At 38.2% G+C, this 72089-nt stretch overlaps 1 protein-coding gene across 2 annotated transcripts; it reads left to right on the top strand.

The window, feature by feature from the left end:
• The first annotated feature begins 268 nt into the window (after nt 1–268).
• On the top strand, nt 269–49925 carry Vom2r79 (vomeronasal 2 receptor, 79). 2 transcript variants are annotated; one of them, NM_001099504.1, is given in 6 exon segments: nt 269–477; nt 9164–9455; nt 10190–10996; nt 11980–12207; nt 22042–22192; nt 49018–49925. In NM_001099504.1, coding segments are annotated over 6 exon segments (2595 nt in total).
• Nucleotides 49926–72089: the final 22164 nt, after the last annotated feature.

The following is a 72089-nucleotide window of genomic DNA, read 5'->3' on the forward strand; positions in this document are numbered from 1 at the left end:
ACTTGTATGACATAATGATACTAAGGCCTTGAGAGGACGAACTTCAAAAATACTTTTCCAACATGTTTGTCACTTGGACAGAAGACCTCAGATGTAAAGCCTGAGGTTCGAAAGGGTAGAATACTCCTCCAGGGAGATGGAGTAATATGAAATAGAATGAATAGGTCATTTAGAGCACTCCACTGTCTGCAACGCTTTTAAACCAACAGGCAGGCACACATATTCACCTGCTGCAGAAGTGCTGAGGTCATCTATTCAGGTTACACCTATGCTCACAATGTATACTTTGATTCCTTACTTCTTGACCCTGACACTCGCTATGCTCCTATGCAACTTGGTTTTGCCAAAGTGTTCGATCTCATTGACAGAGAATGTATACAAAGAAGGCGATATGGTGCTCAATTTTTTCTTACCACTTTATGTTTATCAAACCTCCCAACATACTGAAGGTGCAGAGAGTACACACATTTATCCACGGTAAGTGTTTCCTTCCTGTTCTTCTTAGTCCTATCCTGCAGGGCCCACCTTTAATGTATTTCATCTTTCTCTTAACTGTGCTCTCCTTCTACATGGTAAATGTTTTTCATTTTTTATTGGTTACTTTATTTATTTACATTTCAGAGTTATCCCCTTTCCCAATTTTGCCTCTGCAAACTGCCTATCCAATCACGTTCCCATCTGCTTCTATTATGGTGCTCTCCCACCCACCACCCACACTCACCTCACTGCCCTAGCATTCCCCTGTGCTGGGACATCAAGCCTTAACAGGACCAAGGCACCTTTCCCATTTATGCCAGGTAAGGCAATTCTCTGCTACTTATGAAGCTGGAGCCATGAGTCTCCCCATGTGTGTTCTTTTGTTGTGCATTAGTTCCTGGGAACTCTGGGGCATCTGGTTGGTTGATATTGCTCTTTCTATGAGGTTGCAAATCTTTTCTGCTCCTTCAGTCCTTTCCCTAATACCGCCCTTGGACTTCCATGCTCAGTTGGATGGAGGGCTGCAAGCATCCCATCTATAGTGGTAAGAATGAGCCTTTCAGGAGACTGCTATATCAGGTTCCTGTCAGCAAACACTTCTTGCAAACAGCAATAGTGTCTGGGTTTGGTGGGTGCATATTGGATGGATCCCCAGGTGGGGCAATCTCTACATGGCCTCTCTTCCAGTCTCTGCTCCACTCTTTCTTCCTGAATTTCCTTTGGACATGAGCAATTCTGGGTTAATATATTTGAGACGGGTGGGTGGCTCCATCACTCAACCTGGGGTTAGGCCTAACCTCTGAGTATGGTCTGTAGAGGTTCTCTATCTCCTCTATTGGATATTTCAGCTAATGTCATGCATGTTGGGTCCTGGAAACCACTTGTTTCCTAGCATCTGGGACTTTCTGGTGGCTACCCTCAGTTCCTGATCCCCTATTGCTACATACCACTGTTCAATTTCCTGACCTGTCTCTACCCTGTCTCCTTCAGACCCAATCATGCCCCTCTTTTTCTTCTCTCCTGCATCTCTTCCTCCCAATTTGCTCCAACCCTTTACTTCTCATGATTATTTTGTAAACCACTCTAAGTACTACTGAAGAATTGACATGTTGGTTTTCTTTCTTCTTGAGCTTCATATAATCTGTGAATTGTATCATGGGTATTCCAAGCTTTTTTCTAATATCCATTTATCAGTGAGTATATACCATGTGTATTCTTTTGTGACTAGGTTACATCACTCAGAATGATATTTTCTACTTTCTTTGACTTACCTGCAAATTTCATGAAGTCATTGTTTATAATAGCTAAGTAGTACTCCATTGCGAAATTTACCACATTTTCTGTATCCATTCCTCTGTTGAAGGACATCTGGGTTGTTTCCAGCTTCTGGCTATTATAAATAAGGCTCAATGAACATAGTGGAGCATGTATCCTTGTTATATATTGGAGTATCTTTTGGGTATATGCTCAGGAGTGGTATAGCTGAGTCCTCAGGTAGAACTATGTTCAAATTTATGTGGAACTGCCCGACTAATTTCCACAGTGGTTGTGGAAGCAACAGCAGTGAAGGAGTGTTCCTCTTTCTGCACATCCTCACCAGCATTTACTGTCACCCGAGTTTTTTTTTTTTAAATGGAAGCAGACTGAGGCATTTTATTCAGGACTTACTACAATTTGACATGGAATCAAGCACAAGTCAAACACATGCAAACACTCATTAGCAAGTAAGAAATCCAAAATTGACACAGGGAAGAAAGGGATTGTTTCAGTTATGATATGACGAACCTGGAGACATATCAGAAGCTTGGCAACTTAAAGTTTGAGTATCAGATACACTCATTATCAACCCTGACATAGAAACCAGAGGAAAATTAAAGAACCAAGTATATATATCATGTGATTTTCATTTAAGTTGAATGACTGCACAGGTTGTTGGTCTAAGTGTTACTGTCAACTGTTAAAAACCCAGAATATTTTTGTATACCTTCTCTCTCTCTCTCTCTCTCTCTCTCTCTCTCTCTCTCTCTCTCTCTCTCTCTCTGTCTTTCTCTCTTCCTTTCCCCCTCCCTCCCCTTCTTCACCCGTGTCACCCGAGTTTTTGATCTTACTATTCTGACTGGTGTGAGGCGGAATCTAAGTGTTTTGATTTGCATTTTCCTGATGACTTAGGATGTTGAAATTTCTTATGTACTTCTCAGTCCTCTGAGACTGCTTAGTTGAGAATTCTTTGTTTACCTCTGAAACCCATTTTTATAGGGTTATTTGGGTCTCTCAAGTCTAACTTTTTTGAGTTCATTGAATATATTGGATATTAGCTTTCTATTGAATGTAGTATTGGTAAAGATCTTTTCTCAATCTGTAGTTTGTCATTTTGTCCAGATGACAGTGTCCTTAGCCTTACAGAAACTTTTCAATTTTTTGAGATCCCATTTCTCAATAGTTGATCTTAGAGCCTTGGCCATTGGTTTTCTGTTCAGGAAAATTTCCCTCCTCGTACAGATGTGTTCGAGGCTCTTTTCCAATTTCTCTTCTAATAGATTTTTTTTGTGGAGGTCTTTGATCTGCTTGAACTTCAGCTTTGTAAAAGGAGATAAGAATGGGTCAATTTGCATTCTTCTACATGCTGACTGCCAAATAAGCCTGTACTATTTATTGGATATTTTCCCCTCACTGGATGGTTTTATCTTCTTTGTCAAAGATCAAGTGACATAGGCATGTGGGGTCATATCTGGGTCTTCATTTCTAATCCATTGATCTATCTGTCTATCTCTGTACAAATACCAAGCATTTTTTAAATCACTATTGCACTGTAGTATAGCTTGAGGTCAAGGATGGTGATTCTGAAAGAGGTCCTTTTTTTGCATTTTTTCATTGGATATTTTCTTATACTTCAAATATTATCCCCTATCCTAGTTTCCCCTCTGTAAACACTATTCCATCCTGCATCTCCCTGCTTCTATGAGGGTGCTCCTCCACCAACATACCCACTCATTCTGCCGTTCTCTACATGGGGCATTGGTCCTTCAGAGGCTCCTTCCATTGGTGCCTATCAAGGCTCTCCTCTGCTACATATGCAGCTGGAGTCATGGTTCCCTCCATGTGTACTCTTTCATTTGTAGTTAATCCCTGAGAGCTCTGGGGGATCTGGTGGGTTGATATTGTTGTTCTTTCTATAGAGATGCTTTCTTTGTATCCCATAAGTTTGGGTATGTTGTGCCTTCATTTCCATTAAATTCTGAAAAGTCTTTAATTTCTTTCTTTCTTTCTTCTTTAACTGAGTTGTTATTGAGTAGAGCATTGTTCAGTTTCCATATGTATGTGGGTTTTCCTTTCTTTTTGTTGTTATTGAAGACCAGTCTTAGTCTATAGTCTATGGTGATCTGATAGGATGCATGAGTTTATTTTAATCTCCTTGAATCTTTTGAGGCCTGTTTTGTGATCAGTTTTTCAGAAGGTACCATGAGTTGCTGAGAAGAAGGTATATTCTTTTTGTTTTAGGATAAAATGTTCTATAGATATATGTTAAATCCATTTGTTTCATAACTTCTGTTAGTTTCACTGTGTCTCTGTTTAGTTTCTGTTTCCATGATCTGTCCATTGCCGAGAGTGGGGTGTTAAAGTGTCCCACTATTATTGTGTGAGGTGCAATGTGTGCTTTGAGCCTTAGTAACATTTCTTTTAATGAATATGGGTGCACTGCAATTTGGGGCATAAATGTTCATCTTTGTAATTTTTTTCTTTGATGAGTATAAAGTGTCCTTTCTCACACTTTTGGTAACATTTGGTTGAAAGTTCATTTTATTCAATATTAGAATGACTATTCCAGCTTTGTACTTGGGACCATTTGCTTGAAAAATTTTCCCCCAGATTTTGACCCTGGAGCAGTTTCTCTCCTTGTTACTGAGCTGCATATCATGTATGTAGCAAGTATTGGATCATGTTTATGTATACAGTCTGTTAGTCTAGGTCTTTTTATTGGTGAATTGAATCCATTGATGTTAAAAGGTATTAGGGCAAGTTATTGCTGTTATTTTTGTTGTTAGTGGTGGAATTACGTTTGTATGGCTATATTATTTTGGGTTTGTTACTAGAAGATTAGTTTCTTTCTTTTTCTAGGGTGCACTTTCCCTGCTTGTGTTGGGTTTACCATATGTTATCCTTTGTATATGTTTGTGGAAAGATACTGTGTAAATTTGGTTTTGTCACGGAATATCTTGGTCTCTCCATCTATTGTAGTTGAGAGTTTTGCTGGGTATTGTAGCCTGGCCTGGCATTTCTGTTCTCTTAGTGTTTGTATGACATCTGTTTACCTTTTTACCTGTTTAACTTTGTTCTCCTGGATTTCTCTAAGGAAGTCATTTATTTCCTTCTTAAAGACCCCTATCATCATCATGAGATGCGATTTTAAATCTGAATCTTGCTTTTCAGGTGTGTTGGGGTATCCAGGACTTTCTGTGGTGAGAGAGCTGGGTTCTGATGATGCCAAGTAGCCTTGGTTTCTGTCGCTTATATTCTTTCATTTGCCCCTCACCGTATGGTTATCTCTGGTGTTAGCTGGTCTTGGTGTATCTGAATGGAGCTTGTTTCTCCTCCGAGCCTTTGAGCCTATGAGTCTGTGGTCTTATATGTGTCAGCACTTCTAGGAGACAAGTTCCCTCTGGGCTTGATTTGGTTGTGGAGATTTGTGGCACAGGGTCAGTTCTGTGGGAAGATGGAAACTGGAAGCTTTTGTGTCTCTGGCTGTTCTACAGTTCCTGGTTCCTGTGGACTACAGATAGATCCCACTCAGGCCAGGTATTGGAACAGTAGTGATGGTCTCCTCTGTGATCTTAGTTGTGTCAGCACTCTTAGCAGTCAACTTCTCTCTGTGCAGGATTATGGTGCAGATAGCTGTAGCACAGGCTCAGCTTCAGGAACATTTTTAAAAAAAATTTTATCATTTGTCTTCTATTACTTATAGGTGATCACTGAACATAAAAACATTGTTTCAACACACACATGTCCATCTGACAGCTGCCATACAGAGAGAAAATTGATGTCAATTACAAACATAACTTGAGGCATATATGTACAGTTCAGTACTGAATTCTAACAACACAATTTCACTCCAACAGCAAGGTCTACTGAATGCTTCCTCAGTGTACTTTATAATATTTTTACAGTACGGGTGGTGCCATCTGTACCACATTCCTTGGAAAATCATTTTCTGTAATTAGTTATTTGAAGTGCTTTTGAGATCACTATTTTCTGCCAGATTGCCATTCTCCTTGTTGACAAATCATGTCAGGGAGTATACTCAGACAGCTCCGATAGTTATGTTACCTCTTTTTTTTGACTTATTCAGATAGAGAAAATCACTTTTATTATGAACAATGTAACTACTGCAATCATAAAACTGCTTAATAAAAATATGAGACAGTCTTACACACAATTTAATCAGTTGTCTTTTGATATATTGCTTCTATCATAGCACCTACCTGTTCCCTAAGATATTTGTATTTTGTACCACTTTCTTCTGTTTTTCTCTATTTATCTTTCTATAACCCTGCTAGCAACATGTGCATGTTGTTTTACTGTGGTACCTGTTGCTTTGACTCTCACGTTCCCTGCTTATTGTGAGTCTTTTGAGGAACACAGCTCTCTACAACTTTAAGGTTGATTTTCATAATTTATTATTTGAGTCCCTTTGGCATTTTAATACAGCAGTCATTAGTCTCATGTTGGATTTGGTAAAAAAGTGGCTTTTCAATGGATACAGCCCACAGAAACCTTTCCTCATTGCTCTGAAGCTGAGACGTAATAAACACAGGTCTAAAGTGATTGGCATTTTTTTCTATTGTTGTGCATGGGCCAATCACAATTTTATACTTTCAGGGAGTGAAAAGTGTTGTGTGAGCAGTAAGGATATCATACTTCATAAAATTTATCACCTTAAGTAATAAATCCTTTGGAAAAATCTGTGACTAGACTTAATATCAGTCACACTTTCTGTTAGCCCCATGACATGTCCTTAGTGCAAAATTACTAAACATGCAGAGGAATACACCTTTGTGCTTTGTCTACATTTTTCTGGCTTTGTTGATTATGCCTTTAATATTTTATTAAAATTTCAGCTGAATATATGTGTATATATATATACATATATACACACATATATATTATCAAGAATGTATTATCACAAACTCCTTTAATTTCTATTCATTATATTTGTCTTTTATATTTTAATGTGTTTCAAATTGTTTCAAAGTTGTAAATGATTTTGTTTATTCCTTGTGGTGTGTCAAAGTAGAAAGTGAGTGGTTTTAATAAAGTGATAGTTGTGGGTTCTTCTATAATGTCTTGGCTTTACTAGGATTGGAAAGTTGACTGGTTTTCTAAGTCAGGCATAATTAATTTCTTACACATACACTGAAATGTATGTCTAAACTATTTATGTTTAACTTAAATTACATAAACTGAGTAGGGTTTTATCTTTCTTATGAAAATTAAATAGGTGTGTCTGTGTATAAATGTGAACATATGCGTAACACATCACACCTGAAGACACACTTAGTATACTTCCCTGACTTCCACCTTTTTGAGGTACTTTTGATGTTGTTTATTCTCTGAAGTACATGCAGGGGTAGTTAGTCAATTTGGTTCTTCTCCATCCACCCCACAAGTAGATGATGGGTTAGAAGAACCACTAACTGATAACTAACAATATCCTAGTTACTAATCATTCCAGGGACTCAAGACTCCACTCTTCGCACTTGTATTGCAAGTACACTACCCTGTGTCCCAAGCCATCTATTGTTCTTTAATTCATATCTGTGTTCAAACACTCTCATATACCATGTTGTTTTTCTAAAATTCTTTCACATACACAGGTGTGTATGTGTGCATATAAATTCAATGCCTTCTGCCTGTATAATATTACATGCATGTGTGTTTTCAGGGCTGATTATATTTTACTCCATAATCAATTGAAATGCTCTCCCCTAAGGAAAGAAAATAAATTTTCTTTTCAGCATATGTTTGTTTTCTACAGCTCATATTCTGTAGTTAGACCTCATGAACATTCACCCTTCCATATTACCCTATACATTTGTATAATCATTTCTTCATGTTTAGGCACTCGTGAGTGTTGGACTTAAGTTTTATACAAGCACATTACTAGTTAAGCTGTCTCCCAGCTCCAAATTACCTTTTGAATATTGGTCACAAACTTGTGTGAGCTTCATATATTATAAATATTATTTATCATTTTAGTTAATTTTCCTTTATTTATTTTTCTACCTTTTTATTGATTCATTTGAATTTCATATTATGATCCCCAACCCCACTTAACTCTTTCTACCTCAATATCTGCCATCTGCATTTGCAATCTCACACACACAAAGAAAACAAAAACAAAATAAAATAAAAAATAAATATCATGCCTTAGAAGCTATGTTGTATGAAGGCATGTCACACAATATGCATTTTTGTATAAACAGTTTCATTGAAAATGTTAATTGAAATGAGCCACTGTTCTGATTTGAGATCTTAGTATTCTCTCAACCTTTCAATACTGGATGAAAGCTGGTAGTTCTTTCATATATTCTCTTGATGCTCTTTGTCATAGAGAGCCTGCTGTTTCAGTTCTGCAGGACTGTCTCTTTTATGTGTTTCAGCAAGTTTATGGAGAAGTATAATATCCTATATAATGTAAGTGGTGGGTTTAAAAGTCAAGATCTCTGGAGAACTAATTCAGAACATGTTGTATACTAGAACACAGGATTTCTTCAAACAAGCTGCCTTATGAATGATAACCACAAGGCATCAAGAATAAGCGAGTCAAAAACATCAACTTTGACTCCCTTGTTGCTGTGGTACCTGGCAACTATGCCAAGTATAAACTTTGACAGAGACATAGACCTAAATTTCCGTTTGTCCTTCCATCAGGGTCTTTTAGAAAGCATAGTTTCAGTTTGGCTGCCCATGATACATGTAATTGCCCTACTTAGAACAACACACAATATATTTTTTTCACGTTAAGCGTTCCAAGTTAAGGAAATGTAACCATCATGTAGTGACTGCCTGCTTCTTGAGTGGAAGATAGTCTTTTGCTCTATCATCATACATGGAATAGATAAAGGAAGTGCTCTAATTATAAAAGAATCATTATGCCCTGAACATTTTTTCATCTGCCACTTCATTTATTGTTTTTATTTGCAGGAGGAGTTGAAACAAAAATTTAAGGGTTTTTTTTTCTCTCCCTTAAACATGAATCATTCAAGTAGAACCAATTTAACTATGAAATTAGTAAAGTAAAGGGAAGCATACACAACAACCCAAGAGTGAAGGCTACGGGAGGAGGGTGCAGTTTGCATCCAATAGATGCATGGATGCAGTGCTGGGTACTGCCACCTCAGAAGGCAAGCACAAGAACCTTTTAATGGGAATGTCCCCCAACATCTGAAAAAATTTCAACCCAAAATGTTAGGTTAAAAAATGATGAAAAAGGAAAAAACCCAAAACACACATCGGACCCACCTACTTCTACAAGACTGCATGTTGTAACAGCATCAAATAACAAGTTGTGGTTTCAACATAGAAGATGTGATGGGAAGGTTTCATTTACTGCATTGCAGATACTGACCTCTGTTTGAAGACTATGGTGATTGAGGTTTGTTCAGCTATAATTCCTATGTTCTCTACACAGGATCAGTCTCAATAATTATCAATTTGTGATGGCTTTGTTATTTGCCACTGAGGAGATCAATAAGAATTCCCTTCTTTTACCTAACATGTCTTTGGGATACAGTATCTACATTGCTGGGCCAACTCAAAAAGATACAGTGCACAATCTCCTCACTTGGCTCACAGGGCAGGAAAATTTCCTCCCAAACTACAACTGCAAAAAAGAAGAAAAATCTGTGGCAGCAATAACAGGACAAACATGGGAAATCTCTTTACTAATTGGCACAGTTTTGGGACTTTATAAATATCCACAGGTAAGATTATATGGGTGGGAAGTAGTGAAAGATTCCCATTTGATGCCAATATTTGAGTACCTAGGAAAACCATAATGGGAGAAGTCTTTCTTTGTGGATAATTCAAATTGCATAGTTTTGGGCTAGATGATGGGCTCAGGAGTTAATAATGCTTTCACTGCAATCACGAGGACAGGAATTTGGGTGCCATTATCACCCATGTCTTCATGACAGCACTGTGGAGAGAGAATGATCACTGTGGCTTCCTGTATTTAATGCAGACCAAAATAGATATGTGTCTAGAGAGACTGTCCTTAAGAAGAGGACACTAGACACTAGATACCCTCCTCTAGCCTTCATATTACACATATCTGTATATACCTGTATTGAAATGGACATATGTACATACACATTTGTGTGGATGCATACACATGTGTGTGCATGCACACACACACACACACACACACACAGAGCCAATTTATTATTTGAAATGCACAATCTTTAAGGATATGTACTCTGAGATTTGTTGGTGCGTCCACATTTCTTTTGTTTGAAATATACATGAAGGGCATGAGATACATATACATGTTTATGATAGAAGTGAATATTTCAACTCATTTTATAGAATAACCCCTAGATGTTTGAGTTGACCTTAAAATTTTACCTTATACAACTTTATGGTACTGTTTCATAGTCACTGAGTCTACAAGTTCTTGATCCTCTTTCTTTGTCACTCCCTATTCTCTTTTCTTTAGCTGACCATTGGACCTTTTGAACCAAAAATGAATGACCCTGTGAAGTTTCCTTCTCTGTATCAGATGGCCACAAAGGAATCTTCTCTGGCCTTAGGCATGGTCTCATTGATTGTTCATTTCAGGTGGAACTGGGTGGGGCTGATCACTTCAGATGATGACAAAGCTGTTCACTTTGTCTCAGACTTAATACCAGAGTTGGAAAGAAACACAGTCTGTGTGGCCTTTATAGAAATGATCTCAGTCACCCATATGTTCTTCATGAATGTCAATGATGTCTACAATAGCCCAATTGTGAGAAAATCAGCCAAAGTTATCATCATTTATGGTGACAGTGATTCCTCCTTAGGTGTGTTTTTTAGAAGATGGGATCATATACTTCCATGGAGAATCTGGGTCACCACTTCACAATGGGAAGTCACTACTGCTATGAGACATTTTATGCTTGACTCATTCCATGGGACTCTAATATTTTCACAACACCATGGTGAAATTATTACTTTTAAAGACTTTGTAAAGACAGTCACCCCTGCTAAATACTCAAATGACATTTTCCTTGCAAGGTTGTGGGAGATTTATTTTGATTGTGCACTCTCTAATGGTACCTGTAAATCGTCAAAAAATTGTTCATCTAGAGGTTCTCTGGAATGGTTACCTTGGTACCACTTTGACATGGCCATGAGTCCTGTCAGTTACCATGTGTACAATGCTGTGTATGCTGTGGCCCACAGCCTGCACAAGATAGTTATGCAACAAATAGACATGGAAGAAATGAGAAATGGAGGAAGAATGAAAATTTCCCCCTGGAAGGTAATGTCTTTTCATTTGGATCTAGTAAGTTACTCCAAGGTAACCTTTAAAACTCCCCTTCAGGTGTTGTAAACAAAACCCTTGTGATCTTTTTTCAAAGAAAAGAATTTTTAGACTGTTTTACAGATGAAAGGAAACTATAGACCCAAGAGGAAATAAAAATATATCGGACAACAACATAGAGGTAAAGAAAAAAACCCCTAAGAACTGAGAACAAAGGTTTATAGTAAAGAAGTTACTAGACTTCTGCCCTTCTAAATATAAACAAGAAATGATATGACATTTCAAGATCCCAAACACTATAAAGGTCCACCAAATTCAGTAATCTCAACACATATCATAAAATCATATCTACTCTAGACACTCTTTCATGTTTGTTTCCTTTTCTTTGTTATAACATATGTGGACAAAGCCCACTTGAGTGAGAAAGGTAGTATTTCGGCAACAGTTTTTAGTATTGGACCCAATAAGGAGGAACTCAGTGTTGTAAGAATTTGAAATATCTTGCCACATCAACATCCAACATCAATAGGAAGGATCAATGAGTTATTGGATGAATGTTATTGCTTAACTAGCCCAGTTCATTAAATTGTTCTCCTTAGTTAGGATGTGTCTTCACAACTAAGGTAAACCATGATACAAAAATTTCTTATAAAGAAGCTCAGAGTCCAGATTAATCTAGACAATTCTTCATTGAGACCTCATGCCCAGGAAATTGGAAATTTTGTCAGGCTCACATCTCAAACCTCACTTATGAATGCTGAAAATCATTAGAATTCCTAACCTGTAATTTATGCATATATTCTCTCCCAATACTATTAGAAGAGTTATGTTATTTCACCATAAGCATTCTTTGTTGATGTTGTCATTTTATATCTGTAATAACGTTTATTTTTGAGGAATATATTAATGAAAATGTGAGCAGGGCACAGTTTATATAGTGACAATTAGCATGCCAATCACGAATCATGCATCTCTTTTAGCTGAACCCCATCCTGAAGAATATTCAATTCACAAATCCTGGTGGCGATGCAGTAACATTGAATCCTTCAGAAAAATTGCATGAAGACTATGACATTCTGAACTTCTGGAATTTTCCACAAGGCCTCGGATATAAAGAAAAAGTAGGAACATTTTCCACATATTTTCCACCTGGTCAACAATTGTCATTGTCAGAAGACAGGATACAGTGGAACACAGGAGATGAACAGGTGAGTGGACTCTCATATTTTGTTTTATAGAACACAGAAAAGTTGAAAAAACTGACTTTGGTGAGTCTCATGCCACATCAAAATTAAAAGATAACTACTCTAAGGAATTTAAAAGCTCACTTTTCACATTTTTCTATTTTCCGCATAAGATTTTTATTGACAGAAATTAACACATTCTTCACCAATATACATACGTGATTTTCACTATTATATATTGCATTGTTATGCTACATTATGTTGTATCATATTTGATTTTATTATATCGTATATGTCATACATGTCACCATTACACATGTACATATATATGTACATATGTATTATCCAAACATCATATTATAGGATATATTTATAGTCTTATCAATTATCTGAGTTTGACTTTAAAGTTAAATTTATATGTGACCCAGTATTCTCAGTAAATTTAGTTACCAGATTAATTTTTAATAAACACTTAATTTTTAGTATAATTTTTGTTTTTAATTTATTACATTACATCCCTATTGACCAAAGCTTCCCCTCCCACCTCTCTTCCTAATCCTACTCTATCACCTCTCTATACCCTCATTTACTCCTCTTCTCAGAATAGGGGAGGCCTCCATTGGATATGCACCAGCCTAAACATATCAAATTGCAGTAATACTAGGTACATCTTCTTTTGAGGCAAAGCAAGTCAGACCAGTTAGGGGAAAGGACAGCCAATAAATGTAAGGAAAGATGCCTCTTTTTTCTGCTTTATTTCTCCCACATGAAGGCCAAGCTTTACAATTTTCATATGTGCACATCACATGTTATACAGACAGAGAGGCTAGACCTTTCTCATTCATGTTCTAGGGTTGGTAGTTCAGGCTCTATGAGCCCATATGAAACCAGGTTAGTAGATTCTATACATGTGTGCGTGCGTGCGTGCGTGCGTGCGTGCGTGTGTGTGTGTGTGTGTGTGTGTGTGTGTGTGTATGTATTTACATGCATACATGCGAGCACACGGACAAACTCTGGACCCTTCAATCTTTTCAATACTTCCACTCCCTCCCTCATCTATAGAATTTCCTGAGGTTCATTAAATGTTTGGCTCTGGGTCTCTGTGTCTGTTTCAATAAGTTGCTGGGTGAAGCCACTCAGAAGACAGTTAATCTAGGCTGCTTTCTGTAGATATAATAGGATGTTATTAATAATGTCAAGGGTAGCATCCTTCTTATGACATGGGTCTCAAGTTGGTCATTCATTGCTTGGCCAATACCTCGAATTTTGCTTCATCTTTTTACCCCTACACATACTGTGAACAGGGCCAATTTTGGGATTTAAGTTTCAATGGCTGTTATGTTGTCCAAATTGCTCCATTGGAAGTCTTGCCTGGTTAATGGAGATGATCAGTTAAAACTTTGTATTTGCCATTGCTATGTGTATTAGCAAGTGGTGCCTTCAGATTTCTGGGACTTTCCTTTTTTTCTACATTTTAGCTCATCCCTGATATGCCTCCTTTTTTCCAGTTTCCTTTCCTAAGGCTTTCTGTAGTTCCCACCCTAGACCACTCCATACCCAGTCTCCATGCTCCATCCACCCCCAATTTCTAATTTATTTTTTTCTCCATGAAAATCTAGTGTTCCCCATAGGCTCACAGTTTTTTCTTCAGCTTCTTCAGATCTATGATTTGTAGTATGCTAAGCCTATGTTTTATGACTATTCACTTATATCTGATACATACTATGTTTGTTTTTCTGGGTCTGTGTTTTCTCTTTAGAAGATTTTTTTGGTTTTATCCATTTGCCTGCAGATTGTATAGTGTCATTGATTTTAATGGCTGAGTAATACTCCATTGTATAAATGTACCACACTTCCTTTATTCATTCCTGGGATTAGGGCCATCTATGTTGTTTCCTGTTTCTGGGTTTATAAATAAAGCTGTCAATATTGTTGAGCAAATGTCCTTTTGTTATGATGAAGCATATTTTATGTGTATGTCCAGGTGTGTGATCAAGCTATTTGGAGTAGCTCTGTCTTGTTATTACCATTCCCAATTTTACTTTCCAAAGCGTTTGTAGAAGTTGGCACTCCCACGGTAAATGGAGGAGTATTCCCCTTTCGCAATCTCCTAGCCACCTTGAGCTTCCTAGAATTTTTTTTATCTTAGCTATTCTAATCGGTGTAAAATGGAACCTCAGTGTCATTTTAATTTGCATTTCATTGATGACTAAAGATTTTGTACATTTGCTTGTTTGATTCTCAGACATTAGATATTTCTAAATTTAGAATTCTTTGTTTAGATCTGCCCTCCATTTCTAATTGGATTATTTTGTTTATTTATGTCTAGTTCTTTGCGACACTTATGTATTTTGGAAGTCAACACTCTCTCAGATATGAATATGATCAAAATTCTTTATCAGTCTGTAGGGTGTAATTTTGTTCTTTTTTGGTGTACTTTTCCTTATTGAGGATTCCAGTTTTATGATTGCTCATTTACTAATTGCTGATCTTATTGTGTGAGCTGTTGCTTTCTGCTCAGGATATTGACGCACATGCCAATGCATTCAAAGCTCTTCCTCACTCTTTCAGTCTGATTTTTTGTATTTTTTTTTAATTTTCATTTTTTTATTAACTTGAGTATTTCTTATTTACATTTTGAATGTTATTCCCTTTCCTGGTTTACGGGCCAACATTCCTCTAACGCCTCCCCCTCCCCTCGTTTATGGGTGTTCCCCTCCCCATCCTCCCCCATTGCCGCCCTCCCCCCATAGACTAGTTCACTGTGGGTTCAGTCTTAGCAGGACCCAGGGCTTCCCCTTCCACTGGTGCTCTTACTAGGATATTCATTGCTACCTATGAGGTCAGAGTCCAGGGTCAGTCCATGTATAGTCTTTGGGTAGTGGCTTAGTCCCTGGAAGCTCTGGTTGCTTGGCATTGTTGTACATATGGGGTCTCGAGCCCCTTCAAGCTCTTCCAGTCCTTTCTCTGATTCCTTCAATAGGGGACCTATTCTCAGTTCAGTGGTTTGCTGCTGGCATTCGCCTAAGTATTTGCTATATTCTCGCTGTGTCTCTCAGGAGAGATGTGCATCTGGTTCCTGTGGGCCTGCACATCTTTGCTTCATCCATCTTATCTAATTGGGTGGCTGTATATGTATGGGCGACATGTGGGTGATAAGCATGGATCGATCTGCATTCTTCTACATGTTGACCTCCAATTGAACCAGCACCATTTGCTGAAAATGCTATCTTTTTTCCATTTGATGGTTTTGGCTCCTTTGTCAAAATCAAGTGCCCATAGGTGTGTGGATTCATTTCTGGGTCTTCAATTCTGTTCCATTGGTCTATCTGTCTGTCTCTGTACCAATACCATGCAGTTTTTATCACTATTGCTCTGTAATACTGCTTGAGTTCAGGGATAGTGATTCCCCCTGAAGTCCTTTTATTGTTGAGGATAGTTTAAGCTATCCTGGGTTTTTTGTTATTCCAGATGAATTTGCAAATTGTTCTGTCTAACTCTTTGAAGAATTGGATTGGTATTTTGATGGGGATTGCATTGAATCTGTAGATCGCTTTTGGTAAAATGGCCATTTTTACTATATTAATCCTGCCAATCCATGAGCATGGGAGATATTTCCATCTTCTGAGGTCTTCTTCAATTTCTTTCTTCAGAGTCTTGAGGTGCTTATTGTACAGATCTTTTACTTGCTTGGTTAAAGTCACACCAAGGTACTTTATATTATTTGGGACTATTATGAAGGGTGTCGTTTCCCTAATTTCTTTCTCGGCTTGTTTCTCTTTTGTGTAGAGGAAGGCTACTGATTTATTTGAGTTAATTTTGTACCCAGCCACTTTGCTGAAGTTGTTTATCAGCTTTAGTAGTTCTCTGGTGGAACTTTTGGGATCCCTTAAATATACTATCATATCATCTGCAAATAGTGATATTTTGACCTCTTCTTTTCCAATCTGTATCCCCTTGATCTGCTTTTGTTGTCTGATTGCTCTGGCTAGAACTTCAAGAACTGTATTGAATAAGTAGGGAGAGAGTGGGCAGCCTTGTCTAGTCCCTGATTTTAGTGGGATTGCTTCAAGTTTCTCTCCATTTAGTTTAATGTTAGCTACTGTTTTGCTGTATATGGCTTTTACTATGTTTAGGTATGGGCCTTGAATTCCTATTCTTTCCAGGACTTTTATCATGAAGGGGTGTTGAATTTTGTCAAATTCTTTCTCAGCATCTAATGAAATGATCATGTCATTTTGTTCTTTCAGTTTGTTTATATAATGGATCACGTTGATGGTTTTCCATATTTTAAACCATCCCTGCATGCCTGGGATGAAGCCTACTTGATCATGGTGGATGATTGTTTTGATGTGCTCTTGGATTCGGTTTGCCAGAATTTTATTGAGTATTTTTGCGTCGATATTCATAAGGGAAATTGGTCTGAAGTTCTCTTCCTTGGTTGGGTCTTTGTGTGGTTTAGGTATAAGAGTATTGTGGCTTGATAGAAGGAATTCGGTAGTGCTCCATCTGTTTCAATTTTGTGGAATAGTTTGGATAATATTGGTATGAGGTCTTCTATGAAGGTCTGATAGAATTCTGCACTATACCCATCTGGACCTGGGCTCTTTTTGGTTGGGAGACCTTTAATGACTGCTTCTATTTTGTTAGGAGTTATGGGGTTGTTTAACTGGTTTATCTTTTCCTGATTTAACTTCGGTACCTGGTATCTTTCTAGGAAATTGTCCATTTCCTCCAGATTTTCAAGTTTTGTTGAATATAGGCTTTTGTAGTAAGATCTGATGATTTTTTGAATTTCCTCTGACTCTGTAGTTATGTCTCCCTTTTCATTTCTGATTTTGTTAATTTGGACACACTCTCTGTGTCCTCTTGTTAGTCCAGCCAAGGGTTTATCTATCTTGTTGTTTTTCTCAAAGAACCAAGTTTTGGTTCTGTTGATTCTTTCTATGGTCCTTTTTGTTTCTACTGTGTTGATTTCTGCTCTGAGTTTGATTATTTCCTGCCTTCTACTCCTCATGGGTGTATTTGCTTCTTTTTGTTCTAGAGCTTTTAGGTGTGCTGTCAAACTGGTGACATATGCTCTCTCCTGTTTCTTTCTGCAGGCACTCAGAGCTATGAGTTGTCCTCTAAGCAGAGCTTTCATTGTGTCCCATAAGTTTGGGTATGTTGTAGCTTCATTTTCATTAAATTCTAAGAAGTCTTTAATTTCTTTCTTTATTTCTTCCTTGACCAGAATATCATTGAGTAGAACATTGTTCAACTTCCACATATATGTGGGCATTCTTCCCTTATTGTTATTGAAGACCAGTTTTAGGCCGTGGTGGTCTGATAGCACGCATGGGATTATTTCTATCTTTCTGTACCTGTTGAGGCCCGTTTTTTGACCAATTATATGGTCAATTTTGGAGAAAGTACCATGAGGAGCTGAGAAGAAGGTATATCCTTTTGCTTTAGGGTAGAATGTTCTATAAATATCTGTTAAGTCCAGTTGGCTCATGACTTCTCTTAGTCTGTCTACGTCTCTGTTTAATTTCTGTTTCCATGATCTGTCCATTGATGAGAGTGGGGTGTTGAAATCTCCTACTATTATTGTGTGAGGTGCAATGTGTGTTTTGAGCTTTAGTAAGGTTTCTTTTACGTATGTAGGTGCCCTTGTATTTGGGGCATAGATATTTAGGATTGAGAGTTCATCTTGGTGGATTTTTCCTTTGATGAATATGAAGTGTCCTTCCTTATCTTTTTTGATGACTTTGGTTGAAAATCGATTTCATTCGATATTAGAATGGCTACTCCAGCTTGCTTCTTCAGACCATTTGCTTGGAAAGTTGTTTTCCAGCCTTTTACTCTGAGGTAGTTTCTGTCTTTGTCTCTGAGGTGTCTTTCATGTAGGCAGCAGAATGCAGGGTCCTCATTGCGTATCCAGTTTGCGTATCTATGTCTTTTTAATGTGGAGTTGAGACCATTGATGTTGAGAGATATTAAGGATTAGAGATTATTGCTTCATGTTATATTCATATTTGGATGTGAGGTTATGTTTGTGTGCTTTTCTTCTCTTTGTTTTATTGCCAAGATGATTAGTTTCTTGCTTTTTGTACGGTGTAGCTTGCCTCCTTATGTTGGGCTTTACCATTTATTGTCCTTTGCAGCGCTGGATTTGTAGAAAGATATTGTGTAAATTTGGTTTTGTCATGGAATATCTTGGTTTCTCCATCTATGTTAATTGAGAGTTTTGCTGGATACAGTAACCTGGGCTGGCATTTGTGTTCTCTTAGGGTCTGTATGACATCTGTCCAGGATCTTCTGGCTTTCATAGTTTCTGTCGAAAAATCTGGTGTGATTCTGATAGGTCTGCCTTTATATGTTACTTAACATTTTTCCCTTACTGCTTTTAATATTCTTTCTTTATTTTGTGCATTTGGTGTTTCGACTATTAGGTGACGGGAGGTGTTTCTTTTCTGGTCTAATCTATTTCGAGTTCTGTAGGCTTCTTGTATGCTTATGGGTATCTCTTTCTTTAGGTTAGGGAAGTTTTCTTCTGTGATTTTGTTGAAGATATTTACTGGTCCTTTGAGCTGGGAGTCTTCACTTTCTTCTCTACCTATTATCCTCAGGTTTGATCTTCTCATTGATTCCTGGATTTCCTGTATGTTTTGGACCAGTAGCTTTTTCTGCTTTACATTATCTTTGACATTTGAGTCAATGATTTCTTTGGAATCTTCTGCTCCTGAGATTCTCTCTTCTATCTCTTGTATTCTGTTGGTGATGCTTGTATCTACGGTTCCTTGTCTCTTCTTTTGGCTTTCTATATCCAGGGTTGTTTCCATGTGTTCTTTCTTGATTGCTTCTATTTCCATTTTTAATTCCTTCCATTGTTTGATTGTGTTTTCCTGGAATTCTTTCAGGGATTTTTGTGATTCCTCTCTATAGGCTTCTACTTGTTTATTTATGTTTTCCTGCATTTCTCTAAGGGAGTTCTTCACGTTTTTCTTGAAGTCCTCCAGCATCGTGATCAAATATGATTTTGAATCTAGATATTGCTTTTCTGGTGTGTTTGGATTTTCCATGTTTGCTTTGGTGTGAGAATTGGGCTCTGATGATGCCATGTAGTCTTCGTTTCTGTTGCTTGGGTTCTTGCGCTTGACTCTCGCCATCAGATCATCTCTAGTGTTACCTTGTTCTGCTATTTCTGACAGTGACTAGACTGTCCTATAAGCCTGTGTGTCAGGAGTGCTGTAGACCTGTTTTCCTGTTTTCTTTCAGCCAGTTATGGGAACAGAGTGTTCTGCTTTCGGGCATGTAGTTTTTCCTATCTACAGGTCTTCAGCTGTTCCTGTAGGCCTGTGTTCTGAGTTCACCAGACAGGTCGCTTGGAGCAGAAAAGTTGGTCTTACCTGTGGTCCCAAGGCTCAAGTTTGCTCGTGCGGTGTTGCTTATGAGCTTTCTACGGGGGCAGCAACCAGGAGGACCTGTGCTGCCCTTTCCGGTTGCCCCCATGCACCAGAGTCCCAGATGGCATTTGGTGTTTTCCTCTGGAGTCAGAGAAGTGGGCAGAGTGTAGTCTCTTCTGGTTTCCCAGGCGTGTCTGCCTCTCTGAAGGTTTAATTCTCCCTCCCATGGGATTTGGGTGCAGATAGCTGTTTATCTGGTAGGTCCCTTCAGGTTCCGGCGGTGTCTCTGATGCAGGGTACTTGCTGCTTCTGTGCCCTTATCTACGGGAACCCAGAGGCTGTATACAGTTTCCTATTGGGCCAGGGATGTGGGCAGGGGTAGGCAGTGTTGGTTGTCTCTTCCACTCTGCAGTCTCAAGGAGTGCCCACCTGTCCAGGTGGTGAGCTCTCTCTCCCATGGGGTTTGGGAGCAGTGAGCTGGGGGCAGGGATCCACGAGGTTGGGAATCCCGCTAAAAACCGGAAGTGTCCGGTTCTAGAGGAATTTTGCCTCTGTGTGTCCTGAGACCACCAGTCATGTCGCTTGCAGCAGAAAAGTTGGTCTTACCTCTGGTCCCGAGGCTCAAGTTTGCTCGTGGGGTGTTGCTTATGAGCTCTCCGCGGGGGCAGCAACCAGGAGGACCTGCGCCACCCTTTCCAGGAGCCCCCGTGCACCAGAGTCCCAGATGGCATTTGGTGTTTTCCTCTGGAGTCAGAGATGTGGTCAGAGTGTAGTCTCTTCTGGTTTCCCAGGTGTGTCTCTGTATCTGGTTTTATGTAGATGATTTGATCCACTTGGATTTAAGTTTGGGGAGAGTGATAGATATGGATCCATTTGCATTCTTCCACATACAAGCACCACTTGTTGAAGATGCTGTCTATTTCATTGCATTCTATTGTCATCGTTGACAAAAAATGAGTTCTACAGGTGTCTTTGTTTATTTCTGTGTCTTGGATTCAATTCCATTTTCAACCTGTTTTTAGGACAATACAATGTATTTTTATTGTTATTTCTCTGTAGTATAGCTTGACATTAGGAAAGGTAAGTGGTATCTGCAAAGTAAATTGTCCATTTCATTTAGATTTTATTGTTATGTAGCATATAGATTTTGGGATAAGTTCTAATTTCTCTTTGCATTTCCTTGGTGTCCATTACGCCCTCCTTTTCATTTTTGATTTGATAATTTAGATATTCTTTCTGTGGCTTTTAGTTTGACTAAAAGTTTATTGTTTTATGGAAAGTCTCGCCATCTTCAGGCATCTTCCTTAAATCATTCCTCAGATACTAAACTAAGTCTTGTTGATTTTCTTGAATACCCAACTCTTTGTTTTATTGATTCTTTGTTTTTTTTCAGTTTGTTTCAATTTTATTAATGTCATACCTGCATTTGATTTTATTATTAACTACCATCTACTCCTCTTGATCATGTTTGTTTTCACTTTGGTGATCTAGAACATTCCTGATTGCTGTTAAGTTGTTAGTATGAGATATTAATCAGTTTTCATGAAGGCATTTAGTGCTGCGAACTTTTCTTTTTTACCTCTTGTATTTTGTTCGAGAATGCTTATAGTTTATATTTGCTTATCTAGGTTTTCCATCTCAGGATTCCCACAGTTTGTGCTTTCTTTATTGTGTCTATTTCCATTTTCATGTTTTGAATAGTTTTATTCATTTCTGTCAACTATTTGATTGTATTTTCCCATATATCTTTAAGAGATGAATTATTTTCCTCTTTAAAGGCCACTCTCATATTTATAAAATTGGATGTAAAAACAAGTTCTGTGATTCAGCTGTGTCACTTTATAGGCCTTACTGTAGCACTGCAGCTGGGCTATAGTGTTGTTATAGTACCGTACCTGCTGCTTCTCATGTTCTTAAGCTGCCATTTCCCCATGAGAACTTTGCAGGTATAGTTGTAGATGCTAATTTCTATGTTCATCTTTGGTGAATGAATATATTTTAGGTCTTTTCCCCTTGGTTTCTATTTCCATGTTCTATTCTGGCCCACAGAGACTGGGATTATGGTGACTAGAAATAGCTAAGGCTCAGGAGGTCTTACTCTTTTAGGTTCTGGCCTGTGTGGTCTTTGAAGTCCCTAGTATAAGTATGGCCTGAGGTGTTGGTGGTTGGAGGCCTCCTATGTAGGGGCTAGAGTACAGTTTCCTAGTGTTGGATTTTTTAATGGGATGTAGCAGGAAAGTCACTAAGGACTCTTCTCCTGCTGCTCCTAGGGTTGGCTGCTCCTAGAGTTGGCAGCTCCTAGGGTTGGCTGCTCCTAGGTTTGGCCGCAGGAGAAGCAGGAAGATTCTTGTACTAAAAATGGAAGCTAGAGTGTGGGTACAGCTGATGACTTTTGAGTGTGTTTAAATGGTCTTCACAGGCTTCAAGAAGAGTTTTCTAGAATAATTCTTCACGTCTCTGATTTCCTTAGATTCCCACATCTGTATGCAGTGAAAATTGTAGTCCTGGATTTAGGAAATCTTTTCATGATGGCAAGTATGCCTGCTGTTTTGAATGCAGCCTCTGCCCAGAAAATGAAATCTCAAATGGAACAGGCAAGTGCATGCATGCATGGAAGATGTGTTACCAAACTTTATTTTATTTTATTTTTTTTGCTATGCTTTGAACATTTTTATATTGAATTTTTAATTTACATTTTAGATGTTATCCCCTCTGCCAGTTTACCATCCATAAAACTCCTATCCCATTCCCCCCCACTTCTTCTATGAGGATGTCCCCCCACCCCTCCCCCTCCCTTCCCCCACCCTTCCCCCCACCCTTTCCTGATTTCCTGCTCTGAAATTCGGGGAGTCCATTGGGGAGTCCAGCCTTGGCAGGACCAAGGGCTTCTCCCATTTCTTCCCAACAAGGCCATCCTGTGCTACACATGCAGGCAGAGTAATGGGTCTATCCATCTGTACTCTTTGGATGGTGGTTTAGTAACTGGGGGCTCTGGTTGGTTGGTATTGTTGTTCTAATGGGTTTGCTCTTTAAATCCTTTCTGATTCCTCCAATAAAGACCCTGTTCTCAGTTCAATGACTGGCTGTAAACATTCACTTCTGCATTCATCATGCTCTGGCACAGCCTCTCAGGAGATAGCTATATCAGGTTCCTGTCAGCACGCACTTCTTGGCATCAGGAATATTGTCTGGGTTTGTTGACTGTATGTTTAATTGCTGGATCCACAGGTAGGGTAGGCTCTGAATGGCCTCTTATGAATATTTTGTTCCCTCTTCTAAGGAAAACTGAAGCATCCTCACTTTGGTCATCCTTCTTTTTGAGCTTCATGTGGTCTTTGGATTGTATCTTGGGTAATTTGAACTTTTGGGCTAATATCCACTTATCAGTGAGTGCATACCATGTGTGTTTTTTGTGATTGTGTTACCACACACAGGATGATAGTTTCTAGTTCCTAAAAATTATATGAAGTCATTGTTTTTAAGAACTGAGTAGTACTCCATTGTTTAAATGTATTACATTTTCTGTATCCATTCCTCTCTTGAAGGACATCTGAGTTCTTTCTACCTTCTGGCTATAAAAATAAGGCTGCTATGAATATAGTGGAACATGTATCCTTGTTATATGTTGGAGAATTGCTTGGGTATATGCCCAGGAGTGGTATAGCATGGTACTAAGGAAGTACTATGTCCAATTTTTTGAGGAACTTCCAGACCGATTTCCACAGTGGTTGAAATAGCTTGCAATTCCACCAACAATTGAAAAGTGCTTTTATTCTCCACATACACACCAGCATCTGTTGTCACCTGAGTTTTTTTTTATCTTAGCTATTCTAACTGGTGTGAGGTGAAATCACAGGGTGGTTTTGATTGGCATTTTCCTGATGACTAAGGAGGTTGAACATGTCTTTAGATACTTCTCAGCCATTCCAATTCCTTAGCTGAGAATTCTTTGTTTAGCTCTGAATCACATTTTAATAGGGTTATAACTAGTAATAGGGTTAATAGAGTCTAGCTTCTTGAGTACTTTGTAAATATTGGATCTTTTCTCAATCTGTTGGTTGCTGTTTTGTCCTAATGACAGTGTCCTTTGCCTTACAGAAGCTTTGCAATTTTATGTAGTCCCATTTGTCTATTCTTGATCTTAAAGCATAAGCCATTGGTGTTCTCTACAGAAAAATTTCCTTAGTGCCCATGTGTTGAAGTTCTTCCCCACTTTTTCTTCTACTAGTTTGAGTATATTTGGTTTTATGTGGAGGCCCTTGCTTCAAGTGGACTTGAGCTTTGTATGGAGCAATAAGAATGGATTGAATTGCATTCTTCTACATGCTGGCTGCCAGGTGAAGCAGCACCATATGTCAAAAAATGTTATCATTTATCCATTGCATGGTATTAGCTCTTTTGTCAAAAATCATAAATATGTGGGTTCTTTTCTGGGTCTTCAATTCTTTTGTATTAATTGGATATTTCTTTATTACCATTTCAAATGTTATCCCCTTTTCTGGTTTCCAGTCCATAAGCACCCTATCCCCTCACACTCCCCTACTTCTATTAAGGGTGTTCCCCTCCCCATCCACCCCCTTACCGCCCCCCCGATATTCCCTTGCACTGGGGTTACAACTATCAATTCTATTCCACTGATCTATCTTTCTGTACTAATACCGTACAGTTTTTTTTATCACTATTGCTCTGTAATAGTGCTTGACGTCAGGGATGGTGATTCTGCCAGAAGTTGTTTTATTGTTGAGGATAGTTTTTGCTATCCTGTCTTTGTTGTTATTCCAAATAAATTTGCAAATTGCTCTTTCTATCTCTATGAAGAATTGAGTTGGAATTTTGATGGGGATTGCATTGAATCTGTAGATTGCTTTTGGCAAAATGACTATTTTTACTATATTAATCCTGCCAATCCATGAGCATGGGAGATCTTTCCATCTTCTGATATCTTCTTCAATTTCTTTTTTCAGAGACTTGAAGTTCTTATCATACAAATCTTTCACTTGCTTGGTTAGAGTCACACTGAGGTGTTTCATATTATTTGAGACTATTATGAAGGGTATCATTTCCATAATTTCTTTCCTAGCCTGTTTATCCTTTGATTAGAGGAAGGCTACTGATTTGTTTGAGTTAATTTTATACCCAGCCACTTTGCTGAAGTTGTTTATCAGGCTTAGTAGTGTTTTGGTGGAACTTTTGGGGTCACTTATATTTACTATCATATCATCTGCAAATAGTGATATTTTGACTTCCTCCTTTCCAATTCGTATTCCTTTGACCTGCTATCCTCAACTGGTTACTCTGGCTAGAACTTTCAATACTATATTGAATTAGTAGGTAGAGGCAGCCTTGTCTATTCCATGGTTTTAGTGGGATTGCTTCAAGTTTCTCTCCATTTAGTTCAATGTTAGCTACTGGTTTGCTGTATATTGCTTTTACTATGTTTAACTATGGGCCTTGAATTCCTGATCTTTTCAGGACTTTTATCATGAAGGGGTATTGAATTTTGTAAAATGCTTTCTCAGCATCTAATGAAATGATCATGTGGTTCTTATCTTTGAGTTTGCTTATATAGTGGATTACACTGATGGATTTTCATATATTAAACCATCTCTGCATCCCTGGGATGAAGCCTAGTTGATCATGATGGATGATCATTTTGATGTTTTCTTGGATTCGGTTTGTAGGAATTTTATTGAGTATCTTTGCATCGATATTCATAAGGGAAATTGGTCTGAAGTTCTATTTCTTTTTTTTTTTTTTATTAACTTGAGTATTTCTTATATACATTTCAAGTGTTATTCCCTTTCCCGGTTTCCGGACAAACATCACCCTCCCCCCTCCCCTTCCTTATGGGTGTTCCCCTCCCAAACCTCCCCCCATTGCCACCCTCCCCGCATAGTCTAGTTCACTGGGGGTTCAGTCTTAGCAGGACCCAGGGCTTCCCCTTCCACTGGTGCTCTTACTAGGATATTCATTGCTACCTATGGGGTCAGAGTCCAGGGTCAGTCCATGTATAGTCTTTAGGTAGTGGCTTAGTCCCTGGAAGCTCTGGTTGCTTGACATTGTTGTACTTTTGGGGTCTCGAGCACCTTCAAGCTCTTCCAGTTCTTTCTCTGATTCCTTCAACGGGGGACCTATTCTCAGTTCAGTGGTTTGCTGCTGGCATTCGCCTCTGTATTTGCTGTATTCTGGCTGTGTCTCTCAGGAGCGATCTACATCCGGCTCCTGTCGGTCTGCACTTCTTTGCTTCATCCATCTTGTCTAATTGGGTGGCTGTATATGTATGGGCCACTTGTGGGGCACGCTCTGAATGGGTGTTCCTTCAGTCTCTGTTTTAATCTTTGCCTCTCCCTTCCCTGCCAAGGGTATTCTTTTTCCTCATTTAAAGAAGGAGTGAAGCATTCACATTTTGATCATCCGTCTTGAGTTTCGTTTGTTCTAGGGATCTAGGGTAATTCAAGCATTTGGGCTAATAGCCACTTATCAATGAGTGCATACCATGTATGTCTTTCTGTGATTGGGTTAGCTCACTCAGGATGATATTTTCCAGTTCCAACCATTTGCCTACGAATTTCATAAACTCGTTGTTTTTGATAGCTGAGTAATATTCCATTGTGTAGATGTACCACATTTTCTGTATCCATTCCTCTGTTGAAGGGCATCTGGGTTCTTTCCAGTTTCTGGCTATTATAAATAAGGCTGCGATGAACATAGTGGAGCACGTGTCTCTTTTATATGTTGAGGCATCTTTTGGGTATATGCCCAAGAGAGGTATGGCTGGATCCTCAGGCAGTTCAATGTCCAATTTTCTGAGGAACCTCCAGACTGATTTCCAGAATGGTTTTACCAGTCTGCAATCCCACCAACAATGGAGGAGTGTTCCTCTTTCTCCACACCCTCGCCAGCATCTGCTGTCACCTGAGTTTTTGATCTTAGCCATTCTCACTGGTGTGAGGTGAAATCTCAGGGTTGTTTTGATTTGCATTTCCCTTATGACTAAAGATGTTGAACATTTCTTTAGGTGTTTCTCAGCCATTCGGCATTCCTCAGCTGTGAATTCTTTGTTTAGTTCTGAACCCCATTTTTTAATAGGGTTATTTGTTTCCCTGCGGTCTAACTTCTTGAGTTCTTTGTATATTTTGGATATAAGGCCTCTATCTGTTATAGGATTGGTAAAGATCTTTTCCCAATCTGTTGGTTGCCGTTTTGTCCTAACCACAGTGTCCTTTGCCTTACAGAAGCTTTGCAGTTTTATGAGATCCCATTTGTCGATTCTTGATCTTAGAGCATAAGCCATTGGTGTTTTGTTCAGGAAATTTTTTCCAGTGCCCATGTGTTCCAGATGCTTCCCTAGTTTTTCTTCTATTAGTTTGAGTGTGTCTGGTTTGATGTGGAGGTCCTTGATCCACTTGGACTTAAGCTTTGTACAGGGTGATAAGCATGGATCGATCTGCATTCTTCTACATGTTGACCTCCAGTTGAACCAGCACCATTTGCTGAAAATGCTATCTTTTTTCCATTGGATGGTTTTGGCTCCTTTGTCAAAAATCAAGTGACCATAGGTGTGTGGGTTCATTTCTGGGTCTTCAATTCTATTCCATTGGTCTATCTGTCTGTCTCTGTACCAATACCATGCAGTTTTTATCACTATTGCTCTGTAATACTGCTTGAGTTCAGGGATAGTGATTCCCCCTGAAGTCCTTTTATTGTTGAGGATAGCTTTAGCTATCCTGGGTTTTTTGTTATTCCAGATGAATTTGCAAATTGTTCTGTCTAACTCTTTGAAGAATTGGATTGGTATTTTGATGGGGATTGCATTGAATCTGTAGATTGCTTTTGGTAAAATGGCCATTTTTACTATATTAATCCTGCCAATCCATGAGCATGGGAGATCTTTCCATCTTCTGAGGTCTTCTTCAGTTTCTTTCCTCAGTGTCTTGAAGTTCTTATTGTACAGATCTTTTACTTGCTTGGTTAAAGTCACACCGAGGTACTTTATATTATTTGGGTCTATTATGAAGGGTGTCGTTTCCCTAATTTCTTTCTCGGCTTGTTTCTCTTTTGTATAGAGGAAGGCAACTGATTTATTTGAGTTAATTTTATACCCAGCCACTTTGCTGAAGTTGTTTATCAGCTTTAGTAGTTCTCTGGTGGAACTTTTGGGATCACTTAAATATACTATCATGTCGTCTGCAAATAGTGATATTTTGACCTCTTCTTTTCCGATCTGTATCCCCTTGATCTCCTTTTCTTGTCTGATTGCTCTGGCTAGAACTTCAAGAACTATATTGAATAAGTAGGGAGAGAGTGGGCAGCCTTGTCTAGTCCCTGATTTTAGTGGGATTGCTTCAAGTTTCTCTCCATTTAGTTTAATGTTAGCAACTGGTTTGCTGTATATGGCTTTTACTATGTTTAGGTATGGGCCTTGAATACCTATTCTTTCCAGGACTTTTATCATGAAGGGGTGTTGAATTTTGTCAAATGCTTTCTCAGCATCTAATGAAATGATCATGTGGTTCTGTTCTTTCAGTTTGTTTATATGATGGATCACGTTGATGGTTTTCCTTATATTAAACCATCCCTGCATGCCTGGGATGAAGCCTACTTGATCATGGTGGATGATTGTTTTGATGTGCTCTTGAATTCGGTTTGCCAGAATTTTATTGAGTATTTTTGCGTCGATATTCATAAGGGAAATTGGTCTGAAGTTCTCTTTCTTTGTTGGGTCTTTGTGTGGTTTAGGTATAAGAGTATTGTGGCTTGATAGAAAAAATTCGGTAGGGCTCCGTCTGTTTCAATTTTCTGGAATAGTTTGGATAATATTGGTATGAGGTCTTCTATGAAGGTTTGATAGAATTCTGCACTAAACCCGTCTGGACCTGGGCTCCTTTTGGTTGGGAGACCTTTAATGACTGCTTCTATTTCCTTAGGAGTTATGGGGTTGTTTAACTGGTTTATCTGTTCCTGATATAACTTCGATACCTGGTATCTGTCTAGGAAATTGTCCATTTCCTGAAGATTTTCAAGTTTTGTTGAATATAGGTTTTTATAGTAAGATCTGATGATTTTTTGAATTTCCTCTGAATCTGTAGTTATGTCTCCCTTTTCATTTTTGATTTTGTTAATTTGGACGCACTCTCTGTGTCCTCTCGTTAGTCTGGCTAAGGGTTTATCTATCTTGTTGATTTTCTCAAAGAACCAACTTTTCGTTCTGTTGATTCTTTCTATGGTCCTTTTTGTTTCTACTTGGTTGATTTCAGCTCTGAGTTTGATTATTTCCTGCCTTCTACTCCTCCTGGGTGTATTTGCTTCTTTTTGTTCTAGAGCTTTTAGGTGTGCTGTCAAGCTGCTGACATATGCTCTTTCCTGTTTCTTTCTGCAGGCACTCAGCGCTATGAGTTTTCCTCTTAGCACAGCTTTCATTGTGTCCCATAAGTTTGGGTATGTTGTACCTTCATTTTCATTAAATTCTAAAAAGTTTTTAATTTCTTTCTTTATTTCTTCCTTGACCAGGTTATCATTGAGTAGAGCATTGTTCAATTTCCACGTATATGTGGGCATTCTTCCCTTATTGTTATTGAAGACCAGTTTTAGGCCGTGGTGGTCCGATAGCACGCATGGGATTATTTCTATCTTTCTGTACCTGTTGAGGCCCGTTTTTTGACCAATTATATGGTCAATTTTGGAGAAAGTACCATGAGGAGCTGAGAAGAAGGTATATCCTTTTGCTTTAGGATAGAATGTTTTATAAATATCCGTTAAGTCCATTTGGCTCATGACTTCTCTTAGTCTGTCTACATCTCTGTTTAATTTCTGTTTCCATGTCTGTCCATTGATGAGAGTGGGGTGTTGAAATCTCCCACTATTATTGTGTGAGGTGCAATGTGTGTTTTGAGCTTTAGTAAGGTTTCTTTTACATATGTAGGTGCCCTTGTATTTGGGGCATAGATATTTAGGATTGAGACTTCATCTTGGTGGATTTTTCCTTCGATGAATATGAAGTGTCCTTCCTTATCTTTTTTGATGACTTTTAGTTGAAAATTGATTTTATTTGATATTAGAATGGCTACTCCAGCTTGCTTCTTCTGACCATTTGCTTGGAAAATTGTTTTCCAGCCTTTCACTCTGAGGTAATGTCTGTCTTTGTCTCTGAGGTGTGTTTCCTGTAGGCAGCAGAATGCAGGGTCCTCGTTGCGTATCCAGTTTGTTAATCTATGTCTTTTTATTGGGGAGTTGAGGCCATTGATATTGAGAGATATTAAGGAATAGTGATTATTGCTTCCCGTTATATTCATATTTGGAAGTGAGGTTATGTTTGTGTGCTTTCATTCTCTTTGTTTTGTTGCCAAGATGATTAGTTTCTTGCTTCTAGGGTATAGCTTGCCTCCTTATGTTGGGCTTTACCCTTTATTATCCTTTGTAGTGCTGGACTTGTAGAAAGATATTGTGTAAATTTGGTTTTGTCATGGAATATCTTGGTTTCTCCATCTATGTTAATTGAGAGTTTTGTAGGATACAGTAACCTGGGCTGGCATTTGTGTTCTCTTAGGGTCTGTATGACATCTGCCCAGGATCTTCTGGCCTTCATAGTTTCTGGCGAAAAGTCTGGTGTGATTCTGATAGGTCTGCCTTTATATGTTACTTGACCTTTTTCCCTTACTGCTTTTAATATTCTTTCTTTATTTTGTGCGTTTGGTGTTTTGACAATTATGTGACGGGAGGTGTTTCTTTTCTGGTCCAATCTATTTGGAGTTCTGTAGGCTTCTTGTATGCCTATGGGTATCTCTTTTTTTAGGTTAGGGAAGTTTTCTTCTATGATTTTGTTGAAGATATTTACTGGTCCTTTGAGCTGGGAGTCTTCACTCTCTTCTATACCTATTATCCTTAGGTTTGATCTTCTCATTGAGTCCTGGATTTCCTGTATGTTTTGGACCAGTAGCTTTTTCCGTTTTACATTATCTTTGACAGTTGAGTCAATGATTTCTATGGAATCTTCTGCTCCTGAGATTCTCTCTTCTATCTCTTGTATTCTGTTGGTGAAGCTTGTATCTACAGCTCCTTGTCTTTTCTTTTGATTTTCTATGTCCAGGGTTGTTTCCATGTGTTCTTTCTTGATTGCTTCTATTTCCATTTTTAATTCCTTCAACTGTTTGATTGTGTTTTCCTGGAATTCTTTCAGGGATTTTTGCGATTCCTCTCTGTAGGCTTCTACTTGTTCTCTAAGGGAGTTCTTTATGTCTTTCTTGAAGTCCTCCAGCATCATGATCAAATATGATTTTGAAACTAGGTCTTGCTTTTCTGGTGTGTTTGGATATTCCGTGTTTGCTTTGGTGGGAGAATTGGGCTCCGATGATGCCATGTAGTCTTGGTTTCTGTTGCTTGGGTTCCTGTGCTTGCCTCTCGCCATCAGATTATCTCTAGTGTTACTTTGTTCTGCTATTTCTGACAGTGGCTAGACTGTCCTATAACCTGTGTGTCAGGAGTGCTGTAGACCTGTTTTCCTGTTTTCTTTCAGCCAGTTATGGGGACAGAGTGTTCTGCTTTCGGGCGTGTAGTTTTTCCTCTCTACAGGTCTTCAGCTGTTCCTGTGGGCCTGTGTCTTGAGTTCACCAGGCAGGTTTCTTGCAGGGGAAAAATTGGTCCTACCTGTGGTTCCAAGGCTCAAGTTTGCTCGTGGGGTACTGCCTAAGTCCTCTCCGCTGTGGCAGCAACCGGGAAAATCTGTGCCGCTCCTTCCGGGAGCCTCTGTGCACCAGGGTTTCAGATGACGTTTGGTGTTTTCCTCTGGCGCCTGGATGTGCACAGAGTGCAGTCTCTTCTGGTTTCCCAGGCGTGTCCGCCTCTCTGAAGGTTCAGCTCTCCCTCCCATGGGATTTGGGTGCAGAGAACTGTTTATCCGGTCTGTTTCCTTCAGGTTCTGGCAGTGTCTCAGGCGCAGGGGTCCTGCCGCTCCCGGGCCCTCCCCTACGGGAACCCAGAGGCCTTATACAGTTGCCTCTTGGGCCAGGGATGTGGGCAGGGGTGTGCAGTGTTGGTGGTCTCCTCCGCTCTGCAGCCTCAGGAGTGCCCACCTGATCAGGCGGTGAGGTCTCTCTCCCACGGGGTTTGGGAGCAGAGAGCTGCTGCGGTCCGGGATCCGCCGGTGTGGGACTTCCCTGAAGTTCTATTTCTTTGTTGGGTCTTTGTTAGTTTAGGTATAAGAGTAATTGTAGCTTCATAGAAGTGATTTGGTAGTGTTTCATCTGTTTCTATTTTGTAGAATAGTTTGGACAGTACAGGTATGAGGTCTTCTACGAAGGCCTGGTAGAATTCTGCACTAAATCCATCTGGTCCTTGGCTCTTTGTGGTTGGGAGAATTTTAATAACTGCTTCTATTTTTTTTAGTAATTATGGATTGTTTAGATGGTTCATCTGTTCCTGATTTAACTTTTGTACCTGATAATTTTCTAGAAAATTGCCATTTCCTCAAAACTTTTCACTTTTGCCGAATATAGGCTTTTATAGTAGGATCTGATGATTTTTTTGAATTTCCTCAGATTCTGTTGATATGTCTCCCTTTTCATTTCTGATTTTGTTAATTTGGATACACTTTCTTTCCTGTCAGTTTATTCTGGCTAAGGGTTTATCTATCTTGTTGATTTTCTCTTGGAACCAGCTCCTAGTTTTGTTGATTCATTGTACAATCCTTTTTGTTTCTACTTGGTTGATTTTAGACCTGAGGTTGATTATTTCCTGCCTTCTACTCCTCTTGAGTGTATTTGTTTCTTTTTTTTCTAGAACTTTTAGGTGTGCCATCAAGCTACTGATATACGCTCTCTTCTGTTTCTTTTTGGATGCACTCAGAGCTTTGAGATTTCCTCTTAGCACTGCTTTTACTATGTCCCATGTCCAGGTATATTGTGCCTTCATTTTCACTAAATTCTAAAATGTCATTAATTTCTTTCTTTATTTCTTCCTTATCCATGGAATCATTAAGTAGAGCATTGTTCAACTTCCATGTATTTGTGGGCGTTCTGTTATTATTGTTGTTATTGAAGACCAGCCTTAATACCTGGTGATCTGATAGAATGCATGTGATTATTTCTATCTTTCTGTATCTGTTGAAGCCTATTTTGTGACTGAGTATATGGTCAGTTTTGGAGAAGGTACCATGAGGTGATGAGAAGAAGATATATAGCTTTTGTTTTAGGATGAAATGTTCTATAAATATCTGTTAAGTCCACTTGTTTCATAGCTTCTGTTAGTTTCTCTGTGTCTCTGTTAAATTTCTGTTTCCACGATCTGTCCATTGATGAGAGTGGGGTGTTGAAATCTCCTATTATTATCGTGTGAGGTGCAATGTGTGATTTGATCTCTGTTAAGGTTTCTTTTATGAATATCGGTGCCCTTGTATTTGGAACATAAATATTTATGTATTGGAGTTCATCTTGGTGGGTTTTTCCTTTGATGAATATGAAGTGTCCTTCCTTATCTTTTTGATGACTTTTGGTTGAAAGTAGATTTCATTCAATAATAGAATGGATACTCAATCTTGTTTCTTCAGACCATTTGCTTGGAAATTTGTTTTCCAGCCTTTTGCTCTGTGGTAGTGTCTGTCTTTGTCTGTGAGGTATGTTTCCTGTATGCAGCAAAATGCTGTGTCCTCTCTATGTATCCAATCTGTTAGTCTATTTCTTTTTATTGGGGAATTGACTCCATTTGTGTTGAGAGATATTAAGTAATAGCGATTGTTGCTTCCTGTTTTTTCCTATTTAGAGGTGGAATTATGTTTTTGTGTCTCTCTTCTTTTGGTTTCATTGCAAGGGGGATTACTTTCTTGCTTTTTCTAGGGTGTAGCTTCCCTCCTTGTGCTGGAGTTTTCCACATATTATCCTTTTTAGGGCTGGGTTTGTGGAAAGATATTGTGTAAATTTGATTTCTTCATGAAATATCTTGGTTTCTCCATCTATGTTAATTGAGAGTTTTGGTGGATATGGTATCCTTGGCTGGCATTTGTGGTCTCTTAGGGTCTGTATGACATCTTCCCATTATCTTCTGGTTTTCATAGTGAGAAGTCTCTTGTAATTTTTATAGGTCTGCCTTTATATGTTACTTGACCTTTTTCCTTTACTCATTTTCATATTCTTTCTTTGTTTTGTGCATTTGTTGTTTTGACTATTATGTGACAGGGGAAATTTCTTTTCTGGTCCTATCTGACTTTTACAGGCTTCTTGTATGCTTATGGGCATCTCTTTCTTTAGGTTAGGAAAGTTTTCTTGTATAATTTTGTTGAAGATATTTGCTTACCCTTTAATTTGGGAGTCTTCCCTCTCTTCTGTACCTATCATATTTATGTTTCATTTTCTCATTGTGTCCTGGATTTCTTGCATGTTTTGGGCTAGGAGCTTTTTGCATTTTACATTATCTTTGACAGTTGTGTCTATGTTTTCTATTGTATCTTCTGCCCCAGAGGTTCTCTCTTCTATCTCTTGTATTGTGTTGGTGATGCTTGCACCTTTGACTCCTGCTCTCTTCCCTGGGTTTTCTATCTCCAGGGTTGTTCTTCTTTGTGCTTTTTTTATTGTTTCTATTTCCATTTTTAAATCTTGGATGGTTTTGTTCAATTTCTTTACCTGCTTGGTTTTGTTTTCCTGTAATTGTTTAAGGGAGTTATTTATGTTCTTACTCTCCATAATTTTTATCTAAATCTTGCCTTTCCAGTGTGTTTGTATAGCCAGTATTTGCTTTGGTGGGAGAACTGGGCTCTGATGATCCCAAGTAATCTTGGTTTCTGTTACTTAGGTTCCTGTGCTTACCTCTTGCCATCCGGTTGTCTCTGGTGTCAGCTTGTCTTGATGTTTCTGACAGTGACTTGAGCCTACTGCAGCCTGCTGTGTCAGCACTCCTGTGGACCTGCTTTCCTGTTTTCTTTCAACTGGTTCTGGGAGCAGAGTATTCTGCTCTCAGGTGTGTAGGCATTCCTGATGAAGCTCTTTCAGCTCTCTGCACATGCAGGAACAAGAAGTGTCCCACCCCTGAGTGCTTCTAGGTCCGTGCACCCAGGGGACACAGATGGCACTCGTCTATTCCCTCTTGGGTTGGGAATGTGGCCAGAGGGTAGTCTTCTCTGATTTCTCAGGCGTGTCCATACTTCTAAGGGTCCAGCTTCCTCTTCCACAGGATTTGTGTACAGGAAGTTGTGTGCCAGGTCCAGTTCACATCCCCGCACAGACCAGAACTACAGGTACCTGCTGCTGACTGCTCCTATATTCCTGTGTCCAGTAGCACTATGCACTTTCCTCTTGGTCAGGGATGTGGGCAAAGTGTGGAAGAAGTGGTAATCTGTCCTGTGTTCTCAGGATGGCCTGCACTTCTGGGTGTTCTGCTGTCTCCCCCAAGGGATTTGGGAGCAGGGAGCTCTGCTCTCAGGTATGTAGGAGTTCCTGGTGACTGTCCTGAGTCTTCAATTCTATTCTGTTGATATACCTGCCTGTCTCTTTACCAAATCCATACATTTTTTTATCACTATTGATCTGTAATACAGCTTGAAGTCAGGCTTGGTGGTGTCCCCAGAAGTCATTTTACTGTTAAGGATAGTTTTGCTATGCTGAGTTTTTTTCTTATTCCAAATTAATTTGCAAATTGCTCTTTCTAATTCTCTGAAAAATCGATTTGGAATTTTCATGAAGATGGATTGAATCAGTAGATAGCTTTTGACAAGATTGTCGTTTTTACTATATTAATCCTGCCAGTCCATGAGCATTGGAAATCTTTTCATCTTCTGAGGTCTTCTTCAATTCTTTCTTCAGAGACTTCAATTTCTTGTCATACAGATCTTTTACTTTCTCAGTTAGAGTCACACCAAGTTGTGTTATATTATTTATGACTATTGTGAAGGGAGTCATTTCCCTAATTTCTTTCTTCTCTGTTTATTCTTTGAGTAGAGGAAGGCTACTGATTTGTTTGAGTTAATTTTATATCCAGCCACTTTGCTGAAGTTGGTTATCAGGAATTCTCTTGTAGAACTGTTGAAGTCACTTAAATATACTATTATGTTATCTGCAAATGGTGATATTTTGACTTCTTCCCTTCCAGTTCCTATCCCTTTGACCAACTTAAATATTTGCTAGGCTTGTCTAGTCCCTGATTTTAGTGGGATTGCTTCAAGTTTCTCTCTGTTTAGTTTGATGTTGCCTACTGTTTTGTTGTTTATTGCTTTTACTATATTTAGGTATGGGCTTTGAATTCTTGATCTTTCCAAGACTTTTAAGCTGAGGGAGTGTTGAATTTTTATCAAATGATGTATCAGCATCTAATGAGATGTTTATATGTTTTTCCTTTGAATTTTTTTACAGTGAAATATGTTGATGGGTTTCTATATATTGAATCACCCCTGAATCCCTATGATGAAGCCTACTTGATCATGCTGGATGATTATTTTGATGTGTTCTTGGATTCGGTTTGTGAGAACTTTATTGAGTAATTTTGCCTCCATTTTCATAAGGGAAATTGGTCTGCTGTTCTATTTCTTTGTTGGATTTTGTGTGGTTTAGGTATAAGCATAATTGTTGCTTCGTAGAAGGAATTGGGTAATGTTCCTTCTGTTTCTGTTTTATGGAATATCTTGGACAGTTTTGATTTTAGGTCTTCTATGAATGTCTGATAGAATTCTCCACTAAACCCATCAGGTCCTGGGCCTTTTTTCATTGGGAGACTTTTAATAACTGCTTCTATTTCTTTATGAGGTATATGGGACTATTTAGATGTTTTATCTGATCCTGATTTAATTTTGACACTTGGTATCTGTCTAGAATGTTGTCCATTTCATCCAGATTTTCTAGTATCGTTGAGTCTAGGCTTTCCAATTTTGTAAAATTTAGTTACTATGGCTACCTTTTTATATCTGATTTTGTTAATTTTGATACTCTCTCAGAGCCCTCTGGTTAGTCTGGCTAAGGGTTTATCTATCTTGTTGATTTTCTCAAAGAACCACATCCTGTTTTTGTGATTCTGTGTATACATCTTTTTGTTTCTTCTTGGTTGATTTCAGCTGTGAGTTTGATTATTTTCTGCCATCTACTCCTCATTGTTGTATTTGCTTCTTTGTGTTCTAGAGCTTTTATGTGTGCTGTCAAGCTGCTAGTGTATGCCTTCTCCAGTTTCTTTTTGGTGACACTCAAATTTATGAGTTTTTCTCTTATCACCGCTATCATTTTGTCCCATAAATTTGGGTATGTTGTGCCTTCATTTTCATTAAACTCTAAAAGGTCTTTAATTTCTTTCTTTATTTCTTCCTTGACCAGGTTATCATTGAGTTCAACTTCCATGTGTATGTGGGCTTTCAGGTTTTTTGTTGTCATTGAAGACCAGCCTCAGTTTCTGTTGATCTGATAGGCTGCATGGGATCATTTCAGTCGTCTTGTATCTGTTGAGTCCTGTTTTGTGACCAAGTATATGGTCAAGTTTTGAGAAGGTACCATGAGGTACTGAGAAGATATATTCTTTTGTTTTAGGATAAAATGGTCTATAGTTACCTGTTAAATCCATTTGTTTCATAACTTTCATTAGTTTCTCTGTGTCTCTGTTTAGTTTCTCTTTCCGTGTCTGTACATTGATGAAAGTGGGGTGTTGAAGTCTCCCACTATTATTATGTGAGGTGCAATATGTGCTTTGAACCTTAGAAAGTTTTCTTTTATGAATATAGGTGCCCTTTCATTTGGAGTATAAATATTCAGGATTGAGAGTTCGTCTTGGTGGATTTTTTCTTTGATAAATAAGAAGTGTTTTTCCTTGTCTTTTTTGATAACTTTTCATAGAAAATAAATTTTATTCAATATTTGGATGGCTATTCCAGCTTATTTCTTGTGATCATTTGTTTGAAAAATTATTTTCCAGCCATTTACTCTAAGGTGTTCTCTGTCTTTTACTTTGAGGTGTGTTTTGTGTATGCAGCAAAATGTTAGGTCTTCCTTAAGTATCAGTCTATTAGTCTATGTCTTTGTATTGGGGAATTGAATCCATTGATGTTAAAAGGTATTAAGGACTAGTGATTGTTGTTTCCTGTTATTTTTGTTGTTAGATGTGGAATTATGTTTCTGTTTCTCTCTTCTTTTGGGTTTGTTGCAAGAAGACTACTATTTTCCTATTTCTAGGGTGTAGTTTTGCTCCTTGTGTTGGAGTTTCCCATCTATTATCCTTTTTAGGGCTGGATTTGTGGAAAGATCTTGTGTAAATTTGGTTTTGTCATGGAATATCTTGGTTTCTTCGTCTATGTTAATTCAGAGTTTTGCTGGATATAGAAGCCTGGGTTGGCATTTGTCTTCCTTAGGGTCTATATAATGTTTGTCCAAGATCTTCTGGTTTTCACAATCTCTGTTGAGAAGTCTGGTGTATTCCTGATAGGTCTGCTTTTATGTGTTACTTGACCTTTTTCTCTTATTCCTTTTAATATTCTTTCTTTGTTTTGTGCATTTGGTGTTTTGACTATATGTGACAGGGAAAATTTTATTTCTGGTCCAATCTATTTGGAGTTCTGTGTAGACTTTTGTATGTTTATGGGTATCTCTTTCTTTATGTTAGGGAGGTATTCTTCTATAATTTTGTTGAAGATATTTACTGGCCCTTTAAGTTGAGAGTCTTTGCTCTCTTCTATGCCTATTATCTTTAGGTTTGATCTCATTGTGTCCTGGATATCCTGAATGTTTTGGTTTAGGAGCCTTTTGCAGTTTGCTTTTTCTTTGATGATTGTGTCAATGTTTGCCATGGTATCTTTCGCCCCTGAGATTCTCTCTTCTATGTCTTATATTCTGTTGGTGGTGCTTGCATCTATGACTCCTAATCACTTCCCTGGGTTTTCTATCTCTAGGGTTGCTTCCTTTTCTGATTTTTAAATTATTTTTGTTTCCATTTTAGATAGTATATTTCGTTCAATCCTTTCTTTTGTTTTCCTATAATTCTTATAGGGAATTTTGTGTTTTCTCTTTAAGGGCTTTTACTTGTTTACCTGTGTTTTCCTGTAGTTTTTAAGTGAGTTATTTATGTACCTTTTAAAGTCCTCCATCAGCATCATCATAAGATGTGATTTTAAATACAAATCTTGTTTTTCTGGTGTGCTAGGATACCCAGAATGTGCTGTGGTGGGAGAACTGGGCTCTAAGAATGACAAATATTCTTGGTTTCTGTTGCTTAGGTTCCTACACTTGTCTTTCAGCATAGGGTTATTTATCTCTGTTTTTGTCTGGTCTTGTGGTCTCTGACAGTAGCTTGACCCTCTTGTAATCCTGTGTGTCAGCACTCCTGTAGGCCATCTTTCTCCTAGAGGAATCTGTGTACAAAAACTGGGACCAGGTCATCTCTGGGCACAGGCAGAAACCAGAACGATCCTCTTCCAGACTGTTCTTCCATTCCTGTGTCTTGGGGGTGCCAGCCGGTTCCCTCAGAGCAGAAGTGGTGGCCTTACCTCTGCTCTTAGGTGTGTCAGCCCTCCTGGAGAGTGACTTTCAGCTCTGGGCACAGGTGGAGACTGGAAGGATTCTGTCTCTGACTGTTCCTAGGTTCCTGTGTCCAGAGGGCTCCAGGCGGGTTCCTCTTCTGCCAGGAATGTGAGCAGAAGTGGTGGTCTCCCTTGTGCTCTCAGAATTGTCTTCACTTCTGAGAGTCCCATTCCCTCCCCAGGGGATCTGGGTGCAGAAAGTTGTGGGAACGGGTCAGCTCCAGGCATAGGTGTAAACTAGGCTCCATCTTTATTTTTCATCTATGTACCAAAGTATGAATGATGCTCTAGATATTTACACACAGTATATTTTTAAAGTTTGGGGTTCAAGATTAATGGTTATAATCAATAACATCAGTCCAATATTTGTTGGCTTTACATTACTGCAAGGCGTGCATGATTTGGGACATGCTATTTGATAAAGTGAAAGAAGTTTAAGATTCATTTCTTCTAGAGAATTTCACATTTGGAATATGGACTAGAGGGTGAGCTTACTAGTTATGAACATTGTATGCCTTTTAGAATAGAGGGCTTTGGCTCCTATCACATATATGCTCATTTTCAAATATCTACAACTATTGTTCCAGGGAATCTGTCACCCATATTCTGACTATCATGGGCAATATATTCATGTGTTGTATAGACCTACATTCTGGCAAAATACTCAAACAAAATGCGTGGAGAGTAAGAAATTCATATGTCTCAGATATAGTAATATGTCACATAGGTTTTATCTAGTGGAAAATTCATGGTGTTTGCTCTCCACTTAACATAGAAGCAGGAAAGAAAATCTATAGAGATGAACATTTAGGGTTATGACATAAAGCAGAAAAATTGTGTACACAAAGTTCTGTAGGATGAAGTAAACGATGCTACATGCATTTTAAGAGAAATTTATGTAAGTTTAGATGGGTGTGTTCCAAATATTAAGAGAAGTAAAATTGGGCAAATTGTTCTTTGTATTACTATGATTGATGAGTATACCAACTTACACAGTATGATATTACCATACTGTGTAATATCCTGACAATAATGAGTAATTTAACCAAAACCAAATAATCTAACTCCTACAGAAGGATAATAATTCATTATTCCAGGCTAATATACAAACAATGGTTCTGGGTGAATTTACAAGATAAATTGAAAAACATAAACAAAATAACCATCATGATAATGTTTGCCTAACCTCAGTGATAGAGGAATGTTTCAAAATACATTGTTGCTATTTGTAATCAATCAAATGAATAGATTTAAATGTAGAAACTGCATGATCATTTAATTAGAAACAGGAAATATATTGGAAAAATTCAAGTTTTCCTCATGATAAAATTTCTTGAGAATGTGGACATAAAATAGACACATATCAATAAAGGCAAAATATAAGCCCACAGCCATCATTACATTTGAAATATTTCCTCTAACACAGGGACAAGAGGGGGCTGACTTTTACCTACATTTTTATCCTATGGGGCTTAACATTTTACCTATAAAACAAGACAGAAGTAGAGACATAGATAGAGGCAATATGAAATTATAAGAAAGAAATAAAAGTATCTTTACTTGCAAATGACAGAATTATTTGTGAAGACCCCACCAAAATACATGTATTACAGAAGAACACATTCAGCAAGATAATCAGACACAAAAGTATCTCAGAAAAAAGTCTTATGTACCAACAACAAAAACCCTAAGAAACAAATCTGAAGAAAATATTACAATAAATCTCCAAAAATATTACAATAAATCAAACTATGGAAGAGAAACTCTAGTAGAATTAAATCCTTTAAACAGTAAAAAAAATGAATGAAAAATGCATTACAAGAAGGAGAGTGTGCCCTCCTTCATTTTGAAAATGTCTGCTGCTTTAGGTGTGGTTGTATTGCTGTGGTAAAACACTAAAGCGGCAGCTAAGTGTGGAAGTGGTTTGCTTTAGGTTACAAATTTGAGGTTAACCTCCATCACTGGGTGAATTCAGGGAGAAATTGAAAGCAGAATTCTAGAGACCAGAGCTTATGAAGAATCCATGGAAAATGCTGCTTGCATACATTGCCATCCATGAACACTGAAACAGCTAAACACCAACTGCACAGGAGAGGCAGACACACTGAATTGGCCTATTGTACATCAAACACTAATCAAGGATATATACTATAGGCGTTTCTGCAGTATAACCTTATGCTGGCCTTTTCTTTTCTTTTTTTTTTTTTATTAACTTGAGTATTTCTTATATACATTTCGAGTGTTATTCCCTTTCCCGGTTTCCGGGCAAACATCCCCCTCCCCCTCCCCTTCCTTATGGGTGTTCCCCTCCCAACCCTCCCACCATTGCCGCCCTCCCCCCATAGACTAGTTCACTGGGGGTTCAGTCTTAGCAGGACCCAGGGCTTCCCCTTCCACTGGTGCTCTTACTAGGATATTCATTGCTACCTATGGGGTCAGAGTCCAGGGTCAGTCCATGTATAGTCTTTAGGTAGTGGCTTAGTCCCTGGAAGCTCTGGTTGCTTGGCATTGTTGTACTTTTGGGGTCTCGAGCCCCTTCAAGCTCTTCCAGTTCTTTCTCTGATTCCTTCAATAGGGGACCTATTCTCAGTTCAGTGGTTTGCTGCTGGCATTCGCCTCTGTATTTGCTGTATTCTGGCTGTGTCTCTCAGTAGCGATCTACATCCGGCTCCTGTCGGTCTGCACTTCTTTGCTTCATCCATCTAGTCCAATTGCTGGCCTTTTCTTAATTAAAATTCTCACTTTCTAGATATTTTTCTAGGCTGTGTCAAGTTGAGAAAATCAATGAGCACTGTTATCTCACCAAATCAACCCAGCAAAATGAATCTATATTCTACTACAAGGATATTTGTGTATGTATGTTCATTGCTGTTTAACTCACAAGAGTCACTCAAAGGAAGTAATTGGCATATCCATCAACTGATGAATGGATAATGAAATATTATATACATGCAGCAGAAAAATATTGAGCAATTACCATGAAATAATGAAATTCTTGGGTAAATAACATTTCTGAGCACAGTAATAGAGATCCAGAAATAATATTGCCACAGTTCTCTCTCATTCATATGGTTGCCCAGAGAAGAGAGGGTCGGCACATAGACACAAGGGATGCTATATAGCATTGTCCCCAAGTTATTCTGATTGGTGAATAAAGATGCCTACATCCTATAGCTGGGCAGAATTGAGATAGGCATGTCTTCATGTTCCTGGACTTGGGCTCAGAAGAGATTATGGAAAAAATAAAAAGAAGCTGCATGGGGTAAAATGCTTAATACAATGGCTACTTGGGTTGGGTAATTGGAGTTAAGAGCAGCCCACATTAATCAGGGAGAAATATTTCATGGGAATATTGGCTGGGAATAGGCATAATAGCATTGAGAATAGATATCTGCCAAACTCCTGTGATAATTAAGGCTTATTCTACATAATAAAAGTTGTGTATGTTTTATCTGGGAACTGAATGATCAATGGGAGAAAGAAATCCCAGATTAAGATTAAATATTTTCAATGCCATTTCCATGAGTAGATAGGGAAATAGAGTTCATGAACATTATGCTGGGGAGCAGGTGAGTATACAGTCTGTCAACATGTTGTGTCTATGTCTGAGAGCATATATCTAGTAGTTAGACAGGAGAGAGAGAGAGAGAGAGAGAGAGAGAGAGAGAGAGAGAGAGAGAGAGAGAGAGAGAGAGAGAGAGAGGAGAACAGATTGAGAAAGAATGTTCAATTTTGAAACTGAAACACCACCCTAATCACACATCGTTTACACCACCTTGGCATTTTCTAAACCAAAGTAGTTTCTTCAACTGCAGAGCAAACATTCAAATATATGAGCCTATTAAGGGCAAACAACCATAAGCCATATGTTCTTGTGCAAGTAATCACTTCTGTGACTGACCTTAGTGAAGCTCACTGTGTTATCAACTTAAATTTTAGTATTACCCTTATCTTGGTCTGCTGGGAGTCTCCCTAACTTGGGCCAAAAACTATTTATTAATTGTGAGAATGGTGATGCACACATGTAACTGCATGTTAAACCAGCTGTAGCTGCGTGCACAAACACCACAGACATCAAGATGGAAAAACTACCTGGATGGATGAGCTGTTAGATCATAAAAATTCATCTCTACATCAGGGTAATTGATACTGAATGCAAAGTTAGCTTCTCTGGCCATAAATCTTCTAAGAAGCTTTCAATGCTCCAGTGGAAGATGCTACATTCATGTATGACAAGGAAGCATTAAATGTACTTAATGGACCTTAAAAAAGCAAATAAAGTTAGAAAAGTAAAGTTCGGAGGGAATAAAAGCCATGATGATTGGCAGAAATGGGAGGTAGGATTTATAAAAACACATGTGTTTTTAAAACAGCGCAGTAAGGAAAAAAAACACTAAAAACTCTATTACATACAGCATGGGGAGAAAGCTTTCTTGGAGAAATGCTTTGTCATTCAAGTTTTTGGCATGTTCACCTTCACATACATTAACAGTCAGGAATTACTAAAACACACATGTAAACACACACACAAACACACAAATAGACACATACAAATACCATTTTATTGACTGAAGTATTTTTTTCTGATTTCTTATTTATTGTTTTGATTTCTTTGTACATTTCAGGTATTAAAGTCTCAAATATACATCAAGCAAAGGTTTTCTTGCACCCCATAGATTGTCTCGTCACTAAATTCACTGTTTGCTTTCTTGGACACTGTGCTTATAATTTCATGAAGTTTTGCTTGTTAGCCATCGTGATTATCTCAGGAATGCTCAGGCCCTGTGTTTGCAAAGACATATGTTTATGTCTTTCTTAGATTTTTCTATTGCTGGGATAAAATACGATGAACAAAAACAATTCTAAAAGGAAAGTTTTATTTGGGTTACAATTGTAGTCCACTGTGATGAGAAACCAGGGAAGACATTTTAAAATTGATGCAGACACTATGGAGTGCTAGGCTGGGACTAGTAACAAAAACCTTTAGTCCAGAAATTTAACTACAGACATATCTATAGATGAATCCAAAGTGATGTATCCTGATGTTTTTTCAATAATTTTTCTCTGATACTCTGAAATCTGTTCATTGTAGAAGCAGTCATTTCTCAAAAATATAAAATAGAAGTTACTGACAAAATCTGAAAAATCCAAAAAAATAAAATCTTGGTATGTGACAGATAAATCCTTGGTGACAGATGAATCCTTGGTGACAGATGAATCCTTGGTGACAGATGACTGTAGATAATAGTTTGATTCTTAGTCCGTCTTACACCTAGTAAGATGGCAGTCATTCAAAAAAGTAAAAAGAACAAATCATTGTGGAAATTTGCACAAAGGGGAGTCTTTATTTACTGCCAACAGGATAGAGTACCTGTCCAGACCTATAGAAGCCAGCATTGTTTTATGTGGTGCAAATGAAACCATTATTTTATTGAAGGGAAAGCCTACTAAATATCCTTGTGAGTTATATGTGTGACAAATGTTAGTGTCTAGAATATACACAGAACTGAAGAAACTAAACATCAAGGAAACAAACAGCACAACTAAAAATTGGAACAAAGATCTAAATACACATTTCTTAAAATGTGAGAGATTTGACTGAGGAACATATAGATATATGTTTAAAGCACCTCAGACATCATTACTAACTAGTACAAGTGTCAGCAAATTCCAGTGATGACTGGGGCAAGACCCACTCATCCACTCCTGCTGGGAATTAGTTCAGGTGTAACCATTATGCACGCCAGTATAGAGCTTCTCCACGATGTTGCCTGCTAAACTAGCCTACCATATGATATAGCTGCAAATAAGTTTGGGCACATACCCCAAAGAACATGAACGTACACTATAGAGATTCTTACCCATCCAGGTTTATTGCAGCATTTCTCACAATAGACAGAAAATGGAAATAGCCTACATATGCATTAACATGGGAATTGAGAGTGAAAATGTAATGCATTTTCACAGTGAAAATTATTTATCTCTTAAGAGAAATAAAATTTTCTTACTCAAAAATGAATGTATGAAACTGGAAACAGTCGTTTTTAACTTAATTTTTATTTTATTTTTATTGGATATTTTATTACATTTCAAATGTTATCCCCTTTCCTGGTTTCCCCTCCAGAAAACCCCTATCCCATCCCCTCTCTCCCTGCTTCTATGAGGGTGCTCCCCCCACCCACTCCTGTGTCCCTGCCCTGACATTCCCCTAAACTGGGGCATCAAACCTTCAGAATACCAAGGGCCTCTTCTCCCATTGATGCCCAACAAGGCCATTCTCTGCTACATATGTGACTAGAGTCATGGGCCCCTCCATTTGAACTATTTGGTTGGTGGTTTAGTCCCTGGGAGCTCTAGGGATCTGGTTGGTTGATATTGTTGTTCTTCCTGTGGGCTTGTAAAGCTGTCAGCACCTTCAGTCCTTTCTCTAACTGCTCCATTGGGAAACTTGTGCTCAATACAATGTTTGTCTGCCAGCATCCACCACTGTTATTTGTCAGACTCTGGCAGAGCCTCTCAGGAGATAGCTATTTCAGGCTCCTGTCATCAAGCACTTCTTGGCTTCCACAATAATGTCTGGGTTTGGTGTCTGTATATAGAATTGATCCTCACATGGGGCAATCTCTGTATGGCTTTTCATTTAGTGTCTGCTCCACACTTTGTCTCTATATTTCCTTTAGACAGAGCAATTCTGGATTAAAATTTAGAGACGAATTGGTGGCCCTATCCCCCAACTGGGGGATGCCTAACCTCTGGATATGGTCTCTACAGGTTCTCCTTGCCTTTGTTGGGCATCAGTGGCTAATCTCATCTCCATTAGGTCCTGGGGGCCTCTTGCTTTCTTGGCATCTGGGACTTGCTGGTGGCTACCCCCAGTTCCTTATCTCTCATTGCTATACACCTCTTTAGTAATATAATGTAGACCCATAAAATAGACATCACATTTTTCTCATATGTGCATATCTCTTAAGTTCTAGATATGCATTCTGTTTGAGACACTCACAGAAGTTATGAAGCTATTATGGAATACTGTAGAGGAGATTATCTTTCAAGTAATGGGAGATACAATATAATTAATCAGGGAAAGAACAAAATGGTATAGAAAGGAATAAAGTGGAAGGATAGAGGAAATGGAAAATGGAAGGACAACTAACAAAAACCTTTTGAAAATAGATAGAAGTGCATTATAGTAGAAGTCCTAAAATATATACACATATAAAGGGAGTTTAAGTAGAGTCATCCTATAATATTGTAACATCTCACACAGATACATCATGTTACCAAATAAAAATTCTAGTATGTGGAATAGGTTATATGTTTGAGCAATACTAAACATTGTGATTGACTATAGATATTATGGCATGTTGTCATTACTCACATATACTCCCAAGTTTGATGTTAAGAACTTCTTGATGATGACACCACATACATGAATCATAAACATGAAGAATTCAAGTAGGTACTGACATGTAAAATTCACCCTCTTTTTTCTAGCTTTCACAAAGCTCAAAGGTAAAGAGCATACTACTTGTGGGGAAATATAATTATTTATTTCACCTAGCTGTGAGCAGCTACTCTGCTGGCTGGGAGAATGGAGGCACTATTCAATAGTGGTTCTAATATTATAAATTAAACCAAAAACTTTCTGATGGGATTTAAGGCTCTGTTAATGAGATTGCACCAAAAATTGGCACTGTTAACTACACCAAGGTCCTGTAGCTAGATTGGTTACTGGTACTCAAAGAAAAACCTACAACACTTATTCTGATAAACTGATATTACATTGAAATAAGTCTTAGTCACTTATTGCTATAATCATGATTAGAATATCTCTCAGCCCTCTTCAGAGAAGTTTCTTTTTGTGGTCTATAGAAATTAATTGGGAACCACGACTGGTCTTTGTGCAGAGAAGTGATAACCCGTGAGGTACTGCATCATAATGGAATGTCTATGTTACACCTCTTCTTTGAATATTAAGATTTCTTCATTGAAGAGGAAGTGGGAAAATTGTGAAGTCATGGGTGACCTCAAGAACAACATTTTCTGGAAATAACAGGTCCAGTTAACACATTAATATAATCAAAGGCAGTTAAAATCCAAGCATGTATGTGGAAAGGAAGATGGTTAGATAGGCCCACCTTTATCTAGGAAGCAAATGATATTTGCTAGGTACTTGAAAAGGGAGACTGAATTTTATTTAATGCTGTGATTGCTAGTGTATCCATAACACTTTACTGAAAGATCCATACAAATATACTTGGCATAAACTGAACTAGGTAAGAGTAGAGGGATGGAGGGAATAAGGGGCATAGAGATGGAGGATATGAATATTGTTGGGTATGAGAGTATGAGAGTATGTAGAGGAGTTGAAGTATTCAAAGAAATATGACCACAAGACACTGCATGCATAAAATATTATTTGTATGTATATTTTCAGGACTATCCATTTGGCACTGGACAAATCATTTGTGGGTACTTGCCAGCAAAGGATAATATACAGTGTTTTAGTGAATCTTTTCTGATCTTATATGAGGGTGGTCCATCTAAAAGCCAAATATCACCTAACAAATACCCCAATAGTAAACCTGAGAAGCTTTTTTGAGTTGTTGCTCAGGGCTGTTCAAGAGATTTTCCCCCAAGTGGTCTGAGGTTAAGTCCCCATTTCTGAAAATGACAAGCTCTTCAGAAACTTGGTCCAGAGACTTCTGCAGTATAACAGATATAAATGGTGTCTCTCTGAGGACTTATGTGGTGCCAGGAAAGAGGATGCAGGTTTTCAAAGGAGAGAATTATCTAACATCCCTACCAAGCTATGATAACTATGGACCACATCAACTACAAGCATATGTGTGTGTGTGTGTGTGTGTGTGTGTGTGTGTGTGTGTGATGCTTCCTAATAAAACACAGTATGTATTATCTGCATTTGTTTTTGTAGTTTGCAAGTCACCTTGTGTGGTAAAATATTGATGACTGAACACTATTTCACTGAAAAAATTGTTATAGGGTCCAAAGGTCAGATTTAGTGTAATAAAAATGTTCTTTGTATCCTTGCAAATTGATGCTAGATTATGTCTTCCACCAAAGATGCTATGTTATCTTTTTCATTGCTTTTGTAAATAGCAGAACCAAAAGCATTTCAGAAGGAAAGGGGCTTATAGTCTATTATGAAGAGAAGTAATAGAAATAATTCAGGACAAAAATATTGATGCAGTGACTAGAGCAAAAAAAAAAAAGACAGGAGTTGTTTGCAATTTTGCTCTCATTGCTCATTTTCCTGAGTTTGTTAACACAACCCAGGAAAAAATTGAGGTTGGCACTCTCCACAAACCCCTAGATTTTCCTACAACAAATGGTAATTAATAAAGTGTTCCACATATTTGCCCATTGGCCAGTCTTATTGTAAAATTTTCACAATTGACATTCCTTATTCAAAATGATTTGTTTGGCTAAGTTGAAAAACATCACCAATACAAAGACAAAAATATTAAGACATAAGTTTTGGGTGGCTGTTAATTGATGATGCATTCACATTGGTCAATGCATACCCCACAGTATTAAGCAGGGTTTGACAGTCAAAGTTTTCCTCTGCCAAGGGAAGGTACAGTACTATTGTCTCATGAATACCAACCATTCTGTTTGACAGAGGCCATGAACAATCAATGTTCTAGATATGAGTATATTGTTTATTTTTTGAAAATCCCATGCCTGTTAAATATGTAATGAAAATAAATATGTTGTCAATATGGGAATAAAAAAGACATGAATAAAAAAGACAAAAACTATTTATTTACTAGATCATAAAGAAGACATATGTTATTAATTAGACAAAATCTTGAAAGAAGTAACCTATTATTCATTTAATTTAGTGGCCAGAAAAATAATTGACGTACATTTCAGAAAGTCCTAATTTCAGCTGGAGGTATAAAAATAAGAGAAATTCACTGAAAATTTCATGACTTGATATTGCATTTTTGCCAGATATTGACGATTGTGTGAAGTGTCCAGAGGATCATTATGCCAACACAGTAAGAACCCACTGCCTCCGAAAAGCAGTGATATTTCTAACTTATAAAAATTCCTTGGGGATGACATTTTCTGGTATTGCCCTGTGCTTATCTCTACTAACCACACTTGTTCTTGGGATTTTTGTGAAGCACCAAAAGACTCCTGTTGTGAAGGCCAATAACATTACTTTCAGCTACATACTGCTCATCTCCCTAATTTTCTGTTTTCTTTGCTCATTTCTATTCATTGGTGAGCCGAACACACCTATCTGCATCTTGCAACAGACAGTATTTGGAATTGTTTTCACAGTAGCTGTGTCTACTGTCTTGGCTAAAACCATTACAGTGGTTCTGGCCTTTAAGATCTCAAGTCCAGGAAGAAGAATGAAGGGGTTGCTTATATTATTGGCACCCAAATTCATCATTCTGATCTGTACTCTTATACAAATTTTCTTTTGTGGAATTTGGCTGGGAACATCGCCGCCCTTTGTGGACAAGGATTCAAAATCTGAACATGGTAAGATCATCATACTGTGCAACAAGGGCTCAGTCACAGCGTTCTACTGTGTCCTGGGATACCTGGGGTCTTTGTCCATAGTGACCTTCACAGTAGCTTTTTTGGCCAGAAATTTACCTGACATGTTCAATGAAGCCAAGTTCCTGACATTCAGTATGCTCATTTTCTGCAGTGTCTGGATCACCTTCCTCCCAGTCTACCACAGTAGTAAGGGAAGGATCATGGTGGTTTTGGAGGTCTTATCAATCTTGACCTCCAGTACAGGGCTCCTAGGCTGTATCTTTTTTCCCAAGTGCTATATTATTCTCCTGAGGCCTGATAGGAACTCATTGAAAGTCATGAAAGATAACATTCTGTGGAAATAGGCAGTCTTTAGAATAATTCATCATATATTTTTAGGGTTTTTAGTGGTGGCAACAGAAGTTTTCTGCTTAAACTGATACACTGCCATGAAGCATCTCAGAAGGCTGGTTGACTGCATTTCCAGGCTTTGTGTAACACTGAAATGTTGATTGTCTAGCACAAAATAATCTATGGCTGATTTTGCCTTCTAATCAATCAGTTGTAATTTCTTTTTTTCTGTGACTTCCAGATTATTACTTTTGCAATGTACAAAAATGTTCTTTATAATCAAACCAAAAGTCAAGATATTTTAGGACAACATGAGACACTTAAATAATTCCCAGGCTTTCTACAACATGGCCAAATGATTTTTCAAAAACAATATATATTTGAAAGTGTCTTAAATTATGGACTCATTTGTTCTGTTACTATAAAACTACATAAAACATCATTATAATTGAGGGCAGTATTTGAGGTTACCTGTGGTCTCAGGCCATATTCATTCATATTTGGTACCAGTATAAAGTCTTTCTCACAATGTTTGAGGTATAGAGTGTTTGCATTCTTGTTTGTTGGTTGTGAACTCAGCAAAGCTGGTTCTCTATTCCAATCTTATGAAGTAACTATACCATGAATGATGAATACGGAAGGCTGTAAATCTGACTGGAACATTGTGGGGAATTCAACAATTTGTTGTATCTATGATTACTTTGTAATACAAGATTAACTGAAATTAGAATAATTTATCTTAAATTATCTTAAATCTGGGCTCTAGAACTGAGGGATTCAAAGTCCTGAGGAAAATATAAAGGGAAGAAAACCAAAACAACAATATTCAGGAAATTTCTCTTTCCTAATATAGATGCAACATGACCAGATGATTCAGATTTTTCTTGCTATGACTTTACCATAGTGATGTACTGATCCCCATATTGTGCTTGAAAATATTCCTCTCTTTTAAATTATGTTTTTTAAAATTTGACATTATAATATAAATATATTTCAAGTTCAGTTATATTTTAAATACTTGGGCTCTATTTTAATTATTTGTTTTCATATACAAATATATATTTAACATATATATATATTTCCAAAAAAGACAACCAATCAATATCCAAAGTTTTAGAGCATAGTACCAACAAATACATCTACAAAGCAATTTTTGAACCTAGAGTTCAGGGAATATTCTGCAGGGAATTGGAAATTTTGCTGTAAATTTATGTCTTTGACTCCTCCTCTCTGAGACCTTTGGGCTAACCAAAACTGCCCTGAGCAGGCTGCAATCCCATTGGTGGGTTGTATTCTTCAACTGACTCTCCTCCATGTCCTTTGGACTCCTGAACTATACAGGTAAACTTCCATTCTCCATCCCAACTTTCCTACTCTCTGAGACTTCTGGCCCATGCCAAGCTGCCTGAGCAGCCTTCCATCCCCTTTGGACATCCATTCTCCTGACAATTCTCTGCCCTTCATCAGACCTGAGGGTCCAGAATCATACAGCCCAATGATATATATCAGAGGCCTCCCATACCAGGACTATCAAGGTTTACCCTTTTCTATAATTACTACAAGAATATCCAGGAATCAAGCTATCTGAAGGCCAAACGTTCTGGAAAGAACACAATCAACAAGATCCTGGGCACTAGGACAACACAAATCACAACTGTGGTAGTTGTGTGTTGTGGTAACACAGAAATCCTTGGATATGCTAAAACAATCAAAAAACCAAAATATGACCTTAAATCAAATCTTATAATAATGAAGAGGCTGTTAAAGAGGAAAAGAATAAATGCCTTAAAGAAATAGAGAAAAACAAAATCAAACAGAGAGGGGTCTTTAAAGAGGAATCAAATGAATCCTTTAAAGACTTAGAGGAATGTACAATTAAATAGGTGAAGGAAACAAATACAACAGTATAAGACCAGGAAGTAAAAATAAAATGAAGAAAGAAGACATAAACTGAGGAAATTCTGGAGAAGGAAAGCCTAGGGTAGATAATGTGAACAAAAGGTGCAAGCATCACCAACAGAATACAGGATATTTAAGAGAGAATCTCACATGTAAATGACACAATAGAAGAAACCTATACATTAGTCAAAGAAGATATTCAATTAAAAAAAATTCCTGACACAAAACATCCCAAACATTTGGGATACCATGAAACATCCTAAACTAAAAATAATAGGCATAGAAGAAAGTAACAATTCCCAGGTACAAGGCCCGCAAAATATTCACAACAAAACCATAGAAGAAAATTTTCCCAACCAAAAGGAAGAGAAGCTTATAAACATATAAGAAGCATATAGAATACCACTAGATTTGACCACAAAATAAAATCCTCCCTGAACATAATAATCAAAACACAAAATCTACAGAACAAAAAAAAAACAACCTACTAAAGTAACAAAATCATCAACATCAAAACAACAGGGAATAACAATCACTGATCATTAATGTCTCTTAACATCAAAGGACTCAATTTTCCAATAAAAAAGACACAGGTTAACACAATGGATTTGAAAACAGGACTCATTTGCTGCCTAAAAGAAACACACCTCAGCCATAAATATAGCCGTTGCCTCAGAGTAAAGGGCAAGAACAAAGTTTTCCAAGAGATTGGATCCAAGAAGCAAGCTGAAGTAGCAATCCTAATATCCAGTAAAATAGATCTTGAACCAAAATTATTCAAAAGTGACAGGAAAGCACTTCATACACATAAAAGGAAAAATCTACCAAGACGATATCTCAATTCTGAATATCTATGGCCCAGATACAAAGGCAACTACATTTGTAAATAAAATATTGTAGAATCCCAAACCATACATTGAACCCCACATATTAATAGTGGGAGATTTCAACACTATTGAAAAGCGAGATTTCACATTAATAGTTAGAGATTTCAACTCTCACTTTCACTATTGACAGGACATCCAGTAAAAAACTGAACAGAGAAACAATGAAATTAATAGGCATTATTAATAAAATGGACCTAACAGACATTTATAGAATGTTTTGTGCAAACACAAAACCTTCTCAGTACCTCATGTATCTTTTTTCAAAATTTGGTCAAGTAGCCCATCAGAAATTAAGCCTCAACAGATACATGAAATTTTAAAAAATGTCAGGAACTTATCATACCTCAATGCAATAAAGCTATACTTCAATAATAACAGAAACAGTAGAAATGCCAGACAATCATGGAGATTGAATGATTCTGGATTCATTGATGACTGAGCTAGGGAAGAAATAAAGAAAAAAGTTAAAGACTTCATAGAATTCAGTTAAATACACAAAATTTATGGGATACGATGAAAGCAGTGTAAGAGAAAATGTTCACAGTCCTGAGTGCCTCCATGAAGAAATTAGAAAATCCTCATATCAGCAATTTAAACTACACATGACAGCTGTAGAATAAACACAGAAGCAAACACAGAAAGTAAGTAGAAGACAGGAAAGAAGCAAAACCAGCCATGAAATAGATCAGTGAGGGACAGAACAGACTATACAAAGAATCAATAAAACTAAGTTTCAGAAAATCAACAAGATAGAAAAACCATTAGCCAAACTAACCAAGAGACAAAGAGGTAGTATCTGAATAAACAAGATCAGTAATGAAAAGGGATATATAACAACTGACACTCAAGAAATTCAAAGAATTATTAGGTCTTACTACACAAATATATATTCAACAAAACAGTAAAATCTTAACATAAAGGACAATTTTCTAGACAGCAAAGTTGAATCAAGATCAGATATACTATTTAAACAGCTCCTTAACCCATAAAAAAATAGCAGCAGTCAACAAAAATCTACCAATAAAGAAAAGGCACAGGGTCAGATGATATTAGTGCAGAAATCTACCAACCTTTCAAAACAGAGTTAATTTTAATATTTCTCACATGATTCACCAATATAGAAACAGAAGGAACACTGCCAAATTCTTTTCGTTAGGACAGAGTCACACTGATATGCAATACACATAAAGATTCAACAAAGAAGGAAACTCAGACAAATTTCTCTTATGAAGATTGATGAAAATACTCAATAAAAAACTAGCAAACTGAATCCAGGTACATACCAAAGACCTAATTCACGAAGATCAAGCAGACTTCATCCCAGTAATGTAGGGCTAATTCAATAGACAAAAATCTATCAACATTATTTACCATATAAACAAACTGAAGGAAAAAAATTACATGATTATCTCATTAGATGCTGAAAAATCTTTTGGTAAAATCCCATCATGGTAAAAGTATTGAAGGAATCATGGATAGAGGGTCCATACCTAAACATAGTCAAATCATTATACACCAAGTCAATAGCCAACATAAAACTAAGAGAAACTTAAAGAATTTCCACTAAAATCAAGGACAAGACCAGGGTTGCCTCTCTCTCCCTACCTATTCAATGTAGTACTTGAAGTTCTAGCAATAACTATAAGAAAATAAAGGAGATAAAGGGGTTACAATTTGGAAAGGAGTAAGTCAAAATATCAACATCTATTGGTGGCATGATAGTTTATATAAGTGACCCCAAAACTTCTAGCAGAGAACTCTTAAGCAGATATATACCTTGATCAATATAGCTAGATACAAAATTAATTCTAATATCAGTAGCCCTCCATTACCCACATGATAATTGAGCCAAGAAGCAACACACGTTCTAATAGCCATGAATAATAAAACATACCTTTCTGTAACTCTAACTGAGCATTAAAATATCTGTATGACAAGAATTTAAAGCCCCAAAGAAAGAAATTGAAGAAGATATCAGAAGATAGAAAGAGTGACATTAGTAGCTAGGATTAACATAGTGAAAATGGATATCTTACCAAAAGCAATCTATCAAAGTTCTAACACCATATTTTATAGGCCTCAAAAGAATAGTTTACATGGGGGAAAAAAACAGGATAGTCATCCTAAACAATTAAAAACTTCAGGAGGAATCACCATCCCTAATCTCAAGCTGTACTATGAGAAAGAGTGTTAAATCTGAGTGGTATTGGTATAGAAACAAAGACATTAATAAATGGAATTGAATCAAAGACCCGACAACAAATCCACAAACCTATGAACATTTGCTTTTTGATAAAGAAGCCAAAACTATATAATGGGAAATGCAACCTTCTTCAATAAATGCTGCTCTTCTACCCAAATGTCTACATATAGAAGTATGAAAATATATTCATAATTGCTGCTCTGCACAAAACTCAAGCCCAACTGGATCAAGGACCTCAACAAAAAACTGAATACACTAAATCTCATAGAAAAGAAATTGGGAAATATCCGTAAATGCACTGGTACGGGAGACAATTTCCTGAACAGAACCCATGCCTCAGGCTTTAAAAACAACAGTTGATAGAATGGACCTCATCAAACAGAAAAGCTTTGGTAATGCATAGGGCACTGTCAATAGGACAAACCAGTAGCCTATATATTGAGAAAGGAACTTAAACAACCCTACAACTTATACAAATTTTACAAAGAACTCGAGGAATTAGACAAAAGGAATCAAGAAAAAGTGTTGGGTACGAAACTAAAGAAAATTATCAACAGGGGAATCTCAAATGCTCTAAAACCACTTAAAGAAAGTTGCCTTTTCATTGTAGGTATACTTTTGTTGACTGCTGCTACTTTTAGGGGTATGGACTTGTTTAAATAGTACACCTGATCTTGATTCCACTTGTCTTGGAAATTTTCCTTTATGTTAAGATTTTCAAATTTTGTGGAGTACATGTTTTTGTAGTAAGACCTAATAATTCTTTGAATTTCCTGAGTGTCCACCTTTATATCTCCCCAGTCACAAAACTTCTAACCCAAAATTTTTCCTGTCTACCATCAGGCAGGCACTGGGCACACAGCAGAAGCTGAGGGAATGGCCTAATAATAACTGGCCCAAATTTAGACCCATCTCATTTGCAATCATCAATCCCTAACTCTATTAATGTCACTCTGTTATGCTTATAGGCAGGAGAGGATCCACATAGTAGCTGACTCAGACACATACAGATACCCACAAACAAAAAGTGGATAAAGGTAAGGGACTCATAGAAAAGTTGGAAGCTTTGTGGGCCCCAAAGGGGATAAGAATTTCACATGTAGACCAGTAGACTAAACTAACCTGGGCCAGAATCTGAACCACCAGCCAAAGGAAGTACACAGCTGGACCTAGGCCTACCCTACATAGGTAGGTGTGTAGTTTGGTCTTCAGTAGGTCCCAAACAACTGAAATGTCAGCAATACAAAAAGCTGTTTTTAATAAGTGGGATGGATATGTTCTGGTTGGGCTGCCTTGTCTAGCCTCAATGTGAAATGAAGTACCTAGCCAAACAGATATTTAAAATGCCAGGGTCGGGGAATACCCAAAGTTGGCACCTACTCAGAGGAGAACTGGAGGGAAGTTGAGGAAGGATTAGGCTGTTAGGTGAATAAATTATAAAAAATAAATTAAAAAATAACTAATTATGCCTTTTTTTTGATTTTCCTTGTATTTATTGGTTAACCTTTGCCCTTCAAATTCCAGAGGATTATAAAAGGTGAGTGTTATACATGCAGTGGTATTACCAATATGATAGAAGTTTTTATCTGCTAGTTAACTACGAGTTTTTAAAGACTTGGTTAGGCCACACAGTCTCTTATAAATATAACTTGATGTTAATAAATGGGGACTTCAGGAAGAACTTCAACTCCCTTGTCCCCTTTCTTCTAATATGTAAAGATTTAGTAAGAAAGCACTTTCTAGATGCCAGATGCTGGCTTGGACCTTAGTCTTGGAGTTAGCAACTCCCCAAAATTGCAAGAAGCAAGCTTTTGTTCAGTGTTGAGCCCATAGCTTCTTGCTATAGAAAAACTAAGAAACCAAGATTAGCCTGGAGCCTAGGAAACTATATTTTTAATGGGTTATATATAATTTTGTCTAACATCTATCCTGTGTGGATATGTGTTTATTTCACTAGGGAGCAAATACATATGCTTTCCATTCTAGAAACATTCTTGGGCTTTCTCCATCTCCAAGGTTGTGTACAATATAAAAATCGTTGGAAAAAAAATTCTCCAGCAAAGCCTAGAAGCATGTCTGCTGGTGAGACATGTGGAAAGGTAAGATGCTCACGGAAATTTTTCTTCTAACCTGGAGTTCTATTCTGAGCACAGATACTTTGGCCACAGTCAGCTCCTCAGTGAAGTCAAATATAGGCAGCTGATATTACAGGAAGGCTGTCATGCCCACTCTCACAACTCAGAGCTGGGGTTCTTAGGCTGGTTCTCCCCGCTTTTTCTTCAGTGTCTTCTTTCAGCACAAACCCTCATTTTTTGTTTTGTTTTGTTGTTAATACAACATTCAGCCTTAACTAAGTTGGGGGGGTCCATAATTGCATTTTAGACACTAGCCTTAGAGAGAATCTTTGAGATATAAATGGGTTGTGCTTCCAATGTATCAGTTGTGTAATGTATACATTTTTAAAACATAAATTGTGAAGCTTCACTTTTAGTATTTTTCTTAAGTACAGCATAGACTGGGTGAAAGATACCCTCTAACAAAATTTTCAGTGGAAGATTTCTACAAACTATGTGGAAAAATATCTTAGATAAAACAAACTGCATGCGTTCTAATATCCACTGGAGATGTTATCCAAGTCTATAACTTAAATGCAGGATAAGGAGCTGGAGTGGCCATACATTAGCATGGCATGAATTATATTGTTTTGAGATATAAAGTGTCCATTCTACAATTTATGGTTGTAGGCAGTTCTATGAGTGCTTTACTGGCATCTTACCCTTCTGAGAACAGCCAATAATTATCTCAATATCTTCTGAAATGATCTACAAGTAATTGAAATTGATGACAACTTGAGTGGTGCCAAACGACTTGGCAAAAAGTCAGGGCCTTCTCTGAACATGGACATTTGTGCTGACCTGCTCTGTAACTTAATACAATGTGATCTGATGGACGCAGCGTAAGACCAGGAGCCTCGTCCAAAGCTGGGAGGTGGTGTTCTTGCAAGGCATCAACGTGATAGAAAATGTGGCTTTGAAGTGTTGAATGCAAGCACTGGTGTTGAAAAGGATTCATAGTCCTTTATCTGTTTGCTATTTTGACTTGAAAGCCTTGTGTCTAGGATGGCCGGCCTATGAACATGAGCTGCGATATGCCCAGAAGGCTCTTTGATGCTTCATCACCCAGATGTAATAATAAGTGGCTCCACACGTGGAGGAGGGTTAAGAGCAGACACAAAGTTTACCCAGTGGTGTTTCCCTGTGGGTTGATGGTCTGCAGAGAGCTTGCCTTGGACTCTGTACCTTTATTTCCCAGGGTTAGCTTTTGACAGTTGTTGTATGTGTGATAAGAAAATTCACTTGTCTTGACATTGTCTCTTTGATATTCTCATCAATGGATTATTTCCCTAAATATGTCACTTTCATAACCTTCCCCAAGGACTAAGTGGAGCTTGAGTTCAACACAATCCCTCTTCCATCTTGCTTGAGAAATCACAGTGACTGTCGCCTTTCAATGTGCATCACCTTGGTCACACCTGTCTGCTTCATTACATTCTTCTTTACATTGGAATGCTTTCTGCATGTTTTCTACTCAAGAATAAATCCCTTTCTCTCCCCATATGTCTTTTTCTTTCTCTCTGTCTCTCTGCCTCTCTCTCTGTGTACTTGAAAAAATAATATCAACATTGAGTAGGTTTTGAACCATAGCTAATTATTTCTCATCGAGTTCTTTAACAATTGCATTCCATTTATATATGCAATTCATATAATATTTATATTGTATATATTGTATAATATATTTATACAATTTAATATTTATATTATATAATGTATCGCATAAAATACTTTTACAATTTAATAATTTATATACAATTTATATAATACATTTTGTAACTCTCTTTCTTCACACTTTATCTCTTTCCTATCCTTACCAACTGTCTGTTTCTTACCTATACCTGTCCCAGATTCATAACTTTTAGCTTTGCTTTGTGACCTATTTATTTTAACTTGGGCCATCTGTGTGATCACTGGCTTGGGTAGCCAGTGGGTGGGTATACAGCTGAAGGCAATGACTCTCATCTGAAGTTGTCTATAGGAAATAGGTCAGTTATAAGGGTTAGGACTCCTTAGGCCTCCGCTCCATCTGTGTCTCACTGTTGATGAGCCTTGTAAACCCCAGTCAGTTATCTGTAGTTGGTGAAAGCTTGTGATCACAATAGCTTTATATAGACCAGTAGAAAGCATACTCTGACCTTATCCTCTAGTTTCTATATTCTTTCTACCAATCTTCAATAATGTTCCTTGACTTTTGGAGGGGATGGTATAAATGCCTTGTTTAGGAGGAAATACTCGGCCATCATTTATTCTCAGGTTCTTGTGTAGTCATGGGTTCCTGCATTTACAACAGTTCACCAGGAAAAGGTTTCTTTCTTTTTTCTTTTTTTTTAATTTATTTAATACGTAATAATAGTTCTTTGGTTACCGGGCAAACATCCCCCTCCCCCTCCCCTTCCTTATGGGTCTTCCCCTCCCAACCATCCCACCATTGCCGCCCTCGCCCCAACAGTCTAGTTCACTGGGGGTTCAGTCTTAGCAGGACCCAGGGCTTCCCCTTCCACTGGTGCTCTTACTAGGATATTCATTGCTACCTATGAGGTCAGAGTCCGGGGTCAGTCCATGCATAGTCTTTGGTAGTGGCTTAGTCCCTGGAAGCTCTGGTTGCTTGGCATTGTTGTACATATGGGGTCTCGAGCCCCTTCAAGCTCTTCCAGTTCTTTCTCTGATTCCTTCAACGGGGGTCCTATTCTCAGTTTAGTGGTTTGCTGCTGGCATTCGCCTCTGTATTTGCTGTATTCTGGCTGTGTCTCTCAGGAGAGATCTACATCCGGCTCCTGTCGGTCTGCACTTCTTTGCTTCATCAATCTTGTCTAATTGGGTGGCTGTATATGTATGGGCCACATGTGGGGCAGGCTCTGAATGGGAGTTCCTTCAGTCTCTGTTTTAATCTTTGCCTCTCTCTTCCCTGCCAAGGGTATTCTTGTTCCCCTTTTAGAGAAGGAGTGAAGCATTCACATTTTGATCATCCGTCTTGAGTTTCATTTGTTCTAGGCATCTAGGGTAATTCAAGCATTTGGGCTAATAGCCACTTATCAGTGAGTGCATACCATGTATGTCTTTCTGTGTTTGGGTTAGCTCACTCAGGATGATATTTTCCAATTCCAACCATTTGCCTACGAATTTCATAAAGCCGTTGTTTTTGATAGCTGAGTAATATTCCATTGTGTAGATGTACCATATTTTATGTATCCATTCCTCTGTTGAAGGGCATCTGGGTTCTTTCCAGCTTCTGGCTATTATAAATAAGGCTGCGATGAACATAGTGGAGCACGTGTCTTTTTTATATGTTGGGGCATCTTTTGGGTATATGCCCAAGAGAGGTATAGCTGGATCCTCAGGCAGTTCAATGTCCAATTTTCTGAGGAACCTCCAGACTGATTTCCAGAATGGTTGTACCAGTCTGCAATCCCACCAACAATGGAGGAGTGTTCCTCTTTCTCCACATCCTCGCCAGCATCTGCTGTCACCTGAGTTTTTGATCTTAGCCAATCGCACTGGTGTGAGGTGAAATCTCAGGGTTGTTTTGATTTGCATTTCCCTTATGACTAAAGATGTTGAACATTTCTTTAGGTGTTTCTCAGCCATTCGGCATTCCTCAGCTGTGAATTCTTTGTTTAGCTCTGAACCCCCTTTTTTAATAGGGCTATTTGTCTCCCTGCAGTCTAACTTCGTGAGTTCTTTGTATATTTTGGATATAAGGCCTCTATCTGTTGTAGGATTGGTAAAGATCTTTTCCCAATCTGTTGGTTGCCGATTTGTCCTAACCACGGTGTCCTTTGCCTTACAGAAGCTTTGCAGTTTTATGAGATCCCATTTGTCGATTCTTGATCTTAGAGCATAAGCCATTGGTGTTTTGTTCAGGAAATTTTTTCCAGTGCCCATGTGTTCCAGATGCTTCCCTAGTTTTTCTTCTATTAGTTTGAGTGTATCAGGTTTGATGTGGAGGTCCTTGATCCACTTGGACTTAAGCTTTGTACAGGGTGATAAGCATGGATCGATCTGCATTCTTCTACATGTTGACCTCCAGTTGAACCAGCACCATTTGCTGAAAATGCTATCTTTTTTCCATTGGATGGTTTTGGCTCCTTTGTCAAAAATGAAGTGACCATAGGTGTGTGGGTTCATTTCTGGGTCTTCAATTCTATTCCATTGGTCTATCTGTCTGTCTCTGTACCAATACCATGCAGTTTTTATCAATATTTCTCTGTATTACTGCTTGAGTTCAGGGATAGTGATTCCCCCTGAAGTCCTTTTATTGTTGAGGATAGCTTTAGCTATCCTGGGTTTTTTGTTATTCCAGATGAATTTGCAAATTGTTCTGTCTAACTCTTTGAAGAATTGGATTGGTATTTTGATGGGGATTGCATTGAATCTGTAGATCGCTTTTGGTAAAATGGCCATTTTTACTATATTAATCCTGCCAATCCATGAGCATGGGAGATATTTCCATCTTCTGAGGTCTTCTTCAGTTTCTTTCTTCAGTGTCTTGAAGTTCTTATTGTACAGATCTTTTACTTGCTTGGTTAAAGTCACACCGAGGTACTTTATATTATTTGGGTCTATTATGAAGGGTGTTGTTTCCCTAATTTCTTTCTCGGCTTGTTTCTCTTTTGTGTAGAGGAAGGCTACTGATTTATTTGAGTTAATTTTATACCCAGCCACTTTGCTGAAGTTGTTTATCAGCTTTAGTAGTTCTCTGGTGAAACTTTTGGGATCACTTAAATAAACTATCATATCATCTGCAAATAGTGATATTTTGACTTCTTCTTTTCCGATCTGTATCCCCTTGACCTCCTTTTGTTGTCTGATTGCTCTGGCTAGAACTTCAAGAACTGTATTGAATAAGTAGGGAGAGAGTGGGCAGCCTTGTCTAGTCCCTGATTTTAGTGGGATTGCTTCAAGTTTCTCTCCATTTAGTTTAATGTTAGCAACTGGTTTGCTGTATATGGCTTTCACTATCTTTAGGTATGGGCCTTGAATTCCTATTCTTTCCAGGACTTTTATCATGAAGGGGTGTTGAATTTTGTCAAATGCTTTCTCAGCATCTAATGAAATGATCATGTGGTTTTGATCACGTTGATGGTTTTCCGTATATTAAACCATCCCTGCATTCCTGGGATGAAGCCTACTTGATCATGGTGGATGATTGTTTTGATGTGCTCTTGGATTCGGTTTGCCAGAATTTTATTGAGTATTTTTGCGTCGATATTCATAAGGGAAATTGGTCTGAAGTTGTCTTTCTTTGTTGGGTCTTTGTGTGGTTTAGGTATAAGAGTAATTGTGGCTTCATAGAAGGAATTCGGGAGTGCTCCATCTGTTTCAATTTTGTGGAATAGTTTGGATAATATTGGTATGAGGTCTTCTATGAAGGTTTGATAGAATTCTGCACTAAACCCGTCTGGACCTGGGCTCTTTTTGGTTGGGAGACCTTTAATGACTGCTTCTATTTCCTTAGGAGTTATGGGGTTGTTTAACTGGTTTATCTGTTCCTGATTTAACTTCGGTACCTGATATCTGTCTAGGAAATTGTCCATTTCCTGTAGATTTTCAAGTTTTGTTGAATATAGGCTTTTATAGTAAGATCTGATGATTTTTTGAATTTCCTCTGAATCTTTAGTTATGTCTCCCTTTTCATTTCTGATTTTGTTAATTTGGACACACTCTCTGTGTCCTCTCATTAGTCTGGCTAAGGGTTTATCTATCTTGTTGATTTTCTCAAAGAACCAACTTTTGGTTCTGTTGATTCTTTCTATGGTCCTTTTTGTTTCTACTTGGTTGATTTCAGCTCTGAGTTTGATTATTTCCTCCCTTCTACTCCTCCTGGGTGTATTTTCTTCTTTTTGCTCTAGAGCTTTTAGGTGTGCTGTCAAGCTTGCTGACATATGCTCTCTCCTGTTTCTTTCTGCAGGCACTCAGCGCTATGAGTTTTCCTCTTAGCACAGCTTTCATTGTGTCCCATAAGTTTGGGTATGTTGTACCTTCATTTTCATTAAATTCTAAAAAGTTTTTAATTTCTTTCTTTATTTCTTCCTTGACCAGGTTATCATTGAGTAGAGCATTGTTCAATTTCCACGTATATGTGGGCATTCTTCTCTTATTGTTATTGAAGACCAGTTTTAGGCCGTGGTGGTCCGATAGCACGCATGGGATTATTTCTATCTTTCTGTACCTGTTGAGGCCCGTTTTTTGACCAACTATATGGTCAATTTTGGAGAAAGTACCATGAGGAGCTAAGAAGAAGGTATATCCTTTTGCTTTAGGATAGAATGTTCTATAAATATCTGTTAAGTCCATTTGGCTCATGACTTCTCTTAGTCTGTCTACGTCTCTGTTTAATTTCTGTTTCCATGATCTGTCCATTGATGAGAGTGGGGTGTTGAAATCTCCCACTATTATTGTGTGAGGTGCAATGTGTGTTTTGAGCTTTAGTAAGGTTTCTTTTACGTATGTAGGTGCCCTTGTATTTGGGGCATAGATATTTAGGATTGAGAGTTCATCTTGGTTGATTTTTCCTTTGATGAATATGAAGTGTCCTTCCTTATCTTTTTTGATGACTTTTAATTGAAAATTGATTTTATTTGATATTAGAATGGCTTGTCCAGCTTGCTTCTTCTGACCATTTGCTTGGAAAGTTGTTTTCCAGCCTTTCACTCTGAGGTAGTGTCTGTCTTTGTCTCTGAGGTGTGTTTCCTGTAGGCAGCAGAATGCAGGGTCCTCGTTGCGTATCCAGTTTGTTAATCTATGTCTTTTTATTGGGGAGTTGAGGCCATTGATGTTGAGAGATATTAAGGAATAGTGATTATTGCTTCCTGTTATATTCATATTTGGATGTGAGGTTATGTTTGTGTGCTTTTCTTCTCTTTGTTTTGTTGCCAAGACGATTAGTTTCTTGCTTCTTCTAGGGTATAGTTTGCCTCCTTATGTTGGGCTTTACCCTTTATTATCCTTTGTAGTGCTGGATTTGTAGAAAGATATTGTGTAAATTTGGTTTTGTCATGGAATATCTTGGTTTCTCCATCTATGTTAATTGAGAGTTTTGCAGGATACAGTAACCTGGGCTGGCACTTGTGTTCTCTTAGGGTCTGTATGACATCTGTCCAGGATCTTCTGGCCTTCATAGTTTCTGGCGAAAAGTCTGGTGTGATTCTGATAGGTCTGCCTTTATATGTTACTTGACCTTTTTCCCTCACTGCTTTTAATATTCTTTCTTTATTTTGTGCTTTTGGTGTTTTGACAATTATGTGACGGGAGGTGTTTCTTTTCTGGTCCAATCTATTTGGAGTTCTGTAGGCTTCTTGTATGCCTATTGGTATCTCTTTTTTTAGGTTAGGGAAGTTTTCTTCTATGATTTTGTTGAAGATATTTACTAGTCCTTTGAACTGGGGGTCTTCACTCTCTTCTATACCTATTATTCTTAGGTTTGATCTTCTCATTGAGTCCTGGATTTCCTGTATGTTTTGGACCAGTAGCTTTTTCCGCTTTACATTATCTTTGACAGTTGAGTCAATGATTTCTAGGGAATCTTCTGCTCCCGAGATTCTCTCTTCCATATCTTGTATTCTGTTTGTGAGGCTTCTATCTACAGCTCCTTGTCTCTTCTTTTGATTTTCTATATCCAGGGTTGTTTCCATGTGTTCTTTCTTGATTGCTTCTATTTCCATTTTTAATTCCTTCAACTGTTTGATTGTGTTTTCCTGGAGTTCTTTCAGGCATTTTTGCGATTCTTCTCTGTAGGCTTCTACTTGTTCTCTAAGGGAGTTCTTCACGTCTTTCTTGAAGACCTCCAGCATCATGATCAAATATGATTTTGAAACTAGATCTTGCTTTTCTGGTGTGTTTGGATATTCCATGTTTACTTTGGTGGGAGAATTGGGCTCCGATGATGCCATGTAGTCTTGGTTTCTGTTGCTTGGGTTCCTGCGCTTGCCTCCTGCCATCAGATTATCTCTAGTGTTACTTTGTTCTGCTATTTCTGACAGTAGCTAGACTGTCCTATAAGCCTGTGTGTCAGGAGTGCTGTAGACCTGTTTTCCTGTTTTCTTTCAGCCAGTTATGGGGACAGAGTGTTCTGCTTTCGGGCTTGTAGTTTTTCCTCTCTACAGGTCTTTAGCTGTTCCTGTGGGCCTGTGTCTTGAGTTCACCAGGCAGGTCACTTGCAGCACAAAAGTTGGTCCTACCTGAGGTTCCGAGGCTCAAGTGTGCTCGTGGGGTACTGCCTAAGTTCTCTCCACCTTGGCAGCAACCGAGGAGATCTGCGCTGCTCTTTCCGGGAGCCTCCGTGTACCAGGGTTCCAGATGGCGTTTGGTGTTTTCCTCTGGCGTCTGGTTGTGCTCAGAGTGCAGTATCTCTGGTTTCCCAGGCATGTCTGCCTCTCTGTAGGTTTAGCTCTCCCTCCCACGGGATTTGGGTGCAGAGAACTGTTTATCTGGTCTGTTTCCTTCAGGTTCTGGCGGTGTCTCAGGCGCAGGGGTCCTGCCGCTCCTGGGCCCTCCCCTACGGGAACCCAGAGGCCTTATACAGTTTCCTCTTGGGCCAGGGATGTGGGCAGGGGTGGGCAGTGTTGGTGTTCTCCTCTGCTCTGCAGCCTCACGAGTGCCCACCTGACCAGGCGGTGAGGTCTCTCTCCCACGGGGTTTGGGAGCAGAGAGCTCTAATTATGTCTTGTAGTAAAATCTGAACTAGAACATCCAAGCTCCCCCTGTGTTACAGTCTAAGTAAGAGCTGTACAAGGGCAACAATAATAGACATGCAAAAGAAGACTAGATAAAGTCTAAGAGGGTTCATCTTTACATATGAATGTAGGAGTAGGAGAAATAGTCTTCAGAAAGGAGCACATCACTTGGTTATTAAATTCCCAGTTAAATTCTTAAATTTGGTTTTGTCAAGTATTTATTAATGACAATTAGAGTAGTAATTCATACAAAACATTGGCTGTTGGTAGGAAGTACTTCATAGTGATAAACCTGGACAAGTGTCTGTTAGGCATTTGGATTGGTTTCTGGGAAGAATGTTTGTGAGTACTTCAAGGAAATAGTTGAAATGAAATCAGAGGAAATTAACTCTCAATTTGGGTAGACTTTAGCATATTAGAATGCCAAAACCAATGGAAACATTGGAAAGTTAATCTCAGAAGATTTCAGAGAGCAGCAAGGGTCCTGTAAGAAGACGGTTGGAATCTATCGCATCCTTACCCCCACCACATGGCCTATTGCCAGACTCCAACCCCTAATTCCAGCAGACCCAAGATTTTCAGGTGCTGGTCACACAAGTCAAAAGGACAACCCCTACCCTCAAGTCTGCAGACTCCAAATGCTCAGATGCCTATCAAACCAGTCAGAAGAACAGGTATGTTAAAACAGGACAATTTAACTACTGTCATCCTAAGACTTTTACACACAACCCATTCTACAGCTTCCTGCACCCATACCTCAACACCTGTGTCATGGATGTCAGAATTCTTTGTACATTGACCAGGAAGAGCTGATACTTGGCAGCTTGTCAGTCAAGAATACAGCTACTTGGCAGTCATGCACTTCTCTGTAGTAGGACAGTTGGAATTTAGGACATTGCTCTTCATTCCCCAGTGAATTCCCTTTGACCTCTTTGAGAACAACAAGAAATAGAACAACATCAAATTATAAGTCTGTCGTGTGTTCATCATGGACAGCTGTGGTGAGCTGATACCTGAGTACCTCAACTTTATCTATGGCATGGTTGATTCTGAGGACCTGCTCCTTAACATCTCCTGAGAAATGCTCCAGCAGAACAAGATTCCGAAAGTCATCTGCAAAAACATTGTGAAGAAGTGCCTTGAGCTCTTCTCTGAGTTAGCTGAAGACAAAGAGAACTACAAGAAATTTTATGAAGTGTTCTTCAAGAATTTATAGCTTGGAATTCATGAAGATACCACTGTCCCAGCCAGTTGTCCTGTCCTTCAGGACAGTCAACGAGGGTGCAGAGGGTATCTGGAAGAGAATGGGGGACAAGAGACATGAAGAAGGACACCAAGACAAGAGTCTGATCAAGGCGAAAATTTTATTTCCCCCCCCCAAGATCGAACTTATACCATAACAGGGGTAACAGAGAGAGGGGGGAAAGTGGGAAACATTTATGCAGGCCAAGGTCACAGCTTGATGTCAACAGGATGTTGGTTTTTCAGAAAGGTCACAGGTTTGTCATATCATTAGTCAGCAGGATATTGGTTTCTCAGAAAGGTTACAGGTCATATCATTGGGCATCCTGACATCAGATGTATTTCTCAGCAAGGTCACAACTTTATCATATCATTATTCATCCTGACCACCAGATTTGTATTAGTCTTCTGCAGCTGGCTAGGGATTTTCCATGAACCCAGTCATACTTAACTCTAACTATACTATTAACATCAATAATGGAAGGTTTTAAGGGCATCACTCCCAACATCTCCCCCTTCCTTATAGTTAAATGAAAAGGTGACCAAATGGCCGTGCTGTCCTGGAATGAGCTCCTTGGCAACTGTGTCTGTCTTAGGTTGGAGCAATATTTGTCATTGGTCAAGAGAATCTTGTGGCCAGGTTCTATTATGGGATAAGGCAGCAGCTAATGGCGCTCCTGTCTTAGGCCCTTTATTCGTGAATATATCACTCTCTTACCCATCATTGACTGTCAAGATCAGCACGTAGGGGTGATGATTCATTTATGTTTCAGCAAAGGCATCAGGACAGCAGGCAGAAAAGATTGTTGGCCTCATTTGGCTGAAGGACAAAAATGTCCTTGCCTGGGCTGGGAGGAGATGTGTAGGTGAGCTTGGTCTTCATCAAAGGCACCATCCATAGCTAGCCTATGATAATATACCTTAATAGGTTTTGCTGCCATATTATCTACTTGTTGTTTAACAAAGCTGGTTCAGAAGGCCTACTAGGGGGCCCAACAGGAAGGGAAGCAGGGTGGACAATCAAGGGGAGGTGGAGAACCAATTCTGATACCAGTTCTCAGCCTTTTCTCCTTCTTGTTTTCTCTTTTCTAAGCCTTCTGTGACCTTATTCATCCTCTCTGTAACCATTTTCTAAAGCCACAGAAAGTATCCAAGCACTGCCTTTCTCTCACAAACCAGAATTCACTGTGATTGCTCAAAGTTGGGAAATTAAAGGTAAAAAGCCATCAGGAATAAGTTCACTTGTTAGCACGTATGGTTTATGCAAAAGGGGGGCCAGACAATTGTTCTTTCTGATTAACCTCTGACTCTTAAAGACAGTGTGGGTCAAAGTTAAAATATTCAGATATACTTAAAACACTGCTCCACTTTGGATAGATATGGATGTTTAAAAATTGAATGAATTTATATGATTGTAAATGTTTACCATGAAATATCACAGAAGGGATGCCACCAGGCAGGAAATTACAATTTTAACTTATATTAAACATCTTAAATGATTTGGATAAACCTCAGCATTGAGTTATAATCATCAGGAAAAAATTAAAGACATAAATAGGTATCCCATGCATGTTATATAAGAAATAAGCAAACCCCATATCAGTACAGTACAGTCTCAATAACTGAAAATTAAATAATATGTTGATACATAGAAGGAAAAGATAGCATGCTGACTGCCATTGTTGAAATTCCCAAAATAATTCAAATAGGGAATTCAATTTCGTTTCCTGCAACAATCATAATTGCATTATCCAAAAAGCCAAACACTATGAAAGGTGGAAGAATACATATCTCAGCTGTCCTAGAGTGGGTGGTAGAGCTTCCAATTTTTCTCGTGCGATGGCAATGGACTCGAAGTGGTGTGGCTCTTTGAGCAAGAAGCTCCTCTTGGTGGAAGATGAAGTCACATGCTCCCTGCACCTTGTTCAGAGCCTCCATGGGCTCCTTCTTGGTCTGAGTACCCAGAAGCTGGGGAGTAAGGATGTACAGGCTCTTTTAACAATTTTATGGTAAATATAATCCCTGTATTGGCACCTAATTGAAACATTCTAAGGCCCCCAGTATATCCACACCAAGGTATTTTATATTATTTGAGACTATTATGAAGGGTATCGTTTCCCTAATTTCTTTCTCTGCTTGTTTCTCTTTTGTGTAGAGGAAGACTACTGATTTATTTGAGTTAATTTTATACCCAGCCACGTTGCTGAAGTTGTTTATCAGCTCCAGTAGTTCTCTGGTGGAACTTTTGGGATCACTTAAATATAATATCATATCATCTGCAAATAGTGATATGTTGACTTCTTCTTTTCCAATCTGTATCCCTTTGATTTCCTTTTTTTGTCTGATTGCTCTGGCTAGAACTTCAAGAACTATATTGAATAAGTAGGGAGAGAGTGGGCAACCTTGTCTAGACACTGATTTTAGTGAAATTGCTTCAAGTTTCTCTCCATTTAGTTTAATGTTAGCTACTGTTTTGCTGTATATGGCTTTTACTATGTTTAGGTATGGGCCTTGAATTCCTATTCTTTTCAGGACTTTTATCATGAAGGGGTGTTGAATTTTGTCCAATGCTTTCTCAGCATCTAATGAAGTGATCATGTGGTTTTTATCTTTCAGTTTGTTTATATAGTGGATTACGTTGATGGTTTAGCATATATTAAACCATCTCTGCATGCCTGGGATGAAGTCTACTTGATCATGGTGGATGTTTGTGTTGATGTGCTCTTGGATTGGGTTTGCCAGAATTTTATTGAGTATTTTTGTGTCGATATTCATAAGGGAAATTGGTCTGAATTTCTCTTTCTTTGTTGGGTCTTTGTGTGGTTTAGGTATAAGAGTAATTGTGGCTTCATAGAAGGGATTCTGTAGCGCTCAGTCTGTTTCAATTTTGTGGAATAGTTTGGATAGTATTGGTATAAGGTCTTCTATGAAGTTCTGATAGAATTCTGCACTGTACCCATCTTGACCTGGGCTCTTTTTGGTTGGGAGACCTTTAATGACTGCTTCTATTTCCTTAGGAGTTATCGGGTTGTTTAAATGGTTTATCTGTTCCTGATTTAACTTCGGTACCTGATATCTGTCTAGGAAATTGTCCATTTCCTGCAGATTTTCAAGTTTTGTTGAATATAGGCTTTTGTAGTAGGATCTGATGATTTTTTTGAATTTCCTCTGATTCTGTAGTTATGTCTCCATTTTCATTTCTGATTTTGTTAATCTGGACACATTCTCTGTGTCCTCTCGTTAGTGTGGCTAAGGGTTTATCTATCTTGTTGATTTTCTCAAAGAACCAACTTTTGATTCTGTTGATTTCTTTTTGTTTCTATTTGGTTTTTTTCAACTCTGAGTTTGATTATTTCCTGCCTTCAACTCCTCCTGGCTGTATTTGCTTCTTTTTGTTCTAGAGCTTTTAGGTGTGCTGTCAAGCTGCTGATATATGCTCTCTCCTGTCTCTTTCTGCAGGTACTCAGAGCTATGAGTTTTCCTCTTAGTACAGCTTTCATTGTGTCCCATACATTTGGCTATGTTGAACCTTCATTTTCATTAAATTCTAAGAAGTCTTTAATTTCTTTCTTCATTTCTTCCTTGACCAGGTTATCATTGAGTAGAGCATTGTTCAATTTCCATTTATATGTTGATGCTCTTCCCTTATTGTTGTTGAAGACCAGCTTTAGCCCATGGTGGTCTGATAGGACGCATGGGATTATTTCTATCTTTCTGTATCTGATGAGGCCTGTTTTATGACCAATTATATGGTCAATTTTGAAGAAAGTACCATGAGGAGCTGAGAAGAAGGTATATCCTTTGTTTTAGGATAGAATGTTTTATAAATATCTGTTAAGTCCATTTGGTTCATGACTTCTCTTAGTCTGTCTATGTCTTTGTTTAATTTCTGTTTCCATGATCTGTCCATTGATGAGAGTGGGGTGTTGAAATCTGCTACTATTATTGTGTGAGGTACATTGTGTGCTTTGAGTTTTTGTAAGGTTTCTTTTATGTATGTAGGTGCCCTTGTATTTGGATCCTAGATATTTAGGATTGAGAGTTCACCTTGGTGGATTTTTCCTTTGATGAATATGAAGTGTCCTTCCTTATCTTTTTTGATGACTTTGGTTGAAAATCGATTTCATTCGATATTAGAATGGCTACTCCAGCTTGCTTCTTCAGACCATTTGCTTGGAAAGTTGTTTTCCAGCCTTTCATTATGAGGTAATGTCTGTCTTTGTCTCTGAGGTGTGTTTCCCGTAGGCCGCAGAATGCAGTTTCCTCATTGCTTATCCAGTTTGTTTATCTATGTCTTTTTATTGGGGAGTTGAGTCCACTGATGTTGAGAGATATTAAGGAATAGTGATTGTTGCTTCCTGTTATATTCATATTTGGATGTGAGATTATGTTTGTGCTTTTCTTCTCTTTGTTTTTTTGCCAAGACAACTAGTTTCTTGCTTTTTCTAGGGTGTGGCTTGCCTCCTTATGTTGGGCTTTGCCATTTATTATCCTATGTAGGGATGGATTTGTAGAAAGATATTGTGTAAATTTGGTTTTGTCATGGAATATCTTGGTTTCTCCATCTATGTTAATTGAGAGTTTTGTTGGATACAGTAACCTGGGCTGGCATTTGTGTTCTCTTAGGGTCTGTATGACATCTGTCCAGGATCTTCTGGCTTTCACAGTCTCTGGTGAGAAGTCTGGTGTGATTCTGATAGGTTTGCCTTTATTTGTTACTTGACCTTTTTCCCTTACTGCTTTTAATATTCTTTCTTTATTTTGTGCATTTGGTGTTTTGACTATTATATGATGGGAGGATTTTCTTTTCTGGTCCAATCTATTTGGAGTTCTGTAGGCTTCTTGTGTGTTTATGGGCATCTCTTTCTTTAGGTTAGGGAAGTTTTATTCTATGATTTTGTTGAAGATATTTACTGGTCTTTTGAGCTGGGAATCTTCACTCTCTTCTTACCTATTATCCTTAGGTTTGATCTTCTTATTGTGTCCTGCATTTCTTGTATGTTTTGGACCAGTAGCTTTTTCCATCTTCCATTATCTTTGACAGTTGTGTCGATGATTTCTATGGAATCTTCTGCTCCTGTGATTCTCTCTTCTACTTCTTGTATTCTGTTGGTGATGCCTGTATCTATGGCTCCTTGTCTCTTCCTTTGGTTTTCTACAT

This window comes from Rattus norvegicus, chromosome 9 (assembly GCF_021556685.1).
Source record: "Rattus norvegicus strain SHRSP/BbbUtx chromosome 9, alternate assembly SHRSP_T2T, whole genome shotgun sequence".
NCBI classification, from domain to species: domain Eukaryota; kingdom Metazoa; phylum Chordata; class Mammalia; order Rodentia; family Muridae; genus Rattus; species Rattus norvegicus.

Excerpts from the sequence above, each read along its gene's own strand:
- Vom2r79 (XM_087565067.1), top strand. The coding sequence starts at position 278 with ATGTATACTTTGATTCCTTACTTCTTGACCCTGACACTCGCTATGCTC. Across the intron at positions 478-9,163 it reads AGTACACACATTTATCCACG|GATCAGTCTCAATAATTATC; the intron begins GTAAGTGTTTCC and ends TTCTCTACACAG. Across the intron at positions 9,456-10,189 it reads GACTTTATAAATATCCACAG|CTGACCATTGGACCTTTTGA; the intron begins GTAAGATTATAT and ends TCTTTTCTTTAG.